Raw genomic sequence first — 60,948 nt, forward strand, 5'->3', positions numbered from 1 at the left:
CAGAAAGCCGGGCGGTGGTGGCGCACGCCTTTAATCCCAGCACTGGGAGGCAGGTGGATCTCTGTGAGTTCGAGGCCAGGCTGGTTCACAGAGTGAGATCCAGGACAGGCACCAAACAATATAGAAAAACCAAAAAAAAACAAAGAGAAAGAAAGAAAGAAAGAAAGAAAGAAAGAAAGAAAGAAAGAAAGAAAGAAAGAAAGAAAGAAAGAAAGAAAGAAAGAAAAGAAAAGAAAAACACATACAGAAGCTGAAGGCACAGAGGTCTAGAAGATGCCTGAAGGTCAGCTATGGTAAGTCAGTGCCACTCAGACACACTGGCAACCCGTGAAAGTCCTCCTTCCAAGGCTAAGGAAGGCCTCAGCTGGGAGTGAGGACCAGCTGGCCCCACCCTGGCCCATGGGGAGGGACAGGATTCCCGGCTTCCTGCACCCTGCTTCGGTCACCTCTGCGCTGTTATTCAAGCAAGCTCCAGGCCCAGCCCGGCTGAGTCGCTGAGTACCTCCTTCTGGTGTGAGGCTGTTGTGCCTTATTCAAACAGGTAAATTCAGGTCTCTGTGTGGAGGCTCAAGATTGTGGGCTCTCCTTGACATCTTGTCATCCCTTGGCATAGAGCCCAGGGTGGGTAAAAGCCGCTGCAGGGGGAGTGGGGACCAACACAGGCTGTATGGAACGTCTCTGTGAGTCCTTCACGCTCCACCTCAGCCACGCAGCCCCATCCTTTTGTCTTCAAATGTGTGTGTGTGGGGGGGGGGGCACTGGGAAGCCCTGCCTGCCACTGTGCCTCTAACAAATCCCTACCTCTCACCTGCTTGGCTGACTCCAAGATCTGGGATCATCACTTCTGTCCACACATGGCCCCAATGGGGCCTTGGCACCCTCCCTGCTCAGGGAAGGCACACTCCTGCCTGAGGCTCTGTCTCCCTCCTCAGTGCCCTGGACTTGGCAGAGAACGATGATCTTGCAGCCAGCAAGCCCAGCTTTGCTCTTTCTCAGCCTCAGTTTCCCTACCTGTACTGTAAGGGTGAGGTGGTTGTTGGCCCCAGTAGTTAACACAGTACCTCACAGAAAACACGGACCTAGAGCAGGGCTTCATCAAGTTTGAATCGTTCAGAAGGCATGTTCTCTTAGCCCTATGTTTCTGTAAGTAAACTGAGACTCGGATATCTAGCAACTAAGGTCCAAGAGGTCTCAGGTCACAGAGCTAGGGAGCAGACTGAGACACATAGGAGCTGGGGTTATGGCTCAGACCAATTCTGCAGAACCCAAAGAGATCCACATAGAAGTAGGATACATCAGGTTAGAGTCCTAGGGCATGAAGGAAGAGGGGAAGGGAAGGGGAGGGGAGGGGAGGGGAGGGGAGGGGAGGGAAGAGGGGCAGAGCTGCAGACAGGCCAGGGCAGAGGTGAGGACCAGCAGAGGAGAGTGCCAGTGGTGCTGGGGTCAGCAGGAACAGTGTGTGCTGCTGGCTAGTGTGGATGCCCTGACATTCCCCCTGCTCTCAGTGACCTTGCCCGTCAGCCTGCACAGCTCCTGGCATCCTAATGCGACATTGCCGGCAAGGGTTTGGGCGGTGCTCAGCGGAGCCTCTGGCTACTGGGGCCAGAGCCAGGTTCTGCTTCCCCCTGCAGGCCAGCAAGGACCTGCATGAGCTCATCTTGGAGTCACAGAGGCAGAAGACAGCATTCCACAGACTTAGACGGCCTCCAGTCAACCCCAGAAACCCTGGACACAGCGGAGTGGGTGGCTTCCTGCAGGGCCTGCAAGCCTTGCCCACCACTCCCAGGCCTCAGCAGCTGGGAATTCCTCCGGCATGACAATGTCATCCAATAAGGGGTTGGAAACCTGGCTCTGTGCTTCTGGTCACAGCCCTGGCTGCAAGCTAAGCTGTGAGGCCGTGGCATGCCATTTCCCTTCCCTGGGCCTCAGCTTCCCTGCCAGGGTAGGCAAGCTGGGAAGACTTTCCAGCCTAGGGACTCCTGATTTGGAAGAGCTTTGGGCTATGGCTTCCTAACTGATCTGCAGCAGACTGGTCAGTACTGCAGGGACTTCAAGGTGACAAGGTAGATCTGGGGCTTCTGGTTCATTCTGGGGGCCTGGGCACCAGCCTACTGAATGAGTGCAGAGATCCTCAAGGGCTTCCTGCCACTCCACCTGTCCATGAGAGATGCCCAGGGCTCCCAGGCCTTCCAGATCCTTGCAGCTTCATCCACCCTGATTTTCCTCAGCCCCTAGTCCTAACCTTGGCTCCCATCAGTAAATCCTCCATAGAACTCTCTTCTGGCCACTCTAGTCTCCCCCAGCTCCTGGACATTACAGCTTCACTCCCTCCCTGCCTCTACTGGCTTAGTTTCCATCTTTTAGATAGAAGTGAAATTTGCATGCGGTGAAATGCAGGCATCCGATGTGAACAATTCCTCACGAACCTACCTGGATATCCTGTACATATCTCCCACCCGGAATGAGCTCTAGAACATTCCCTTCACCACAAAGTGTTGCCAGGGGACACCCCCCTGCCTCCTCTCTCTAGTGTTCTGGCCTCTGTCATCCTGCTACAGAAATTAGTGAGAGACTAATTTCTGGGGGGATCTTTTATGTTTTGCAGCCTCCACAGGAATGTCAGCTTGACTGCCCTGTCTCCTGGCATGGCATGGCACACGCTGGTACCGGAAGGCCTGTGGAAGATACAAGAGGGTGTGCCTCTGTGTCATGAGCCCACTCCAACAAGGACAAGGGTTCAGACACTCCCTCCTCCTTCTCTACTAACCCTGACCTGCAGACAACACACTACCCGTTCTGATCACCGCGCCAGGCAGAGCCAGGATCATACCACCTCCTACCGTGTGTGTCCTTACCCATCATGCACTTCCGCCGATGGTGGCTGCCGCCTCCTGGGAATCTGGGCTCCTGTAGATGAGCTCAAAACGCACAAGGTGGCCTCCCTGGTCCTAGAGTGTGGCGCTGACTCCGCTCTATTCATAACTTTGCCTGGACGGTGTCTCACAGATGCTAGACTCTTCCACAGAGTGATTGAGTCACTTTACTGAGCTAAGCAGTGAGCCAGAGGCTCAACTGTGCCCCACACCCACATAATCACGTGGGGAGGACTTGCCTGCCCCTCCCAGCCTCTGCTTCCACACCTGTGAAATGACAGCAAGGTTCTCCTTGCTCTGATGCTGCTTGCTTGCTTGCATGAGTCAATACATATTTGTCGGACAAATAGCCCTGTGATAAGTGGCCATTAGAGCGGCAGCCCTCACTCATGGCTTTGGAGGGCTGGCTGAGGGGAGGACCCCTCACAGACGCCGGCTTTGACCTCTAGCCTCTGACCTCTGAGATGTACGATTATCACAGTAGAAACAGATGAAGATAATTTCGATAGTGACTAGAAGGAGCAAAGGCTTGAGTGTAGCTCCTTCCTGGTGCCCAACAGGATCTAAGGGGGGCGGCTGTGTCTACCAGCTGCCACTAGACGGCGCCAGGTTGCAGCCGAAGCTGGTCAGGTGAGCCTATGGGCTCCTTGAACCAGACTGTTGAGGAGAGTATCTTGAGAGGAGGGCTGGGCCATCAGGAGGCCAGCCAGGGTGAGTGAGGACAGAGAGCTGGCTACCTGAAAAGGATTGCCATCGTGGCCTGACTTTCTGTGGGTTCCATCACAGTAAACCAATACCCAGATATTATTCCACTGGAGCTCTAAGACCCACTTAACAGACAGGGAATAGGAAGAGGAGAGGCTGGCTGTGAATGTTGGACCCCCTGGGCTGACTGACATTCTTGGACATAGCCCAAAACCTCTGTGTGACATCCAAGCTGGGGTACCAGCCCCTGAGGCCCCTGGGGCTCTGGGGAAACAAGAAAAGCAGCAAGTCTGATGGTGGAAAGCTCAAGGTGGAGGAGGATGGAAGAGGCACTGGGCACACAGAGATACAAAGAAACACAAGGAGCATCCACAGAGAGATGGGGGGGGGGAGTAAAAGGGACAGAAAAGAAACAGCTAGGGTAGAAGGCAGACGGACAGAGTGGATGAAGCCAGAGGAGGAAGAGCAGAGAAGAGGGCAGGGGTAGAGCCCTCAGAAGGAGCGGACGCAGGAAAACTCGAAAGAGTTAGGGCTGGCAGGCGGGGAGACCAGCCCCAGCCTTGCCCTCACAACCCTCGTCCCTCTGCCACTCCACTCCACAGGCTTGGGTGGGGGACAGATGCCACCTCTTGGGGATGGTGGTTGAGCAAGGCTCCCCGGGGAGCCGAAGGCAGACAGGCAAGGTCCCCAGAGTCACGTTGCCAGGAGATGAGGCCCCAAAGCCCCAATCTGTCTCCGGAGCCTCCTCCAAGATGGGGCTTGCAGTTGGCCGGAGCACCACTCCACCACCCCTTCAGCCCTGAGGCTCCCACCTCTCACCCCACAGTCCATGGGCGCTCACCTGGCGTCAGTACAAGGCAAGAAAGGAGGCCTTGGAGACAGAGGGAATTCATATTTAGTACCTGTCGCGTGCCCTAGCTCCTGTCATTCCTGTTCTATCACAGGTCATAGCTGCTCAGGCCTGACACACACTGAGGTCCTAGGGTTGGGGTCGGGTGCAGAGAAGCCTGGTTCACATTTCTGCTTGCCTGTTACCAGCTCCACGGCCTATTGCCACCCAAGTTGCTTCCCCTTCCTGTGCCACAGCAACCTCCTCTTTAAACAGCAGGGCACCTGTTTGGTAGACTGGTCCAGCGAGAGGAAAAACACCATGGGTGGGGAGGGGCAGGGAGGCTGGTTTTAAGCCTGCAGGGGCAAAAGTCTGGATCAGATGCCTGATCAGCCCTGTCCTTCCCTGCTTTGAAGACACTGACCTACAGCCACCTCCAGGGTCAAGGTGTGTGCTGATTTCTCCCCTAGGCACTTGAATAAATATAAATAAGACAGAAGCCTAAGGTGCAAGCAAAGCTATACCCATGTTCTCATGTCCCTGTGTGACGCTTTGGGATCACTTGTTAGGGCAACTTTGCCTCTGGGCCCTGGTTTTTTTGTTTGTTTTGTTTTGTTTTGTTTTGTTTTGTTTTGTTTTGTTTTGTTTTGTTTTGTTTTGTTTTCGAGACAGAGTTTCTCTGTGTAGTTTTGGTGCTTGTCTTGGATCTCGCTCTGTAGACCAGGCTAGCCTCGAACTCACAGAGATCCACTTGCCTCTGCCTCCCAAATGCTGGGATTAAAGGCGTGCACCACCACCTTCCGCCTTGGGCCCTGTTTTTAAATCCTTCAGCAAACCTACTGAACCTTCCCTCACAAGGCTCAGTTCCCCAATTACAGAAAGACAGACAGACTCTTTCTCAGCCCTGCCTTTACCTCAGTTCTCACGTTAGTAAAAGGAGAGCCCTATACATGGGTCTAGCCACACTAAGGGAGATGCCCGACGGCCAGGGATCCTCCTTGAGGCCCCCACCAGCTGCTGGCCTGGCAGGGTGGTAAGAAACCTTGAAGGCAGCAGAGAGAGATCTGAGGCCAGGCCACAGCTTGATTTATGTTCCATGTCGCCTGTGGTCTGGGTGATCTCCACAGACCATAAATCTCTACTGCAGGCTGGCCAGGTCCCAGGCAGGTGGCAGCTTCAGGGAGCTGCAGGATGTGCTTGCTACCCAGAACAGAACCTCCCATCGCTTGGCCACCTCCATCAAGGTCTGGTGTCCTCAGGATCCTCGGGGGAGGGTTCAGAGACCTTAGCGATACACAGGGCATCCAGCTTAATGCACCCCTATCCACCTTCTGGCCCTTCAGGCCTCAGAGGGGAAAACAAAGACAGTGTGTGCAGGTGCAGGTTGCTATTGACAGCTGTACTGGACCACTTGAACCTGGGCCCGCTAAGTCAGACCCACAGCTTCGTGGACACAGACACCTGAGGTCAAGAACCTGCACCCCAGGAAGCCAGCCAGTCTCTGGGCTTTTCATTTAAAATGTACTGAGAAGACAGTGGTCAAAATGAGATGGTGCACCCAGAAGCAGCCTCTTCTTACAGGCACATGTGTCATAATCCAGGCCCAGGCCCTTCCTAACCTTGCTCACAATGATGAACAAGTCATGGGGCTGTGTGTGACTGTGGGAGAGACAGGCAGAGTGGGATTGTGTGCACACGTGCATGTTTGGTTACCCGTTCCTGTGTATACTGCATGCTCAGGGAGCATGCATGTGCGCTTCTGCTCATGGGTACACGTGGTGCACATCTATGCACATGTTCATTTGCACACAAACACATGCGTGTGTGCTTTTGCCTGGCTGACTATGCCTGTGCACACCCATATAAGTGTGCATGAGCATACAGGTGGGGGACACAGATCTCCTTGGCTCCTTCAAGGCCCTCTCTCCTGACTTCCTTCTCCCTCCGTTCCTTCTTCTCGGCCTTTGGCCCTTGCTTTCTGCTTCCTCCCATAGCCTGGGCTGGAGAGAGGAGTGAGTGGGGGCTGATCGCCCCCGTCTCTCACAAGGCCCTGTTAATCCTCTTCGCACCCACCTAAGCGAGGCTCTGCCTGCTCTCAGCAGGTCTAGGGACCACAGCCATCACAAACAAGCGCCCAATCCAGCCCCCACCAGGGTTCATTTATAGCAACAAACCCCAGATCCTCAAGGGACTGAAGGAACACCGCTCAGTCTACTCAGGGCCTGTCCTGTCCATTAGCCTCTAGGACCTGGGTTTCCTGTGACTCAGAACGCTAATGCACATTTGACAGTTAAGGGAACCGGGGCTCAAAGAATACAGGGCGGCATCCTGGAGGCCACAGGACAAGTCCAGGGCACGGCCAGTTTAGTGGTGGCCTTTCCTAGCCCTGAAGCCACAGGAACAGAGAGTACACTGGTTGCTCCCTGGAGCACAGAATCCTCGGCCTCTGCTGTCCAAGTCCCTCCTTAGGGTCCCCAAAACTCCAGGATCTTTTCCGGATTTCTTTCCTTGCCTGCTGCTTCCCTTCATGCTGTGAGGAGGCTCCCAGCAGCCTACAGCCTTGTCCCTCTCAGCCTCTGCCTGTCCATCTGTCTGACCTGTCCTACAGCCTTGTCCCTCTCAGCCTCTGCCTGTCCATCTGTCTGACCTGTCCTACACAGCCTGTCCCTCTCAGCCTCTGCCTGTCCATCTGTCTGACCTGTCCTACAGCCTTGTCCCTCTCAGCCTCTGCCTGTCCATCTGTCTGACCTGTCCCACAGCCTTGTCCTTCTCAGCCTCTGCCTGTCCATCTGTCTGGCCAAGGGTCCTGCATGGAGCCATCCAAGTGACAGGGTAGCCTGCTTGTAGGTTCCAGAATGTTGCTCTTCTAGAGCCAGAAGAAACTGTGTTATGTACTAGTTGTTGGGTGAGCTGGCCCACAGGGCCACCTGGCTCCTAGGATCCTCACCATCACACTCTCTCCACCATACCATCACATGCACACCTTCCTCAGGACACAGCTCAGACAAGAGGGTTTCCCCCCACTGCATTCTCCTAACTCCAGATCTCACCCTTCCGCTCAGAACAAACACCTCGCCTATCTCTCCCCACACTCATCACTCCCCACACTGACCAAAGTCCTACACCCGAATCCACTGTGTCAGAGAATCCTCCTCACCGCCTGACAAGCAAAGTGTTCCTGTCAATCTCCAGGCCATGGCTCGCCACTCATGGGGCTCCATCTGCATCTTGGCTTCATATTGCTCTGGTCAGGAAAGGCCATGTCTCGGGCAAGATGTCAAGGGACGCATAGGTCCAGGTAAGTCCAAATGGATGGCGGAGATGCCAGACACAGAGGAGGGGTTCGGCAAAATCTTGTTGACTGAGAAGGCGGGCGAGGGGTGGAGAAAGAAAGAAGCAGGTTCCTTCTAGAGTCCTGTGGGTGATAAGCTGGGTAGGGAGAAGCCAGGAGGCCCCGCCCACAGTTGGCCTCTATAGCCTGGTGCCCTGGTGCGCAGCTCTGCTGGGTGGGAACGCAGTCCACTCCCCAGTCCCGCTTGCAGAAGCCTCCAGTGCCTTAAACTTGTGTAGGCTTCACTGTGCAGCCCTGAGAAAAATCCCTGCCCATTTCAGCATCTCATCTTCCTCGTCTAAAAACAAGAGAGTTGGAGAGGATGGTCTCTGTTCCCGCCAGCTTCTAGAAGGTCCTCCGTGCTTGTCACCTCCTGGGAGTCGTACCCCTGTATAGTCCCAGATTAGAGCTGACCAACACAAACAATGGTAAGTGACAGGTATGGCTTCTGAGTAGAAATCACAAAAGGGCAGGGGGGGCCTTCGGCGTCACTTATTTCTCTCGGGGAGGCCAACTGCCCTGTGAGGAAGCTCAAGAAACAATAGAGAATGAAAAAAAAAAAAAAAAAAAAAAAAAAAAAGGAGGCTTCCAGCCACCTTTGGCCAGCACCAGCAGCTGGGCATGTGCCACCACCAGTCACCACAGAAGCAGGTCCCTCCACCTCAGGCAAACCCAGAGCCACTCGGCTAAGCCGATCCCAGGACCCCAATCCAGAGACGCCGCCAAGTGAGATGCTGAGGCTGATATTATGCAAGACAAATCATAACATCCCTTTCACGGTCCACCCCAGTATTGGTTACTTTTGTTTTCAATGTAACCAAATGCCTGACAGAAACAACTTAGTGGAGGATGGATCCATTTAGTTCACCGTTTTGGAGGTGTGGGTCTAAGCTTCGTGGATCTGCTGATTCTGGGCCCACGGTGAAGCGGAACATGATGGTGGCTAGAGCATGTGTGAAGGAGTCTGTTCACCACGTGGTAGACAGGAAGTGGGAGGGGACATTGGACACCACGTGTAACTTTCGAGGGCAAGCCTCAAATGACCTACTTCTTCCAGTTAGACCCCGCGCGTCCTAAAGTCTCCAAAGCCCCGAACCAGCTGGGGCCTAAGCATTCAACACATGAGCTTGTGAGGCAGGGGCATTTCACATTCCAACCATAACAAGCCCCTACTGTCTCCTCAGACAGCCTGGTTTAGTGGCCTTACACCAGAGCCAACGCTGATGTGTCCGATGTCAAACGTCCCCTCCCATGCTAGAGTCTGAATGTGTCCCCGGGGACTATTTTGCCCCCAGGGTTGGTGATGGAACTCCACCTCTGTCCCCAGCTCTGGAAACTTCATCTCCAAAGCAGTTAGTTGCCCCAGGAGAGGCATCTGGACAGAGAGGGGAGTCATCTCACTCTCCCCTCTTCACACGCTCTCTTGCCTTGAGGTGCCCTACACCACGTCACTATGCAATGAAAGTCCTTTCCCACCTGTGCCTCCCAGCCCCACGCACACTTTTGTTGTTTATTTTTCCCACGGGATATAGCAGCACAAGTCAGATTAAGATCTCCCGCCACCCCTCACCCCTCTCCATTTCCACACTGCCCATCACCACCTGCTGCGCTCAGAACTCAAGACAGAGCACAGTGGGACCTCAGCGTCTTCAGTCACCAGTGACACCTGCTCCATCCTATTTCCTGTCCATTCTTGGATTCCCCGCCTCCTCAGCCCTGCCCAGGTTCTGTGCCCAGGACCGGCCACCAACTCTCATATGGGTCCCAGCAACACCTCAGTCCCTGCAGTCTCCACCTGAATTCATCCACCACAATGGAGGGAGGGAATGGCTTTCTAAAACGTAGGTTTGACTCTACTGGTCCTGCTCTATAACCCTCCACATCTCCCTGTTGTCCACAGGATAAGGTCCAAGTTCCTTAGGACGATAGCTAAGGCCCTTCATGTTCATCCCCAAGTCCCCCACGCAGCCTCCTCCTGTAGCTTTTCTTCATTTCAGATCTAATGTTCCTCTCAGATGGAATCTCTCCCAACTCTCTGAATCTAGGCTCACACCTTGCTCACACCTGAATTCCCTTCCCGTCTTTGCCTGAAAAACTCCTACTAACTTGTCAAGACCCAGTCATTCTGATTCACCATGAAGAGCTCTTAGACCCTTGCATCTCAATGGCTTGTCGTGATCAGCTTCCATGTCCTGTTCCTTAAGAGACGAGGTCAGAAGCACGATGTATTTTCTCTTCTCTATGATCCTGGCACTGTGCTCAGTAGAAAAGCATCAAGTTCACACAGCTTTGCCCCTCAAAGACTTCACAGGGACCTTTAATGGAGTGCGAAATGTTTCCACAGACTTGGGGGTTTGGACACAGTCATCCCTGGGAGGCTATGGAACCCTTCGGTGGGTTCCTCACTTGAGGAAGTGTCACTGGGGAATGGGCCTTGTGGGTTCTAGGCTGGCTCTGTCTCCATCCTGATCGCTCTGCTACCTGACTGCTGACATGATATAATCAGCCGCTTCACACTTCTACTGGCCCAGCTGCTAGCCACGCCCACTGCCGTGCCTCGCCTTCGTGATGGACTGGACTCTCTAAACCATGAGCCAAAAGAAACCTTCTTCCTTTAAGCTGCCTCTTTTTGTGGCAGATGCAGGCCCCTGGGCGGCTATGACAGACTCTTGGAAACCATGAGCGGATGCAACCCGACCTTGCTTGACCATAGATGCATGTTGATTCACAGGCAGAGCTTTCCTTAGAGATCACTTGGTGACAGAAGGGAGAGACTGTCTAGGCCACAGTACAGTGACTCTCTCTGCCTTCTGGTGGGGGTGGGCGGCAGTCTGGCGTAGCCTAGAGTGCAAACATTAGGTGGCTCCAAAGTTTGGGTCATGTTTTGAGAATTCCTCTGTCTCTGTAACGCATGCCAGTGTGCCTGATCTCTGCCCTCGTGTGGCCCGTGTGTACTGCAGGAGCTGTGTGCAAACATGTACAGATTCTAGACTGAAATGAGAGAACCTATGCTATGAGGCAGGGAAGGTTTGAGACCAGGTTTATAACGTCCCTGGCCCTCAGCTTCGCTCTATCAGGAGAGTCGGGGAGATAAAAGAATGAAGGCCGGTGCTCTAGCCTGGCTCCATGTCTACAGACAAGTGTCTCCAGACATGGATGGGTGGCTCTAAGAGGGAGAAAGGGACAGACTCTAGTCCCTAGATCCAGCTGGGGATCTTCTTTTCTCAATGATCCCCTATCAGAGGCAAGATGCAGCCCTGAGGATAACGCGGGGCAGAGTGACTCAGGCAGATGTGTCCCGGGAGCAAATGGATGGGGGCAGGAAGAGAACAGGGAAAAGAGACACCGATTCCAGCTCCAGCTCCACTAGGAGCCAGCTGCAGGCCAAGGCACAGCCAATGAAATCCCCCAGTGTCGGTTCTAGAACCTGTGAAATGTAGGCTGCTGTAAAGACAGATGTACCCCAACCAGAGCCAGAGGTCCAGTGGCCACCCTGCACAGAGATCAAATGGAGACACGCGGGTAAGAAGGCAGGAGGCAGGAAGGGCTTTTAACAGTCACATCAGGATGGAGGGAAGGACCTCAGCTGCCTTCCAGGTCTGACATGAGCTTTAGGCTGAGGTAGAAGGAAGGCTAGGACGTGGCAGAGGTTGCTACAGCAAAGTAGGACTGACTAGACCATGGTTTGTCCGATCATTACCTCACCCTGGTTCTGTCAGGGGACTCACGTGAGGGGACACTCCAGTTTCCAGGAGGCAACTGCTCCCGGGTTGCCTCAGCTCCCACCCCAGGGTAATTGCTCCTATTTAGAGGGTAGTTTCATGGGGTGATCTGTTTGCATGGCTCCCGCCTTCCTGAATCCCAGGTGACTGCAGGTTTAGGACAGTGACTGGAGACCTTCAGGTCTCTTCTTAGGGGCCTGAAGCAGGACACTGCAAAGGCCAGTTTCATACCTCAGTTACCCATCTTCATACCTTCAGCCCTGAGGGGTAGGAGAGGTTCCTCTCACCAGCTTTTAGACAGCGGCTCCTTGAGTGATTAACACACTTATGTGCAGAGGTTAGCGGGAAGGCTGGAATAAAGAAGACAGGTACAAGATGGAGGCAGTCTGCCAAGCTTCACCCCACTCCATACCTATCTGGCATCAGTGGCCTGAATGAGTTTGCTGTTTAGTAAAAGAACTTGTGGTTTTGTTTTGTTTTTTTTTTGGTGACAGGGTCCCATGCAGCCCAGGCTGGCCTCAGATTCACTATATGGCCAAGGATGATCTTGAACCCCTCATCCTCCTGCCTACACTTTCCAAGTACTGGGATCCCAAGGGCGTGCCACCACACACAGCTTAGGAAAGAACTTTCTAAGTGTCTGTTGTACCACTAGGCATGTAATTAATTGCCAGAGTCCCACACTGGGGAACATGGTCTCCATTCATGTGACACTCTGTGATCACCTCCAAGTGCCAGGCATGGGGACAGGACAGTGGACATGCAGTGCTATTCCCAAGGAGCCGTGTTCTAGGGAGGGGGGCACAGTAAAAGTGATGGATTGGGGGGTGTGTAAAACCACAAAGAATTATTTCTCACACTACATTTTTTTGGGGGGATTCCTGAGGCGGACTCTGCTGCATGCTGCCCTCACTTAGGGACCTGTGCTAAAAGGGACTCCATGTCCAACTTCCACAGTAATGAACGTGGGCAACATCGAACCAACATCTCCCGGCGGTGGCGGCTCTAGAAATGACAAGCAGCACGTGTCCCTTCTTCAGCTCCTCTCCACCTCCCGCCAGGTCTCATGGCCTCACACATGACCTCCCTCCAATGGCGGGGAAAAGTAGTGGCACCTCAGGGTGTATTTGGTGGAAAGCACTAATGCCTACTACAATGGACAGATCCATGGATAAGACCTAGGGGGAAAAACGGTGTGTAAGGAAGAGCAGGGATGCATTTATTTAGGTGGTAGAGTAAGCCATCTAAGAAGGTAGCATTGAAGCAAAGAGTCCATGGAGGTCAGGGAGAAATCCCCGAGGGAGGATGAAAAGAAGGAGCAGAGATCTTAAGGCAGGTGGCAGGCCATGAGAGCAATGAGTGGGAGAAGTAACCCAGGAGCAAGAAGCCCTCATGTGGAAATGACTGGCCTCACAGGATTGGACTTCTGTTTTACTTTTTTTTATTTGTTTTTATTATTTGTTTGTCTGTTTTTGTGTGAGAGTGTGTCACAGTGCATGTGTGCAAGTCAGAGAACAACTTCATGGAGTCAGTTCTCTTTCCTCCCTTACATAGGTTCCAGGGACTAAACTCAGGTCATCGGTCTTATAGGGCAAGTGCCTTTACCCAGTGAGCTATCTCTCTGGCCCCTGTTTTTGTTTTTTTGAGACAGGGTCTTGACATGTAGCCCAGGATACCCTGGAACTCACATTCTTCCCATCTCAGGCCTCTTGAGGTCTGGGATTACAGGCATGTGCTACCATGGTCAGCTAGGGTTGGATGTCATCTGGGGTGAGACAGGATTCACCTGCTCTCCCAGGATGGCCATTGGGAAGCAGCATTGCCCATGGATAGGCAATTGTATGAAGCCAAGGCCTACTTCTGCCCGTCAGTAGCTCTCTGACTTTGAACAAGGCCCTTGGCCCCTCTGAACCTTAGCCTCCTCCTCTGTAAATGGGTTGCTGAGGTGGTTAAGTGCTCTGAGATCCCAGCTTTGTCAGGGCTAGAGAATTATTTGCTGGTTTTCCAGTCACTCTGCCTGGGAGGCCCCACCCCTCCCCTCTTCCTGGTTGCCATTATCCCCGGCCATCAAGATATCAGTCCAGTTCTTTTCTACCTTCTGTGAGTACTAGACCCTGAGACTCCAGGGTCCCCACCTCTGGGTCCACATCTGCATCTGCTGAGAGGGACCAAGCCTGGCCAGCTGTCTAGGTTGAGGCCAGAGCTTAAGGGAGCACTGGCTCTGATCAGGACCAGCAGCAGGTGGTACTCCCTGAACACCACCAGGTGGACTCACAGCTGCCCATGGGCTCCTTCTCCCAGGGGGCTGGGAAACATGGGGGTCCCATCCTGAACTCCTCAGCCCAGCTTGGCTCTGGCAGGCGAGCTCTTGGGTTGGCATGAGTTGGTGGCTCACCCAGGAGGGGAGAGCAGCTGCAGAGAGGGTGGGAGAATTCCTCCCGCTGCTGGATTTGTAAAACAATTGATTAAAGACAATGCAATTAATTATTCTTTGATGAAATAGTGGAAATTACCAAGAAAATGAAGATTTCAGCAGCCGAACATTAAACCCCTCTAATTATGTCATTTCTGAAAAGGGGGGAGGGGGGAACGGTGGAAGTGGCGAGATGGAAGGGAGAACAGAAGTTTAAAAATAGATGGGGTGACCCTGGGGCTTCATGCAGGCTGGGAAGAGGAAGCATGGACGAGACTACCACCCTTAGGCCTAGACAGCATGGTTCCAGACAGGATATTCCAAACAGGGATTCCAGAGCTCTCTGTGGAGTCTGGAAGCAGCCTGGGGGGCAGGCCCTGGGATACGTCTTGAGTCCTTAAAATGCATACCCAGCCTTTTCTCTTTATAAACAGGACAGAATGAGGCTCCGAGAATTATCATGGATTGCTCAAGGGCACATAGCTACCCCCCCGGAGATAAAACTTGAACTCGGGTCTTACCCCAGAACCTGAACTGTTTCAGCCCTACCTGGCTGGAGTCTGCTGGAGGAGACACTGCAGATAGCTTTGGCACATGCCACTCTGAGAGCTGCCCCACCCCCAAGCCTCCATCTCGGGGCTGGTTTGAGTACTGAGTAGCTGCCAGGTGCCAACCTCAGCTGACCTGAATTGAGCCAGGCCTCCGGTGATACCTGGTGAGATGGGATCTCCCTTCCTACCTGTGTCTTTTATGATCCCTCCCAACAGGCTTCTGCAGGCCAGGGAGAGGGGTGGCAGGTAGGTCCTGCCTATCTATGCCTGGTGCAACCACCTCTCCCAAGAAACCAAGACTAGAACGCCTTAGGTGCTGCCAGGCTGGCTTTGCTAGGGGCTGCTGGGTGGCCTTATTTTCCAGCCGCAGTTCCCCTGTCTCCCACAGAGGATACATCTGTCCATCCATGACAGGCTGCTGGGCACAGTCTGTTTCAGCTCAAATAGTAAACCCAGTCCCAGGAAGCCCCAGGCAGCTCCAGAGGGGTAAGGGGAGAGGAGGGGTGAGGGAATTCAGAATTAGGAAAGAAAGGCTTTGTGGGGTGGACTGGAGGACCAACAGAACAGAGGGAAACCTGCAGGGGTGTTAGTCCGGGTACCAAGGAGGAGGCAGGAAGAAGTGGGCTGACCCCCACCCCCCACAGACCAGTTGTCAGAGGAGGTCCAGCTTGCTAGATGGCCGACAGGGCCACATGCAGAGGACTGGTGGTTCTCTCACAGCGTGGCAGAGATTCCTTGTCACAGCTTGCTCTGCGGTTCCCTCTCCTGGACCTTATCTCAGGCCGATCACATAATTGAACACTCTCAGTCGCTATCAGCCTCATTTTTTTATCAGTTAATATTTCCAATCTGATCTGGCATCGAAACTCCAATTCCTCATTCAATCTTAACAGGCCTTTCCCTCTGCAGCCTGGAGGGCTCAGGCCCAGACACCCGAGGCAGGGAGGTGAGGCCTGGTTCGCAGGAAGAACAGAGAGCAGAAGTTGCCTCCAGGGAGAGTTGCTGATGGGATTTCGGGGACTTCCTCACTGGGACCCTTTAGCTGGAATCTCCCTGATGGGGACCTTGGTGTCTGCAGGTGCAATGGCTCCGCTTCGGCTTCCAGGCTCCCCACTCAGGCTCAAAGAGCTTCCCTTGTGGATCAGGTACCGCTCCATGCAACGTGCCGGCAGAGGCTACTCCAACCACAGACACCATCGAGTCACCGCCCCTTCTAGGCTCGCCTCTAAGCAGGGCCTGGCTCTAGGACCCGGGTCCGCTTTTTCAAGCACTCCCCCTGAAGTAATGCTTCACCCACTCTCCACACAAAGCACATCTGTCAGAGGGTTTCTTGCTACCACTCACCTCCCCGCTCCACCCTTAGTACTCAACACGGCACAGGTGACAAGGGTCACCAACTTGGGGTTGCCATCTCACAAGGCCTGAAGAGCTGCCTGCCTGTTTGGAATGTGAGGGTTCTCCGCACAAGAGGTAATTCCAAAGGGGCAATGCCCCGTTTGGGTGCCCACCCTCGTGTGATAGTAGCCCCCATCAGTTCGGAATTCTCTGGCCGCCAGCCTTGTCACCTGGCCCAGCCCCTCCTCCAATGGACAAGACAGGTGTGTATTCTACGGCAGGACCTCTTTGCCGCCGCCCAAGGCCTCTGACAAGGTCCTGGGACCTGAGGCAGGTGTAACACCAAGAGTCTCCCAGCTGGCCACCTCACAGATCACACTCTTGTCACAGTTCAGCCCACAGCATTGTTCTCTCTGGCCAGCCTGATGCAGGGGTGGTAGCCAAGAACCCCCCCCCCCCCATCCTCAGAGACAGCAGCAAGAACGAGGCCAAGAACTAGACGGGCCTGTATTCGAATTCTGGTGCTATCTTTTTGACCGTCATTCCTAAAATCCGTTTCTCTCTCTCTCTGCAATGGGTATGCTAATACAACCCATGCTGTGGCTAGGAAGATTCACTGAGAGGAGTTCTAGCCAGGTGCCAGCACAAAGCAGGCCAGTCTCTTCAGAACCCATCCCTTGAAGAATCTCTTCCTCCTGGGCTTGACTCAAGCCCACTAACAGAGTTTCTGGCTTAACAGGGTCCTGAACTTGTCATTTTTGCCAAGTAGAGGATGGCTGTGATGTGCCCAGGGCTCTGAAAGGGTCCTTGGAACCAGGAGTGGGGCACAGCCTAGCAAGCAGGGAGGGCTGTTCTTCCACCCATCTGCTCCCAAACCCCTCCCACCAGGGATGGCGTTCGGCCCCTCCCCCAGCTCCCAGCACAGATGGCAGGAAGGAAATGCCAAGGCAGGGACAGGGAGGGGCCACTCAGCCCCCAGCGGCAGCAGCCCCTGCCAAGCTTCCCACAGGAACAAGAAGGGAGCCCCTCCTTCACCCATGGCATTGCCCCTCTGAGAGCCACAGCCCACTGATGCCCTGGTGCCTTGCATCCTGTTGTCATGGTAACCAGGACGGGGCTGACGTGCCGACAGGCAGTCCAGGAGCCGCTGCCACATGCATCACTTGAACTTGATGTGACAGACACTGGCAGGCGGCCTGCACAGGGGTGGAGAGAGGTGGTGCCCCTATGGGCAAAGGGATCCAGACCAGACAGGGGAGGCTCACATGGAAGCCTGCCAGCCAGGACATGTTTAGGGTCCTCTGAAACATGGAAGGCCCTAGAGGCTCCACCCATGGCCTGTCATGGGTCCTTTCCAGCTCCCATTTTTTTTTTCCCCTTTGTAAAACTGGAAGACTGGGCTAGGTAGGAAAGAAGAAATAAAATAGCATGGGCTGGTTTGTGATTGAAACACGACACAGATGTGGCTATTGTGGGAGGCCAGGCTCTGTCCTGGCTTCCACTCCTTCCTGACATCTGCCAGCCCCCACTTTCTGTTCTGCAGAATGGGGATATGGTGCTGCTTTCTCCACTGGGTTCGACTGTCCCACTCATCCGTGTGATAAGACGTTCTCAGGCTGGTGGTGTGGCTCAGTGGGTAGAGTGCAGACCTAGCATGCACAAAGCGCTAGGTTCAATCCCCAGTACTGCATATGCCAGGCATGGTGGTACGATTCTAATTGCAGAATTCCCGAGAGAGAGAGAGAGAGAGAGAGAGAGAGAGAGAGAGAGAGAGAGAGAGAGAGAGCAGGAGGATCAGGAGTTCAGGGTCATCCTTGACTATGTAGTGAGTTAGAAGGCCAGCCAGGGTTACATAAGATCTTGTTTCAAAAAAAAAAAAAAATTTTTTTTTTTTGTTACCTAAGCTGATTTTCACACCAAGCATTGTGCTAGGTGCTAGGGACCCAGTGAGCAAGGCTGACCCGTTCCCTCCCCTCCCTGAGCTGATATTCTAATGGGAAGGGCAGACTCAGAGCAAAGACAAGACTGTGCTGACCCTGGACCAACGGGAAGGAAAGACCAGGAGTAGCAGAATACCTGGGCAGAGGCTGCTTTTAGGAAGGAGGCTCAAGGCATCTCAGTTTTGAAGTCATTGAGAAGCTGGATTCTCTCAGCCTCCAGGCTCCCACGGAGAAGACAGCTGTGCTGAGGGAGGCAGGAGGAAGCAGAGAGGAGCACCATGGCTAGGGCTGGCCAGCACCAAGTGGAACTGGCTGGGTGTGTTCCCAGCATGACAGGAAGCTAAGAACAGAGGCCATGTGGCCCGACCTCCACTGGCATGCTGTTTGCAAGTGCTAGCGCCCAGAGACTGTGCCCGTGAGGTCGCCTGAGTAGAAGCCAGGTGCAAGGCAAGTATGAGTCTGGGGGCGCGCGAAAGAGATGGAGAGAAGCAATCTGATTCAAGATCGTTTGCGGCACTAGAATCACTAGGGGCTCATTCATGGTCTAGATGTGTAGGGTAGGCGGTGAGTGACACTCAGGTCTCTGGTTTTGGTATGACTTAAGGTACTAGGGGTGCCTATGTCTAAGACCAGGAAACCCCAGTCATATGTGAACCATCTGTAAAGATGAGACTCAAGCCGGGAGTGGCAGTGTACACCTGTGATCTCAGCACCCAGAAGCCAAGGCAAGAGGATCTTAAACTCAAGGTCAGCCTTGTCTACACGGTGAGAGAGTAACCTAACCACACCTCCTATACTGGTGGAGGATGTAGCTCAGAGGCAGAGCGCTTGCCCAGCTTGTGCAGAGCCCTGGGCTCAATTCCCAGCACTGCATGAACTGGGCACAGTGGGAAACACATGGAATCCCAGTCCTTAGAAGAGGTAGGAAGATTAGGAGTTCAAAGGGCATCCTCAGCAATATAGTGAGTCAGGGCTAGCCTGTGCTACACACAGAGAGAAAGAGAGGGTGGGGTTTAAGTTGTCTTTAACCTCCCTTCCCCTGATCCAGGGTCTTTCGAGCCCACTCTAGACGGTAGACTTGGCAAAGCTGCATGATGGGAGCCCTTGATCACGGCTCTGGTTTGTGAATGACAGAGACACAACTGGGGCATCCACAGGCACGGCAGCAGGCGGAGGATGCTTCCTTGAAGAGCCCACAGGCATGGCTAGAGAAGTAACCACTGGTACTCTTGCTCTCCCAAATCCCCAGTCCTCTAGTCTTTTTAAAATTGGAACCAAATTTCATTTTTAATTTTCTTTCCTCTTCAGTGGGACTTCTTGGCCACCTAGAGTCTAAAAGTATGGAAAATGAAGAAGATGGCAGGCGCACTGTAATCCTAGGTTGGGAGGGTGAGGTGGGAAGATGGCAGGTTTGAAGCTAGCCTGGACTACATAGTGAAACCCTGGCTTAAAAACCCAAACAAACGCAAAAACACGCACAGGAGGAAAGATGATAATGAATCGTTTGTGAAGTGGGAAAAGACTACCCCAGAAGCACACGGATATATGTTTTTAAATGTCACCATTCTGAAAACTATTTACCCACAAAAGCAGTGAAAGTAATTTGAAACCCCCCAAAAAAGGAAATTTGGGGGAAAAATTATAGTAGCACCCTCTTGACTTTGATGCAGCCAACGGGCTCCTACGTTCCCATGCCTACACTTTAGAGAACGTTAACTGGCGAGGCTCGAGCCCCACCGCGCCTGTGGTCAGTCAGCTATGGACAGGGTCCAAGAGGAACATGGCAGCCCACACTCTGGATACAGAGACTGTCTGTCATTCTCAACAGGAGGGAAGCGGGGGCCAGCAGACAAGGTCCCTTACATGAGTGTCAGCTAAATCCCTAACCGGAGAGGTGTGAACGAGCTGGGAAGACAAGGGAAATCTTCAAAGAAATGGGGAAACTTTGCAGCTGGGACCCAAGAGTTGTGGAAGAGAAAGCCGGTGGGTGGTGGAGGAATGCAGCCATTGTCCTGGTGAAGGAAGGATCCAACTCAGAGAAAGCAGAAGAGAAGTGGCCAGCTTCGGGTGGACGGGCATCACTAATAAGGACTATAAAGTCTGTATCCCTGGAGCCTGGGGTTACCAAGGCAAGTGCCTAGAAACCCACTCGGGTTGCACTGAAAAAGCAGTCTGGGTGGAGGGTAGTCAGTCACTTTCGGCGGAGCTGGACACTGTCTTTTCTTTTTCTCACAGTGTCTCGCTGTGTAGCCCAGGCTGGCCCTGAACTCACAGGGATCTGCCTGCCTCCCACATGCTAGGCTTAAAGGAGGCCTGTGCCTCCACACCCAGGCAAGCCGGCAAATCTTCACGCTCTCTAGCTGTGTGACGTTGGACATATTAGACTGTTTATCTCCAAGCCTGACTTTGCTTGCATTGAAAATGGTGAACGTGACCCAGGCACGGCAAATACATACCTCTCATTCCTACACCCACACCTGGGAGACTGAGACAGAAGGTTCTTGAGCCTAAAGCCAGCCTGGTCTACCTAAGGAGGCCTTATCTCCAAAGAATAAACAATGAAACAATAACAAAATGGTGGCCCTACTGACAGGAGAAAGGCCTAAGCGAGAATGCCTCTGTCACAAACCTGAGTGAAAATGCAGAGAGGAGGCAGGTAAAACACCTGCCTCGGAGCAGCTATCAGAAGATGCACCCAGTAATGTCATCTTTCATGTTTATTGCCTCTACAGAGGAGAGGTGCAGATGGAGCAAGGGCAGGGAGAGTGTGCTGAACTTTTGAGCTCTGAGGAGAGAACACTCTGGAATGCAGGAGGCTTTCATTTGTGGTCCAGGACTCCACCCTGAGCAACGGATGAAGGCCCTGCTTTCTGACCTTCTGCTCTGGGTCAGGCACTCTGCCAGGTCATCTGCTCCCATTAGCTCACACAGCAATGATAGGGGATCGTGTCGCAGTTAGCCTGCGCTGGATAATGAGTCGGCCCAACGTCTGTGGCTGAAAACCACCACCACCGCTTACTTGTTAAGCTTGTGGTGCTGTGGCTTGGAGGTGCAGCTGGGCTCCTCTGCTGTCGGCTGCGCTCACTCATGCATCAGCAGTCAGCTGCTCGTCGGTTAAGTGTCTCTGCTTCTGGGGGTTAGCCAGCTGTCATGGCCAGAGTGATGGGCGGGATCTGGCCATGTGTCTCTCTTCACCGGGCAGGACAGCCCCAGCTCGTTCACACCACAGCTGGGCAGGGTGCCAAGAGGACAACGGAGAGCGTGCAAGACCTCTTGAGACTCGGGCTCAGAACTGGCCATGCCTCTTCTACCACATTCTGTCACAGGCTGGAGCGAGTCACAAGGCCAGCCTAAATCCAAGGAGAGCAGAGAAACTAAAACATTGCGCTGACGTGAGTGAGACGTGTTCAGCACAGGGCTGGCTGTGGTGGCCCATGTCTTTAATTCCAGCACTCGGGAGGCAGAGGCAGGCAGATCTCTGAGTTCGAGGCCAGCCTGGTCTACAGAGCAAGTTCCAGGATAGCCAGGGCTAAACAGGAAAACCCTGTCTTGAAAAACAAAACAAAACAAAAGACATGCTCAGCAGAGGGGACGGTTATAGCTACTTGCGGTCACTCAGGTAGGTCTCCCTACCACCGCCATCTTATAGGGCAAGCCCGACCCACAGGCTCCAGTGGATTCCAAAGGGAGGGAGCTTTAAGGAAACCAAACGTGCTGAATCCATAGGGGTGTGGAATGTGAGGGCTGAGACCCAGCCAGCAAGATTCAGAGAAGTAACAATGTCTCGCCCAGTTTATATAGAGAGTGAGCGAGTGACATGGCCAGGCTTTGAACTCCAGAGTCTTACATTTGACACTCAAACTCCATTCTCTCGGTGGGGGGGACGGCGATGGGGTCCTGTTTGACACAATCTCAAACAACCCACTCTAACCAGCACCAGTGAAGCAGGAGAAAGGTCCGGAGTTAGGTCAGAGGGCCAAAGAAGATGGCTAGTGAGCAAAGTGCTTGTGCATGCGTGAGGACCTGATCCCCAGCACCCACGTAAAAGAACAAAATAAAAAGCCGGGCCTAATGGTGGAGAAAATGACGACGACCCTAGGGCTTGCTGGCCCTGCCAGTCTAGTCAGTCTGTGAGGCCAATCAGTGAGTAACCTTGTTTCAAAACAGCAGAGAGTAACTGAGGGAGACCCTTGACACCCACCACCGGTTTCCACACTCACGGGTGTGCACCCACACGCCCACATGCACACATATATACTTCACGTGGGAAACAAACAGCAGCAGCAGCAGCAGCAGCAGCAAAAATCTTGAATTCGAGGCAGGGGAATGTCAGGGGATGGAGCAGAGCCCATGGCCCCCGGCAGAGACAACAGCTCTATGCTGAGGATTCCAGCCTGCCACACAGAGGCACGGGACCCTGTTGGCCAGACCAGCACTGACCCTTTTCAAGGCCAAAACTCCGTCTGGGCCTCAAGCTGGCAGGGTCCCATCAGAAGCTGGCGGGGGTGGGGGTGGGGGAGGGAATGGCTTGTGGTGTCTCACTGAGCTCCCAGCTCCAGTGGTGACAGGCAGGGCCAAGAGATCAAAGAGGTGCCACGGGGCTGAATCAAGGATCTGCCTCTCAGAAGTGCTCTCATGACATCTCTGCCTGGCTGAGGGTGAGTGGAGGGCACCGGCCCTGCCAGGGGACTGCCCCACCTCCTCACCTCTGCTGCCATCGCCCCTCCCCCACGGACACCAGAGCCAGGAGCACAGCTGTGCCCAGCCAAGCTGCCGGGTGCCAAGCGGGGCCTGGCGGGCTCCCTCTCATCTGTCTCTCTTTAGCAGGAACAAATGGGAATGAGAGAATCAATTAACAAGCCTCCTTAGCCAAATGACGGCTGCTCCCACCTCCCCAGCCTGTTAACCCTTTTCTTCCAGGGATGATGGGGAAGGCTCTTGGGCTTGTTGCTGCAAGCCCAGGCCCTGGTGGTGGTGGTGGGGGGGCGGGCACTGAATGCCATGCTCCTGCCTATGCCAGATGTAGGTGGCAGCTGCCAAGCTAGAGGGCAAGTGCCAAAACATGAGAACCAAATTTCACCTCAACAGAATAGAATCTAGGGTCAGTCTTAGCACACTCAGAGACACCTGCTGCCACAGGGTAGGCCTAGCTCTTTCCTTCCTCTCCAGGGACCTGGGACCTCCTCCTGGCAAAGAAAAATAAACCGAAGGGGTAGGTATAACAGTGGTCCTTAACCCAAGGGGGTGAATCACAGTCGAGTAGTCCCTTCTAAGACCCACACTGGGTCTGGAAAGTTTATGGGCCTAGGGGATAGGGTGGGAGGTATCAAACCACTTTGCAGAAGCCCTGAGCACCCTTTCCCCTCCCACCATTCTGAAAGCAGACGCCCAAAGCTGAACAGTCTATCTGAGTGATTTAGGGAGGCGAGAAGGAGATTCTGGGAGTCCTGAGTTGTCAGGAGCCCTGGGTTCAAGCACCTGTTCAACACTGACACATTGCTTGATGACATTTTGAATTATTAACTAATAGTCCATTCGCATCAAATGTCATTACTTTTGGCCCAGGAAGTTTCCCAAGCCTTGGGTTGTCTTTAGCCTTGAGCTGGCTTCATTATATGACTCAAGAGGTGCCATTCACAGTCTGCTCCACCATAGGCAGGGCCACTGAGGTCTCTCTTGTATCAGATGAGAGAAACAAAGACATATACATACATATATATATATATATATATACATATATATATATATATATTTTCAGCCTTCTACATGCAGAAAGACTTATCAAAGTTAAGATAAGGAGCTGGAGAGATGGCTTAATCAGTAAAAGCATGGGGGCCTGAGTTTGGATCCCCAGTATCTACATAAAAAGCCAGGCATGGTGGCATGTACCTGTGATCCCAGCACTGGGGAGACAGAGACAGGAGGATCTCTGAGGCTTGCTGGCTACCAGTCTGTGAGCTCCAAGTTCAATGAGAGACCCTTAAAAAAAAAAAAAAAAAAGGTGGAGAGCAATAGAATAAAAATATCAGAAGGTGACCTCTGGCCTCCATAGGAATGCGCGCGCGCGCGCACACACACACACACACACACACACACACCAGCATACACATTACAAAATATATAATATATACATATATGTGCATATACACACACACACCAGCATACACATTACAAAATATATAATATATACATATATGTGCATATATATATATATATATACACACACACACATTTGGGGGGGCGTTCGAGACAGGGTTTCTCTGTGTCATTTTGGTGCCTGTCCTGGACCTCGCTCTGTAGACCAGGCTGGCCTCGAACTCACAGAGATCCGCCTGGCTCTGCCTCCTGAGTGCTGGGGTTAAAGGCGTGCGCCACCACCACCACCCGGCTCATTTTTAAAAACTATATGCAACTTGCATTGAAAAACCTACCATTCCCATCCCCACACCCCAACCTTAGACTGGAGAAAAGACCCCAAAGGCAGGAGACAGCAAGAAAGACAACCGAGAAAGGGTAATGGGGAGCTCCCTCTGCCAAGCCCCGCCCACACACTCCAGTGGTTTCCAGAATCAAGGAGGCCAGGGTACTCCAAGACAATCCTCACTCTGCATGGAGGTAGGGCAGGAGTGAGTACTGTGTTCCAGTCAGGGTCTCAGAGACGTTTTGGTTATCCACCCACCCATGGTTCCCTGTCACAGACAGGCAGTGAGCTTCTACAGTCAGCCATTCACCAGTTAGGTTGCCAAATGGTAGGGTTAGCACAGGATGTAGGGATGGTTCTTGAAGACAGAGCCATTGATACCCACCACACTAACTTTGGTGAAATGGAGATATACTGGGCCTCACTTTTCTGATCTGTAAAATAGAGCTAATTATAATGCCAGCCTCACTGAGCTACCTTGAAGATTAAGTGAGATAACTCAAATCAGAGTGCCTAGTACACCTTGATATGGGAAGCAAGCTTGACCTGAGACCTCTCTAAAGTGAAGCATCCTGGCTAATCCCCCAGCTCAGTGCCCTGGGATTCCTGAGCCCAGAGCTCCAAAACAGATGGTGAGTGAGCAAAGGGCCTTCTCTCAAGGTCTGGAGCCTGCTTCTCTTACTCAGGACTAGGGGATGCCCCCTGCTCTTCTTCCTTGTCCAGGGCTAGCCCCACCCTCCTAGGCTCTGCCCACTATCTGGAGAAGAGCATTCACACAGATATCCAGAGCAGGCAGCCAGGGTTCAGACTCCTTTCTGGCTGGGTGATCATGCCCAGACCCCCTAGCCCCTATGTGCCTCAGTTTCCTCACCCTTAACAATGAGACTGATAAGTGCAGCCACCTCACAAGGTCGCTTTGTATGTGGCCCATCACATAACAAATGCCATGCAACTATTAGCCATTCACGTTATTAACGCGGCTGGCTCCCACTCCATCCTGTTGCGGAAATGGCATGGACCTCTGCAGGAGAGAGCTGAGTGCTGGGACAGAGCCGTAAACAAGACTGATTGACGCCGTCTGTCCTCCTTGCTCCCATCCTGGTGGAGGCAGACACATCAACAGGCAATTGCAATGCAGCGTGACCAGGGCCACTCCCCAGGGAAGTCCAGGCTGGGGGTTGGGGGTGGGGTCTGGAACACACTGCACAGGCAGAAGAGAAGCCAACCCCACAGAGGGCCAGGGCAGGGCCTCTGGTGGAGGTGAAGTCTGTCAGACGATGCAAGTTGCGTGGGTGGAAAACAAACAGGGCTGGCCCAGCAAGATGGCTCAGCAGGTAACAGCGCTTGCAGCCAAGCCCAAAGACCCATGTTCCACCCCTAGGATCCATAGGGCAGAAGGAGAGTCGACTCTTTCAAATTGGCCCTGACCTCCACACACAGGCTGTGGCACACAAGTACATGCACATACACATATGCACACACACTAAATCAATAAATGGTTAATTAAAAGGGGGGGCAGGTCGAGGGGACTAGGCAGTACAAGTATTTGAGTGGGAAGAGGAGATGCAGAAACACACGTCACCTAGGCTGTTCTTGGTCAGTTCTGGTGAAGAGATCCTAGGAGAGGATAAGCCTGGAGGGCATCTCAGTGGTGGCGTGGTCGATGGAGCTGCCCCTCTGCACAGAGAGCACACGTTGGTAAATTTGTACTTCGGTAACATTGGGCGTGAGGGTGTGTGGTGTGAGGGCATGTTTGGAAGGGTGGAGGGCTTGTCAGAGCTCACTACCCTGTTTGAGTCAGTGGAGAGAGTGAGCACCCACCGAGCGAAGTCCGGTGTATATGTCTGTGGGTGTCCCTAAGCCTATGGTTTGGGTGTTCCATGGCTTGCATGTGTATTTTGTGTGTGAGAATGTTCTTGCCGGTAAGTTGCCTGAGTGTGTGTGAGAGAGAGCGAGCGAGAGCCAGAGAGGCAGGGCAGTGAGCCGTCCCCCGCCTCTTCCAGCGCTACTGCATCACACACACACACACACACACACACACACACACACACACACACACACACACACACACACACACACACACACACAGGCACTCACTCCCATACTCCTGGGTTGAGAGGGAGGGGAGGCTGCCCATGGCTGCCACAGCCAGTCAGAACTTGCTCATTTGCATGTTAATGAAGCCCTGGGAGCTCTCCAGCTCCAGACTGACAGGAGCCCCTGGCCCAGCCCTCCCCTGACAGGCCTGGGAGGGAAGGGGAGGCTGAGAGCTAGCCAGGGAAGAAGAGGCCGCAGAGGAGGGGCTGCCCCCACTCCTACCCTGGGTCCCCACTCTTCGCTGTCCAGCACCTAGCTGTGTACCCCACTTTCTAGGCTCCCCGCCTGATGCAGGAGAGCTGGGCCGAAGCCTTCGCCAGGCTGGGGTGAAGTCAAAGGAATCTGCTCAAGGACCCAGATCCAGCCACCCACGCTCTGAGCTGTCTACCTGCGAGCGGTGGGTCTAGGTGGGAAGCCTTCTCTCTGGCTGCTACCCCTCCAGCATCAGTCACACTAACGGAACCACTGCACGCCCCAGCCACCCCTGCCCAACACGAAGGGCTGGGTTCATCTGGAACCAAACCTCTCGAGTCCTTCCTTACCACTGCCAGAGTTCTGTCAGGGAGGAGCAAGTCAGGGCAGGGAGGGAGGGGGAAAGGTCTAGAATGGGGGCTCTGGAGACGTGTGGAGACTGGGGTAACAATGGAGGGACCCCTTATCTGTGGTGTTCAGGAAGCAGCGAAGTTCCCCAGCTCTGATCTACAGTCTGGGTTCAATCCCTGGGGCTCCTCTTATTTTATCCCTAGGACCTCTGAAATCGGATTCCTAGCCAGCCCCCTGATTCTGTCACCTTCCCCAACCCCCAACTCCCTTTGGGCATCAGCCATTCCTCCCCCTGCCTTTCTCCTTAGCCAGCCACTTCCCACAGGAGGCCATTGCTCTCTGGGGAGCCCACAGCAGCTGGCTACCAAACATACTGTCTGGTTTTGTCTCAGAAATGTGTCCCCTGCCTTGGCACTGGGACTCTTGGGCTGGGGCCCCAGCTCCTCCCTCCTCAGTCTGGGCTCACAAGGCACTTTCTTTCCCTTTTCTTTCCTGTCCTCCCACCTCTCTGTGCTTACCCTGGGCTTGGCTGAGGCCCTCTGTGTCTCCCAGCCTCCGCCTCCATCTCTCCCTCCTTCCCAAATGCTCAAATATTCAGATATCCTCTCTCTCTCTCTCTCTCTCTCTCTCTCTCTCTCTCTCTCTCTCTCTCTCTCTCTCTCCCTCAGCATATACCTCTGCCCACCCCACTCCTCCCTGCCAGGCCCAGATATGTCCTTACTATAGAGTTGGAGAGCTAGTGGTGAGGGCACCTCCAGGACCCAGGGCTCTGAAGGTGAGGGGAAAGCCAGGCTGTTGCTGGTGTTAATTGCAGAAAGGATATCTGGCAGAAATAAGGTGGTTTTTCTGCTTCAGTGATGACGGTTACAATCAAATTGTCCACAGACAATTAGTGGAGTGGGAGAAATAAGAATTAGATTTCTAATTATTTTCCCAGTAAAAGCCACCCTGGACCTGTGGGTGAGGGGCAAGGGCTTCTCCGTGGAGCTCACAAGTGCTCTGGGGCCTGGCATCCTTCGAGCCAGGGGCCCGAGGGCCCAGGTTGGAGTTGGTGGAGCCAAAGTGAGGTGGCCCAGTCCAGCCCTCAGCACCGCAGGGAAGCAGAAAAAGAAAGGGCCTGCCTTTGCCTCATGAGTCTTGAGCTTCTAGAAAGAGCTGGCAACTGGGAGACCCGGGTCCTAGCATCAGCTTTGAAACCATGTGCTATCGGTTCCCATTTTTGACCCTCCTTCCAAAAGTTCCCAGGGTGTGGAGTTGCGGGGTATCAGTGGGGATAGAGAGTTCCTCAGTCAAGGTAGGCGTCCTGAGGCCCAGGCTCACACACGGGTATCCTCATTCACACATGCACTCTCCTCCCATATCCCTCTGCCCCTGGATGGCCTGTCTGTTTCTGCGGCAGAGAGAACTCAGGGAAAGGGTGCCGAGCCTCGCTTACCCACAGGAGCCTGTTGGATGTCACTTTGAAAGGAAGGGAAGGTCTGTCTGGCTTGGCTAATGTCCTCCAGTGCCTCGGGTGTGGCTCCTACATGGCCTGTGTTCACTAATGCACTGCTGTCGTGGTAAAACCACTGACTCAGGTGTTTTGAGGACGGGAGAGGTAGGAAAGGGGTGTCTCTAAGGGACAGCTTTAGGACGCTGAAGGGAGGGACGAGCAAGCATTTATCCAACCAGCTGTGCCCAGGCCCACCAGACCCAAGCTTTATCAGGACACAGAGATGGACAGCCAGCCGGAGGACCTGGGCGTAGGACAGGCTCAGGTTTGGGTCTGGGCTGTGCCCTTTCACACCATTTGGACCACCTGTACTTCCATAACCTCACTGACACTCAGCTCTCCTCTCTGTGGGGTGGGGAGCAGCAGTGGCAGCTTTCTGGGATCGTTTTGCAGCATGGTTCTGTGACCATGCTTCGCACCTGGTGACATGCTTTTGAGTGTAAGAGTTATTACCCCGACCCCCTTGACATGGACACCAGCCCCACCCCCACCCCTGATATCTAACTTAAGAGTCTGCAGGAGGAAGTGCATGGCCATCTCAGCACCTTCAGGCCTGACTCCACTTTGACAGGGAGGGTAGGCATGGCAGGCTGCTACCCAGGGACCATTCACACACTAACACACAGGTCTCATACAAGTGATTCCTGTGATCACCCACAGTCACACACACACACACACACACACATCCTTCCTGGGCCAGCTCCCTCCTGTCCCCAGGAAGAAGCAGTTAGGCAGCTGCTGTCCCCAAGTGAAATGAGGGGAAGCTTGAGTCCCATCCACCAGGGCTGTGCAAGCCAGCTGTGGGTCTGGATGGGGTGAGGGTCGCTAATTTCAGCCACAGCTCCACTGTATCTCCACTACGGTACCTCTGTGGCCAGCTGTGTGGGATCAGCAGGGAGGAAGTACCTCTAACCTGTATTGATTTGCCTGCTAGTTGGCCTTCTTTGACAGGGACAGGGATGCCTCGGCCACCACCCATCTCTTTCTTTCTCCCCCACACCATCTCCGTATCTCTTCCCCTGTCTCCCTGGATCCCAGGTCTCTGCAGCTCTGGGCCTGGGTCTCCCACACCCTGCCTGAGCTATGTAAATGTGGTATTTCCCTCTCATCACCCCGACTGCCTGCCTGGCTCACATTTAATTTGATCCACAGAGGCGCCTCTACAGAGTCACTCATCAAAGCTTGAAGACAATTAGGTGAATGTCAGGGTGGCCCGGGCTCCTCCGGGGCAACCAGAATCTGGAGCTGGGCTGTGAAGGGTGGGAATAAGAGGCCAAGTTAGAATCTGGGCCACCCATGGGGCTTGCCCAGGCTTAGTGGTCCACTCCTGCTGGGGAACCAGAAGTCTGAACTGCCCAGTGTCAGCTGCCCAGAACCCTACTTTGAGGAGTGCATGGTGCTCCTGCAGCGGAGGACTCCTCCTCCTGCCCCCACCCAAGGCACAGAATGCAAGAACTCGGTTTGGAGGAGCTGAGCACTACACTGGGTCAGGGTCCCCTGAGAAAACCACACATTCTTTTCCCAGACACTCCCTGGCCCTGCCCAAGTCTGCTCCCAGAGGGTCTGTCTGCCGAGCTAAAGTCCAACCTTCTAGCCCTTCCTCTTGCCTCTCTGCCTCTCCAGAGTTTCTTCGTAGCTTTGATCATTTTGTGCTGTTTTTTACCCGTTCCCATTGCCTTCCTTCCCCCTCAAACCTCTTTCCTGGGCCCTTCCTCTGCGTCCAGCCTCCTGTAGCTTAAGCCGCTTGACTCTGATTTGCCATCTCAACCTCTGGGGCTGACTTTGCTCCGAGGGCCCATCCTCCTGGATGCCTCTCCACTGCCCCCTGGTCGGCCCCACCTCTCTCATCAACCTCTCTGGTCATTTCCCTCCTGCTTGGCTCCCACCAGCAGGCTGTCAACACGTTTATTCTCCCCCTTTTAATGAGAATAAAATAATTTATGTTTGGTTCTTTTGTAAGTGCGGTGTATAAGTAAGCACACACTTGCGGGGGCAGGGGGCATGCCTGCGTGCATACTTATACACGTGCAGAAACAAGAGGAAGACACTGGGTACCCTTCTGCATCACTCTCTGCTTTCTTCCTTTGAGACAGAATCTCGCTGAAGCAGGAACTCACTGTTTTACCAGCCAAGATGGCAGCCAGCGAGGCCCAGCAACCCTCCTCCCCCTACCCACCCCAGCACTAGGGTTACAAGAATGTACAGTCACGCGTAGGTCTTTATATGGGTGCTGGAGATTTGAACTCAGGTCCTCACGCTTGAGCAGCAAGCACTCTCATCCATGCAGCCATCTCCCCAGCCTTTAAAATATCTTTTAAAACTACTTTCTCTTAATAGCCCAACTTCTGTCCTATTCTTCACTCCACAGAGAAGCTTCTAGAAAGCTGTCTACACTAGATGCTTACACTTTTGCTGTGTCTCCCATGCTCCTCGGCCCATTCCAGTGCAATCATCCTTGCCAAGGTCACTGGCAACTTCCATCACTCTATCCCTGGCCACGCCTCAACTGGATGCCAAGATATCAGTGGGCACTGCTGCCCTTGCCTTTCCTGTTGGCTCTCGTTGCCCCCACCCCATCCTCTGCAGGAACATTTCTAATGCCTCCTCCGCCCTCCAGCCCAGGCCTTCTCCCTGCTCATCTCTCACAGGACCCTAGTCATATACTTCCGGCCCAAGGCTTCAGAAACTTTCTATATGCCCATGGCCCGTGATCCCCAGTTCCAGCAAGGGGCTGTCTCGTGAACTAGGATCTGACCATTCACCTATATCTCACGGCATTGCCAAGTTTTCTTAACTGTCACCAGACCTCCCTTCTGACCTTTGCTCCTGGCTCCCCCAACTTGATGATTGAGTTCTCCCACTTTTTCACACAGAGTGTTGAGGAGCTGTCTCTGAGACTGCTCTTTCTGTCTGCTCAGGCCTCAGAGTTCCCATGGTGCCCTGAGGCATCATAAGCTGTCTACCTTTGGGTGTTTATCACCCTTCCACCTCCCCCCACCATGGAATAACATCTTCTTTCCTGCTTATCCAAATCTATAAATCCATCCTTCCTCCTTTCTCCAAAGCTGATTTCCAACCCTTCCCCAGGAAGCCCCTGATTTCGGTCCCAGATGGAATGACTGACTCCCACCCAAGCTGGGCATTCAGCAGTCACCTCCACTCTCCTCCATGCTCAGACTCCATGTGATTTCCCAGGCTGGCAAGTGGGCCATGTGACTATCCCTATCCAATGAACTGTGGACAGGGGTAAATGATTCCTATCTGGCCAATCCTGAGGAGCAGGTATCTGGCCTTCTGGCTGTGATAAGTCTTCAAGACCCCCATGGCATCAGAGAACACCAAGTTACTCCCAAAAGGACAGCAGACCTGAAGAGAGGGGCCTGTTCTGCAGCAGGCTTGGTCTGAACAAACAAACCTGTATTCATATGCTAAGAGGGCGGGGGAGGGTTGTTTGTTACCTCAGCCTTGCCTTTCCTGTCCTGACTAACAAAGTCATGTCTGCTACTACTTTCCCTGGAGGAAGCTAGGGGATGGTCCTCAGCTCCTCAAGGGGTGGGTTTGAAAGTCTCACACTCTGTGAGTGCCCACTGAATGCCAGACTCATTGTGAGATCTCCCAGCACAGCAGGGCTCAGTGTATCAGAGAGAAAAAGACAACTATATTCAGCGGCTGGGGTTCTGGGCACTGGCCAAGTCTGGCATGGGAGTCACTTTCCTGGAGTTGTGAATTGTAGTAGCCCTATCCTGCCCAATTATAAACGTTACGACTTTGGTCCCTAGAGAAGGAAAAATCGGGGCTCTGGAAAGGGCGCAGGAGAAATGGGACCCATGACTGTAATATCCTAGTGTTAATATCATAACTGTGACATCAGAGACATTCATGTGTGTGTGTCGAGCACTTCTCCAACGGCATTCCCTAGATACCCGTTTGTTCTCCCAGCAGCAGCCCATGAGGCTACTCACTCACATACTGCATACAGACAAGGGTGTTGAGGCAGGGCGGAGGTAAGGAAGTCATTATGAACAGCAAAGTCATGGCCTGAAACTAGGATTTGGCTTCATCCCCATAATACAGGTTCCTGGGACAAGGGTAGTGTGGGGTTCCTCCCCAGGCCAGAACCTGGCTGGATTTGGGCTTTCAGGGCTAACGTGAGGGCAGAAGCTGAGGGACCTGGTTTTCTGACTGTGTCTTGGGAGATGACACACACACACAGCTCTTTGCACGGTGGGGGTGGGGGAGCGGGAAGCAGGCATGAAGTCCAAGCATGGACACAGCGTCCCGTCCTCTGCTGTTACAACCTTTGCCCCGATGCAGGCCCTAGACTGTTCTGGCTCCCAAATGGCATAAGAACTAAGCCAGAGGCCATCCCTTCTGTGACATGGGTGGGAGAGACAGATGTGGTGGTGGTGTGGGGGGTTGGCTTCCAAAAGCATGCTCAGGGATAGCAGTGTGTAAACAGGCCTTTGGAGAAATAGGCGAGAGAATGGTGGAGAAACAGGTATACATGCCATGGGATACTCACCTGCCACTGCCAGGAGCCTGCTAGCAATGGGTGTTCCCGACGAGAAGAATCCAAGGCTGTGTTGTGACTATGTGGGCGCTGAGGTTCCTCAGCTCTGTGACACCTCACTCCAAAGACAGAGCTCAATTAATCGCATCTCATCCTCCTTTACAAATGAGGAGGCTAAGTGTCTGAGACGCTGACTGCCCAAGGTCACTCCACCAGTGAACAGCAGAGTCTGGCAGAGTCCAGGTTCATGCACTGCTCACGGCTCCAGCTGTTCCCAGCAGTGCCAGTCCTGATGAGAGAATTCCCCACGTCCCCAAGGATACCTCCTACTGGGGGATCAGGTTACCTGGGCCTCCTGAAGCCAGGGTGAGCCCTTGCCTCACACGCCCACCCGTGTGCTAGGGACAGAAGGGGGACTTTATGTGCAATCTGCCAGACTCTCCAGAAAGCACTTAGGTTTACGATGTGCATGAAATTGATCGCCAGTTGGCGCGGCCCCCGCTCACTCAGTGCCAGCCTCTCGCTGGCAGGAGGCTATCCCCACCCCCACCTTCAAGGAGCATCAAAGCCGCCTGCCAAGGCCCCTTGTGAGGGTCCTTCTCCAGGAACAAGTGCGGAACCGAGGGAGGAATTCTGCCCAAAGGCCTTTCCACTGTACACACCCCCCTCACTCGCCCCGTGAGAGTTAAATAGCTACGTGTTTTATGCCAATTTCAGCCTCTTCGGCTTCCTCTCTAACGAGCCCGATGCTTTCAAAGGCCCCACTAATTGGTGTTTGTGCCTCACACGCCACGACACTTTGATAGTCACTTAGGACGTTGGTCCATCTATCACAGCCCCGATACAACGAAGTTCACCTGGCTGCATGCACCAGGGTCTCCAGCCTGTGTGCGCTGGTGCACGCACGCACATAAGTGTGGGTGTGTGTCTATGTGCCACGTGAGGACACACAGTTGTCTTCTTTCCTGTCAACAGGCTGTCTCTGTCTGGGCACACCCCTGTGCACATGTGCACAAATGCTCCTTAGAGGGTAGCTCTTGTGTACCTCTGTGTTTGTATGTCAGTGTGAGTGTGCATGGGGGTGTGAATCGGCATATGTGTAGGCTTTCCTGGGCAGGAGGATCTGTGTGCACATGTAGCAAGTGTATGTGTGTTCATGCATGTACACGTTGGGGAGGGGGGTGTTTGTCCATGAGAATACTTGGCAATCTACTAATGAGGTAGTCCATGTGGATGTGCAGGCTTATGTCCCTTCAGCACAGGGGAAGGTGTAGATGTCATGGAGGGCATGCAGGCAGGGCGAGGAGCAAGTCTGGTCCCCTGTGTGTCCCAATGCCTCTGTGTGCCTAGGTGACTGTGTATGTAGTATCTGTGAATGGCATGCAGAGGCAGGTGGAGACCAGGCTGGACCCAAGGCTTTGGGTTTAAGGCTTTGCTCTGCCATTTGCCAGCTCCACGACTTTGGTTACTTGCACAACCTCTAGTCTTTGGCTTTCTCGTTTGGAAAATGGATAATAGAAGTTTTTACCCCATCCTGACATGCAAGTGGGGGAAAGCTGGTGACTGTGTGAGAAACAGGACAGAAGATGTTCCTGTGTGCTGGGCTGTGTTGGTGCATGCCTTTAATCCCAGCACTCAGGAGGCAGAGGCAGGTGGATCTCTTGTGAGTTCAAGGCCAGCCTGGTCTAAAAGCGAGTTCCAGGACAGCCCATTACAGAGAAACCCTGTCTCTAAACAACAACAACAACAAAGATGTGCCTGTGTATCAGGCAGCTGGGGCAGGCTCTTCGCTTGGGTTTGTTCCTCCTCCTTTGGGCAGATACCTTCCTGGGGGCTCGCTATGCAGCCAAAGGAGCTGCCTGGACATCTGGCGAGAGAACTAGAAGAGTGGTGGTGAAGCCTGGCCAGGCCTGGAGCCATAGCTGGCACCTCTGAGATCTTTGTCACTTTCAAAGTGAGCTTACGCTTCTATTACCTACCTATTGCACACGGGAAACCGGGGTACAGAGGTAGTTGGGGACTAAAGAGAGCAGGGTTTGTTGTCAAAGGCTGAGCCTCTGATTCTGGAGGGAGACCAGGCATGCACGCTGTCACGCACCCCACACACAGGCCTGGAACAAGGGACTTTTCATTGAGCCTTGGCCTGGGGTGCATGCCTTGGACCATGAGGGCAACCTGTCTAGGAGCCCAGCCCTGTTCGCTTCTATAAACACACGCAGACAGCTCTGCTCTCAGCCCATCATGTACTCACAAAGAAACGTGCCCAGAAAGGCAGGGACAGGAAAAAAAAAAAAAAAAAAAAAAAAAGCAAAGGGCAGAAGCCCTTGTACCCTAGAATGTAATTCCTACCCTACGTTCCCCTTGTTTGCACACTGCCCCTTAATTGGCTGGGCCTGGCAGGTGAGTCATGACAAAGATGGGGTTCTACCCTTGGGCAGGTCACAGGGTCTTTACATCCACCTAGTGATGTATGGTGCTACCAGATAAAAGAATGGCCCCTAGATCCGGGCCACACTGCCTGAGATTGTAGCCAATACATGTCCCTGTTTTGTGTGTGTGTGTGTGTGTGTGTGTGTGTGTGTGTGTGTGTGTTTTATTTGGTTTTAGTTTTGGTTTTGGTTTATATTTTGCAGGATACCTTCTTTAAAAATACATTTTAAATTTGAAAATTATGACTAAAAATCCCACCCATCTACAATAGCACTTCAGCCCTGTCAGTTGGCATTCCCATCATTAACACCACAAACTTCAAAGTCTTCACCTACTCCAGCATCAGGGGTGACTGTGTCCACTCCCACCAACCCCTAGCCTTTAAACTTATTGGTATACCCATTTCCCTAAATGTATCCGGCATGACTCTGAAACAAAGCAGAACTGATGCTCTACCTCTGTCCTTCACTTCTGTCCCCTCGCCTCACCAGACTCATTCTGGCATCATATGACACAAGCTCTCCCTTGATCAGGACCCCTCCCCTGCTCCCGACAGCCTGACCCAGCCTGCCCCGAAGGACCCTTGTGTTGGGCTTGGGCCTTGAAGTCCTGACTGGGGCTGGCAGCCAGCAAGAGGAGCAGAAGGGACCCAAGGGGCTAGTGGCCCCCTCCTCGGTCCTGTCGCCCCACCCACCCAGCCGGTGGCCTGTCTGCCTTCCTGAGCTCATTAACTGCAGGTCACCGTTCAGCAGGAAAGACAAGGCGTGGGTTCTGCGGGCGTTCATTAGCCGTGAGAGGAACAGTGTGTGTGAAATTAGCAGTCACCTGAGGACCTCGATAATTTCATAATTAGGAGGCCTAATGGCTCCAGCTCTGGATGCCAAATGACTTAACCCCTTGCCTGCTGGGCCCCCAGCCCCCCAGACCAAGGCTGCAGGGGAGGGCCAGTAGGAGCCCTTCTCCTCCAGCGCCCTTCCCTAGTGTCCATCCTGCTCGTTTGTGTCACCCAACATCTAGCACAAAGGCTGGCCCAGACACAGGGGTCGCAGGAGCAAGGTTTATGAAGTGAATGAATGAATGCATGAATGAATGAACAGGTGCCTGGACGGGGAAGGCACTGCAGCCCCTGCTGCTGCGGGTGCTCAGAGAGGAGTGCTCCAGAGAGGGAAAGGAAGGGTGCTCCATCTGCACAGGAAGGGAGTGGCTGAGTGCAGGCCTGTGTGTGTGTGTGTGTGTGTGTGTGTGTGTGTGTGTGTGTGTGTGTGTACACGTGCAAGCATGAGGGCACACACATGTGGATGTAGGATGTCAGCTTCCAAGGACCTTGTGTGTGGCCATGCCCAGGCTGCCATCTGGGAGCATGTTCTGCCGCCTCCTGTCTCTGTGGCAGGACCCAGGTGCCTCTCTCCATGCCAGCTTCTCTTGGCACCCCCTGAATGACCACATCCAGAATGTCTATACAGGGAGCTTGGGGGCATTCTTGGCCGGGAAAGGAGTCCTAGGGGGCTTGCTTTCAATCTTCATTTGCATTCCAAGTACAATGTTTTCACTTAGAGAGAATATTTATTTGGAATTCTGAGAAATCTATGCTAATACTGGGGGGCTAAAGATCCACCCCTCAGCTCGCATGGCAGTAAGACAATCTCCTGCGACCCTCCTTCACCTTTCTCAACCTGGCCTCACTCCTCCCGACCTTCCCATGGCCCTGCAGAGACAAGCACTGATGGAGGGACGGACGGTGTCCTCCCTTACTCCCTGAACTGTAGAAAGGAGGCAGCGTCCTGGAGCCGAGGAGGGCCAGAGGGAAGGAGAATGAGGCAGGAGCAGAGATGAGAACAATGAAGGAATAGAGAAGAGAGGGGAGGAGGAGAAGGATAGGAAGTCTGAAGGAGGTGAGAGAGGGGAGGGAGAGGAGGGAGGCTGAGAGCATTATCGGCACTTAAAAAGCGAGCAGCTCAGTTCTTCTTTGGCACAAATAATGGCTTTTTATGAATAAATCATGTGTCAGACGCCTCCCAGGGAGTGAGCGTGGAGGGGGGGCGCGTCTGCTGGGCTCCAAGGCTGGTGGGGAGGCCAGTGACAGACCCCCAGCTGCAGGGGTGTTGTCCCCTCTCCTGATGGGGCCCAGGAGGACCGGAGCTGTCTCTGAACTGTCTCTTGAGCTAGCCCAAGCTGGGCAGAGCTCAGTTATCACTCTGAGGTGGTCTCCTGGCTCTCTGCTCATGATTCGGGCTGGATCCCAGGGCTGCCCCTCTGCCCCTCTGCTCCCACAGACAGCAGAACAATCCAGAAGATGTTTCTGGCAGGGGAACACCAGCCTGGTGCTCCCGAGAGAGGAGGATGTGCCAAGTCAGGCAGGCACACCCAGAGAGCAAAGCATGCGGTGCACATGTGGAGACGGAGAGAGCAGTCCACACAGGCATGGCATCCACACATGCGGGCACACTCGGAAATGGATACACTATAATTCACACACTTGCATGCACGTATACACACTCAGCAATATGCACTCGATAGAGATCTCAATCCCCCCCAGCTTGTTCACTAACACTTACACACACACACACAGAGAGAGAGAGAGAGAGAGAGAGAGAGAGAGAGAGAGAGAGAGAGAGAGAGAGGCCCACACAGACAGATGCATATGGAGCTCCATGGACACACACAGGCCTGCACATGCACACCAGCAGCCCACCCTCCAGCAGCCTAGGGTGAGGGCAGCTTTGCAGCCCATCTGGAGTCCAGACTCAGTTGGGCTGTCTATGTCTTACTGTCGGGTGGAGCCGGGGCATTATCCCAGTTAGAGGCCTTCCAGTCTCTGTGTGCTCTCCAGTGGGCAAAGACACCACAGCACAACAGTGAGGTCTCAGCTCCCCAACTCCGGGCCTGAGCCTGTGTAGATCCTGCTGGCTTAGAGCTCCTTCACTCGCCTGGCCTCAGCCATGTCCTTGAGGCAGAGGCACCACAGGGGAACCTGGGCATTAGAGGCATGAAATCAGGGCAGAAAGCCTGGCCCTATCCTTGGCTGGTAGTGTCACTTCAATGAAGCCAATCTGATTTGCTGCCCGAACAAACCTTCAAGACAAGCATTATTGCCTAGCCTTCCAGACAAAAAAAGTGTGTGTGGGGTGGGGGGGGGGGCGCTCCTGGAATTGGGTAGCCTTTCTAGGACCTGCCAGACTTTTGCAAACAGCAAGGACCTCTGTGTCTCAGCCTTCCTTCTCCCCACTCCATTGCTTAGCTGGTGGTCTTCTCCTCTGGGGCCAAAGGAGTCTTAGAGTCAGACACCAGAGACAGTGCAGTGTTGATCCCACTCTGCAATGCCCCCAAGTCTTCTCAGCTCTTTGCTTCTGATTCTCTGAACTCCCTCTCCAGTTCAGACGTCTTCCTGAACTCTGACTTCTCCCTACCCCAGGGAGACATCTGCAGCCCTCCATGATGCCCAAAGCCTGAGAATGCCAGTCATATGATGGAAGCGCTCCTGAACATCCCTCCTGATCCCTACAGGCAGTAACTCAAATGGAATCACATCCCCAGGGGTGCTCCTGGCCCTGTGCTCCTCATCTCAGGTACCCAACATCATTGACTCATCCCCTTACTCCACTCCACAACCGAGTCACAGGCATTTCACACACAAAAATATGCCTAATCCTTTCAGTTCACCTCCCCCCCCATGCCCTGGTAGTCACAATGAGTACCTATGCCCTTGCTGTCTCTTTTCCTCGACTGCCTGTTGGAATCTTTGCCACCACTGGCAACCTTTCCATCTCTGAGTTTTAGCCCAACTCAACTGCTCTTGACTCTGTAATCCATGAGCTTCTTGTCTCTAGCTGTGCCATTTCCTGTCTAAATCTCGCCCTCTCCCAATGTCAACTATCCTTCAAAGCCCAATGGTGAAAGTACCTCCACAGCATCCCCCCGCCCATTCATTACAGCCTTGATCATCTATTGTCATTTTATCCATCCCAACACCCAGGAGCCTCCAAATGTCCCCAAGGCAGAGACAGTGTGCTACTCTTGGTACAAGAGCTAGCTTTGAATGGATTCGCCCTATCTTCCTTCCAGACAAATGAACCAGGGCGGGATCTGGCAATTTCACATCTTCTCTCATTTACCTGAGATGGAAGCTAGATGCTATAGTACAGACTAGGAAAACGAGGCTAACAAGGGTGAGCCGTGCTTGGGACAGTTAATCATTGTCAACTTGACTGGAATTAAAATCACCGAGGAGACACACCCAGAGGCATGTATATGAGGTTGTTTCCAAAGGGGTTGGACTGAGAAGGGAAGATCCATCCAGAATGTGGGCAGCAACTGTCCTCAAGAGCTGGGATCCCAGACTGAATAAAAAGGAGGCTCAGTGGGTAGAGGGGCTTGCCACCAAACCTGATGGCTGGAGTTTGATCCCCAGGACCTACATGGTGGAAGGAGAGCCACCTCTAGAAACGTGTTCTCTGACCTCCACATGTGTCCTGGGGTGTGTGCGCACTCGTGTAAAAAAGGAAATTTTCACTTGGGCGCCAGCATTCCTCCTGCTTCCTGAGTGTAGGTGCAATGTGACCAGCTGCCTCCGAGTCCTGCCGCCATCCTTTCCCCGCTACGATGGACTTCACCTTCAAAGTGTGAGCCCAAATAAACCCTTCCTTCCTTCCTCCCATCTGTTAGTTTCGTCAGGTACTTTGTTGCAGCAATGAAAAAAAGTAACTAACACGGTGCCCTAGGTGACACAGCTGTTCCGGGAAGGGAACTGGATGGATTCCTACAGACGTCTGTGCCTCTAACGCTTTTTGTTTTTTTTTTTTAAACACCCCTTACCTTTCAAAAATTAGTTTCCCTCTCTGACCTTGTGTTCTCATCTGTGTAATGGGAATAAAACTCATGCTAATACAAGGCTGGCAGTTGCAGAGTCTCAGCAAACACCCGTCCCACTCTCCCCCAAGCCCTAAGGCTTGATTCAGGAATTTCTCCAGGCAGGAAATCTTCTGCTTGCACGTGTTCACAAGAAAACAGGTGCAGAGCCCCCCCCCAAAAGACTATTTCCAACATTAGGAGCTCGGGAGGCGCTTAACCAATGTGCAGCTGAGTAGCTCTCCGGCCATGTACCCAGACAAACAGCCGCAACAACAGGGACCCTAGCTCACAGTCACCCTCTAAAATCTCTTTCATCACCACCACCCCCTCCTCCTAACCCAAGGCGCGGGAAATATTTAAAACAATTTTATTCATGAAAATATGCTGTACAATGCACTCTACACGGCCTCGACACGGCACACACGCACACGCACACGCTGACGGCACGGCCACAGTACACTGCCTACGATACGCGCCGGGGACGCCGCGCCCACCGCCCGCCCCGACCGGACACTTATAAATATGGGAGAGAGGGGCCAGGACTGGCACGGAGAAAGGGGTGTCGGATTGGGGGCTGGATCCGGAACTGAGGCCCGCTGGAGAGGCTGTGACCAGTACTGCAGGAGTGTGGGGTTGACTGACAGGAGAGAGGAGATGCCAGGACTGGCAGAGGTGGGAGACACTGAACCAGAGGGTAGCTGAGGACCAACCGGAGGACTGAGCAGAATGGATGACCAAGATAGGTGTGAACGAGAGGGTTGCTGGCTTCGTGTGGTGGTTCTATGGCCAGTGAGGGAAAGTGTCATTTGAGAATCAGATTGGCCTTGGGTGGGCTGTGCGTCACATTACCGCAAATGGCCCAGCAATAAGAACTGAAGATTCAGAAACGCCCCCGCCCCATTTCCTAGGTGGCTTCCAGCATCAGCATCCACAGAGGGCCATCCGCCTCGCCTTGTTCTTCCCCACTCCCACCTAGCCGGACCTCAACTACCTCTCCCAGGCTTCCAGCCCCAGCAGGAGGTCTTAGGAGTTCGAACAGGAATAGCGAGGTGTCCCAGCCGCTCCCTCCCACCTCCCTCTGCGCTCAGCTCTGAGGGGATGTCTCCAGCTGGGCTGGGATTGCCTCCTGGTTCCTCCCGTGGAGCTGGGTCAGGGGAGTGGGGACCCGGGGATCAGGATGGGAAGACAGAGGCCCCTTGGAGACAGGACCGGGGCACCCAGGCTGAGCAGGGTGGCTCTCAGCCCGGCACCCAGCTCTGGTTAGGGGGTGGCGCCCCGGCCAGGCCCGGGGGCGGCGGAGGCAGGGCTGAGTCGAAGTTGAAGTCCATTTCGTCGCTGTCCATGAAGTCGTTGAGGATGATGGACTCGACGTCACACTCGAGGCTTCCGCTGAACATGTCGAGGTCCAGGTCGGCCGGGAAGCGGTCAGGCCCGGCACCCAGCGGCCCGGCTGCAGCAGCCGCGTAGGGCCCTGGCAGCGCGTCCAGCAGGAGGCCGCCGGGCGGACCCCCGAAGGCTGCGGCGTGGGCCGGTGGGGCCAGGCCGGCGGCGCCCGCCTCTCCGGGCAGCGTCATAAGGCTGATGGGGTGGGCTAAGGCACTGCGCGAGGGCGCCGGCGGCGCGTACGGGGCCGCTCCCTTGCCGGGGTAAGCGGCGGCCGAGCCAGCCAGCGCCAGCTCCCCGGGCGCGCCCAGCATCGGGCCGGGCCTTGGTGCGGGAGGCGGCGGTGGCAGCAGCGCGGGCAGCGCCCCGGGGCGGAAGGGCGCGGCGGCCGGCGCGAAGCTGGCCTGCTTGTTCTCCTGGATGGTCTGCATGGGCAGACGGCGCAGCGCGCCCAGCGCCGGCGGCCCGAAGCCCCCGCCCCCACCGTAGGCGCCCGCCTTGCAGCCGCCAAAGTAGGCGGGAGTCCCGGCGCGTGCCCGCGGCCCGTACGCGTCCTGCGCGCCGTCCAGCAGGGCGTCGGGTAGCCCCGCGACGCCGCCCCCGTGCAGGCCCAGCGGGCCTCCCAGCTCGGCCAGACGCGGTATCTCGCCTGGGCAGCGAGCGCCCAGGGCGGGCGACAGCGCGCTTGCGGGACTCGGGTACATGAGCGGCGAGGACGGTGCCAGGGCCTCCAGGGCCTCGTCGTCCTCCAGCTCGGCCGCCTCCCCGAGCAGGGGTCTCCCGCTGCCGCGGAAGTCGGCCCACGCCTCGTAGTCGTCGCTGGCATGTGAGGCCGGGCTGGCGGCCCACTTGGCGGAGGCCGACAGGGGCCCTGGAACGGGTGCACCCGGAGGGCTGTCGTCTGGGCTCCGCTCCGGCAGGTGCAGCTGCTTCTTCTTGCTCGCTTTGCCCTTGATGCGCAGGAACTTGGCCCCGTTGTCCATGGACACGGCCCGGCGCCGCGGGGTCTTGCCAGTCTTTCCGCCCTCAGGGTTCAGCATCCACCACGAACTTTTGCCAGTGCCCTCGTTCTGCACGCGGATGAACCGGGTGTGCAGCGACAGGTTGTGCCGGATGGAGTTCTGTGGCCGGAGACAGGGGCATGGGTGGCAGGAAAAGGAAAGCCAGGAAGCCAAAGGGATCAAGGGGAAAGTGATGGGAAGATGGGAGGAGAGGGGGGTGGGAGGTCAAAGGAGGATGGGAGGAAATAGGATCAATGGATAAAGGGGGGTAGAAGAAGAGAGAGTGCAGGTGTAAGTACCACTTTGGACAAAGGCAGACTATCTATCATTTACATCCCCAAACATGCCCTCACCCTGCTCTGTCCCACCTCCCATGTAGACACTGCCCGAGGGGCTGGGGCTTAAGGAATATGGCCCACTTTGACCTCTATTCTGAACCTGAGCCGCCCCTCAGCAGGGGAGCAGGACCCCATCTCCCAAACTCAGCCAAGCCTCTGGAGGGGCTGGCTAGACTGTGAGCCCCTCCTACCCCCCAGCAGATTATGTAAGGGCTCATGCCACCGCCGCGGCTCATTTGTCCGCCCCCCTCCCTCCCCAGCCTGGCATGGAGCCAGGAGCCCGAAAACCCAGGGCTCCAGAAATCAATCTCGCGGTGACTGATTAAGCCCTGTTTAGAACTAATTGCTCTTTCGTGTGTGGGGAGAATAAATTACCTGCTTTAATTTCGTGTCTTTAAAATGCAACTGCAGGTAGAGAGGACTGTTAACCCTTTGTGGGAAAGTCTGGCCAGAGAAAGCAGAACAGGCTAAGGAGGGGGGGGCCCAGGACAGGTATAAGCCTATAAGCCTGAGACTTTGGGGAGATTGACTCCCAATTCTTCTGAGGGCCTGTAAACTCCAGAGGCCCTTGATGGACCATGTTCAGAGGCTGCCTGTCCCTCTGTCCCACCTGGCTCTGTCCCACCTGGCTCAGCTCTGCTCTCCAAGTCCCTCCCTTCCTCATGAGACCTTTATACAATTTCCCACACATTCCGAATTTACAGTCAGGGAGACAGCTTCAAACCAGCAAAGAAGCTTGCTTAAATAAGGCTCCGTAGAGCCTGTCTGCTCTCCCTCAGTATCTCCCGGCCTTTACCTCTGCCAGCCTGCCTATATCCTCATCTGAATTCCTACTGTGCCGATCGGGAGTGTCCTCGGGGTCATTACCTGCTTTGGACAGCCCTGTCCTGAGTTCAGAGAAAGGCATGGTGAGCCCACAGCTCCACCAGCCTGACTTCCACACACACACACACACACAAATATTCCTGGTGTAGAATTTCTGCTGGGTTCCCTCTCTGGTAGCCTTGACCTTCCTGATCAGACACTGTGGTGCAGACATCATGGACCTGGTTCGTTGAGGACCGAGCAGGATGCCTGGCTATTTGGTCACTTGGCTGTGTGACCATGGCTATCAGTCTCTGAGCTACTCTGAGACACACGCTGTCATCATCACCTCACCTAAGGCTCTTAGATCATTACACGAGCTAATGGGTGTGGTTCGGTGTCTGTGAACACCCCATCCAGGTGCTCTTAAGCCTCTGTCTGGTCAGAACTTACCCCTAGACTCAGCAGACCTGCTTGGTCACCATCTCCTGAACACCAAGACTTAAGTGCAGTTGTGCTGGGCATCAACTGCTTGGGGAGGCCAGAATTACCCTATTTCGTCCACCGCATGACAGAGGCCCAGAGGCATGATATAATTTGCCCACAGCTAGGCAGTGATGCCAGGCACCAATCCAGCTCTGCCCAGGCCACTGGACTTGCTCTTAATTTGCTAACCCATCTAGGCACTCCCTAACCACTAATCTTCAAGGATTCTCCCTCTTGCCTCCTGTCCCCATCAGTCTCCAGAGATCCTTTCTCCTGCCCATTATTATCTCCATCATCCCAGCTCCACCAGGCTGGCTGGCTGTCCATCATCCCATGTCCACCAAGCTGGCTGTCTCTGGCACTTTATGGGCTTGGGAGGCAACAGCTGGAGCTTGGCAGCCTTGTCGTGCCTAGCTTCTCCTGGGGCTCTGTGAGGAGGGGAGCTGGACCCCCAGGGAGTGATGTTCCCTCAGGTAGATACTCCCTTCCCTGGCCCGCCCATGCACCTGGCTCCCTGCCCCTCCCCCACACCTGTGTTCAGTTCCTAGGAGGCCTCAGCTCTCTTCCCCCTGGACGAGCTAGCTGCCTTGTCAGAAGCTCCACCTCCCACCTTCCCAGTCCTACTGGAATGGAAGTCCAGCTTTATAGCTGGCACAGCTATATAGCTCAGAGTGCTGGGGGGGGGGGTGGCGGGGAGGACACTGCCAGGTAATTGCACCTAGATAGTACCAGTCCATTTGGCCCTGGGATCCCTGAGTGCTTATCTCCTGTAATCATGATGCCAAACCTTATAGGGTCGGGATTGGGATCCTTAGCTCCAAACGAGGAGGGTGTGGCTCATAGACTGTGAGTTGCCAAGGTCTCGCAGCTTGTTTGGCATAGAGCCAAATATGATTTCAGGTTAGTCTTTGTAGAGGACATTCCATTCTGCCATAGGCCAGGGAAGGTCAGAAAGTTTGCAAAGACTCTCAGCCAGGACTCACATGTTTCTCAAACCTCCCATGCAGACCATGCCCATGAGCTGCGCATGTGGAAGACAGGGTGTGAGCTGCAAGGTCAAGACGGCCTACAAGTTCTATGCTTCCTTTTCAGAACTTTGCATGTGTTTCAAACACACTCCCATTCTTTATAACCTTATAAAGGCCCATGAAGGTTTGCAGCTTTCTCCCCTTACCCCCACTCAGACAGGAGGCTGGGAGTTCAAGGCCCAGCCTCGTGCCAGGACTCTTACAGGCCAGGGGGAAAGAAAGAGCTTATCCAAGGTGGCCCAGGACCTGGTGTCATGGGATATGCCACCCAGGCCTCCTGCCCCCCAGTGTGGTACTCCACCTACCCACTCCACAAAGCCTGGCCTAGGGGAAGTCCATATTCCTCTCCAGGGGTGTCTCATTACCCACGCTGATGACCTGGGCCCGTTGCACTCTGTGGAGTTTCCCAGTTTGACACTGAACAGTTTTTGAAATGGCCTAATCTAGAAGTCTGCAACTTTTTTTTTCCCTTTCAAGTAGGATTCTCTTTTCATAAATGAAATCTGATGTAAATCTGAATCATTACACACTCAAGTCCTCAGCACAGGGAAGCCCTGCCCACTCGGCACCCTCACTCTCCATGAATGAGGCCCCGGGGAAGGGTTCTGCAAGCCAGATGGATGGGGCAGCTGAGCTCAGAAGGGTGCCAGGCTTTGCTCAGGGTTACCCAGAGAGGTGGTCTGGAGCTGGGGTGGGGGAGGCTTAGGCCTCTGACTGCTAAGCTGGGCTCTACTCTAGATGCGCACTGGGGCTGTGCTCCTGAGAGAAGCCCACAGTCTGTATCCCAGCATATCTCCTTAGGGCCTAGACACCTGGTGTCAATCAGAGCTGGCAGCCAAGATCCAGTGTCTAGCGCTGATGACAACTCTGGCTTGCCCACAAGGCCTCCTGGGAGGCCAGAGGCCATGAAGGAGGTGAGGGAGGGAGAAGAGGGAGATGCTTCTGCCAGGCAGCAGTAACCAGGGCTCCCTCTTGGAGTCGCTTAGCAACCCACCACCACAGCTACGGCCCAGGCATGCCCAAGTTCCCTTGATGCCCAGGGCTGGGCTCAGCTTCTGGGGCCTCCCACATCCCACATGTACATCTAGGTTTGGCACAATCTCCTAGGGAAGATAGGACCTCCCTGATTTGGGGCCCCAGGGAAATGATGTAGGGGCAGAAGAAAGGACAGCAGGTTATAGTCATGCCCACCCCATTCTTCCTCGGAACCTGGGCCTGGGTGAATACCCTCCTGGGGCCCACCCACTCGGGAGGGAAGCCTGACAAGAATGGCATATGGCCAAGCGCATGGGCTCTGGCACTGGATCCAGATGTCAGTTTCAGCTCCAACACACACACAAACAGCGCAACCCTGGGGCAAGGAACTTTGAAGCTCCAGTTCCTCCAGCAGCTATGGCTCCCACCTTTGCTTCCCTGCAGCATCTCCACACAGAGATGCTTGAACACCTGAGGTCCCTCCCTGCCCAACGCCTCAGTGAACAAAGGCCTAGTCACAGCTCACACACCCTGCATGACCTCTCAGATGTCACCCTGCACACCTCCTCCTTTGCTTCCAGCCCGCCAGGCCAGGTGCCCCCCGCCCCCGCACCCCCCCAAATGCTCACAGAGCTCTCATCTCCCTCTCATCTCCCTTCACATCTGTTCCCCAAGCACCTTTCACTTGGGGCCCAGTCCAACAATTCTCTTAAAACTCCACCCTCTTTCTTGTCTTGGTCCCCTTTCTCCAGCCCGACTTGTTCTAAAGCTATAACCTTCTGGGTGCACACAAGTTGAAATGAATGCAAACTCGAAAATCCTTTATCTGAAGAGATCCGAAATCTAAATCTGCCAACTTTTAAGTTATAGCTTTCAGATTCGTGGCTTAGGGATGCTCAATGTCTATGCAAATATCCCCAAATCCAAAGGAATTTTGTAATCAGAAACAGGTATGTGGCCAAGCATTTTGGATAAGGGATACTCAGCCTCTGAGTAATGTATTGATCATGTTTTGCTTACTGTCTGATTGCCTTATAGTAGAACTTTTGTGAGGGTAGTGATTTCCATCCCCACCCCAGGTTTTACTGTACTCCATGTGTTTGGCAAATTCTAGGCACTTAAAAGTTCGTTCAGTGAAAGAATAGAAGACATATATACAGACACTGGGTCATAGGCAGATCTGAGTGAACCAGCCCTGGCTGGCATACAATAGGGACTTTTCCAAACTGCATTTGGACAGGATGAAAAGCAAGCAGGGATGTGGGAAAAGTAAAGCCCACCATGGTGGAGGAAGGATAGGCTTCCCAGCATGTTGAAGAAGGTCTCACAGGCAGTTGCTGCTCTCCCAGGCCTCCCTCCACCTGCTCCCGGATTGCCCCAGGCTGGCTCACACCCAGACCTCCCACCGCCCCATTCCCTTAGGCTGGAAGACACTCTAAGAATGACCTCGACCTTGGTGCCTCCCGCATGGATAGGGTCTGATCCATCTGATGGTGACAGCTCATCTATCCATCAGGACACCTCATCTATTCCCAGGACACCCTTCGCCCACGAGCAGTAATGCATTCATCTGACAGCACAACCCCATTTATCCAGCACACCAGTCCCATTTATCCAGCAAGTACAACCTCATTTGCTAACAGCACTCCATTCACCTGACGGGGCCCCTCATTTATCCAGCAGGACACCCTCATTTATCCTCCAAGTCGGACACGCTCCTTCCTCCTGTGGTGTGGCTGTGTTCTCTGATGGTGCAACCCAGCTGATCCAGCAGGACGTCATCTCTCCTACAAGTACACTCCATCCCCCTGACAGTACAACCTCATTTATCTAATAATGCACCTTACCTTGCCTCCTAGTACCACCTCATTCCCTGACAGTACCACCTCGTTTATCTTCGGGTACAACCTCATTTCTCCTCCTAGCACAGCTTCATTCCCCAACAGCTCAACCTCATCCAATCTTACTTCTCCAGCCAGGACCTGCCAGGTTTGGGCGGAGGGGTGGGGAATGATGAGTGGAGAGAAGAGAGATCTACCCCCTCATTTGGTGTTCCTGCCTGCAAGGGACTGCATGCTTCCAACTTATATGCAATTTTTTCAGACCAAGAAGGGGCTATGGACTTTGCCTTTTAAGGTGTTTGGCCTAACTAGGGCTCCCCACCACTGTCTCAACTCTCACTCTGTCCTCACGAGGGCTACAGAGGGCCGACAGAGTGTAGTCTGGGACGTGGACATCCATGTTCTCTGCCGTGGTCCTGTGATCCTGGGAAGGGGGCATGAGGAAGGCTGCCCTCTCTGGGGGCACATTCAGTGGTAAGCTGGTAAATGTCCAGGAGGGGGACATCCAGCTGACTGATTTGTAGCTGCCGCTGCCTCGTGGCATGGGTCCTCCTATCATAGCCCGGCGAAGCTGCCAGTGTGAAGTCACAGAGTGAAGAATTGAAAAGAAGTGTGCACAATTGCTCTCGTGAGCCAGCTCAGCTCAAGCATGCTGTTGGCGTGTGCTTCTAGTACTGAGGCAGGAGAAAGGCGCCACCTGCTACATGCCAGGTGTAGGTGGGGTTCTTTTATCTTGACAAGCATCCCACAAGAAGGGACCACTAGTTTACAAAGGGGGAAATTGAGGCTCTGGTGAGTTTAATGACTTCCATGTGGAAGCCCCAAAGCTGGAAGTGAGGAAGCTGGATTCAGGTCTCGGGTTATGAGACTCCAAAGCCTCTGTTCTTTCCTCCCTGCCCCCATGGTGGCAGGGGACACTGTTATGCTCTCCATCCCAACAGCTATCCCTGTCTTGGCTCACAAGCTCAGGCTTTCCTGGCTTTCATCAGAGGCAGGATATGCAAACCCTGTACCCACTGCCTACCACCAACCCAGCATTGTCTTCTGGTCTCCCTGGTCCGTGGGGGGATTCCAAGATGGTGAGTTCAGTCCTGGGTCTTCCATTCTCCCACCCAACACCATCAGGTATAGATGCCTCTACAGGTTCCATCGCAGGCAAAAATCTTAGCTCGGGCCGGCCCTTAGGAGTCTAACCTTATCTGTATGATGGTAAACAAGGACCCAGCTCCAGCCTCAGTACTTTAGAGACCACCCGTGGGTCTCTGACCTCCGTGATACAACTCCAGCGCTCACCGGGAAGGTTCCACAGATTCAGCAGCTCATCCTTCCTGGTTCAGAGTCCCATCAGCAGCCCCAACCCCGTCCCTTACCCCTCATTCTATTCCTAGAGCCCCTGCCTTTCCAGGGGCACACATCTGAGTCAGACCCACAGTCTGGCACGCGGGGGTGGAGAGGGTGGGGAGTCGGGGGAGGGGTGACGCTTGCCCTCTTGTCTGGGGTGGAGTTGGGGTGTTCACTCCAGGCAGGTTTCCTGGTAGATGATGTCAGGATCTAGAGGTCATGTACAAATCCTGGGTACTAAGGTCTGCAATGGAGGAGGGGTAAAAGGGCGAGCAGATGAGGGCAAAGAGCTACAGGTGCCCATGAAGTGGCCTGAGGGTCATCGGTGGAACAGTATGGGTAGCCAGAGTCCAGGAGGAACCAAATACTGAAGCAAGACACGAAGTCAAGGGTCGGAATACACAAGCCTATTCCTCCCCCCCCCCCCCACAAGAGCTCACATAACCAGCCCAGGCAAACAACAAGAGTCCAAGCTCACCCCTGCCCCACAGCCTTGGGCTTGAGTATAACTGGTCACTCAGGAGCCTTATTAAGTGCCTGTCTGTCCAGCCACATTCCCCAAACCAGCAGACCTGTCTGGGCTTCCAACCACCACAAATGTCCACCTCCGGTACCTCTGTGCTCTTTGCTCCCATGTTCCTGTCCTTCCCCTCACCCCACAGGCTCTGTTCTTCCCCCATCCAGGCCTGCTCTGAGCCCCTTCCGCAAGTCCTAGAGATAGCTGTCTGCCCCACCACAGTGCTATGGACAGACTGAGTTCAACTGAGTCTGTCCCCTCTGCTAAAGTTGGTGGGGCTCAGAGGAAGTGGGGAGGGAGGAGGGGGCCCTTGGCAGTGCCTGACTGCTCATGCTTGGGATGAGTGAAGGTTCCACTGAGCACCTCCGAAGACCCTGCCACCAGCTGCCAGGGTCCTCTTGAGCCTCCCCTTGGGTCTCCACAGGGGCTCCTGCTACCATGGCCTCCTGTGTCTTTCTTTCTCAGTCCTTCCTGGCTCCTCAGGAGACTTCAGCATAACTAGGGGGAAAGAGTACTTTTTGCTTTTCTTGAAAAAGGGTCTTACTATACAGCCCAGCTGCACACAGTCTTCCTGCCTCGGCTTCCCTGGTGCTAGGATCGCCATGCCTGGCTAAGATCGCCATATATTAAATATTATCATCTTATTACCATATGTTATGACTACATCACCAAGTCTTTGAGCCAACCTTCTGAGCTTAGTATCCTCATTTAACAGGTGCCAATCCAGAGCCCCTTGCTCTGAGATGCCTCTGAGGCAGTGGTTCTCAACCTGTGGGTTGCGACACGTGCCCCCCCACCCCCGGAATTTGCATATCAGATGTCTACACTATGATTCATAACAGAAACAAAATTACAGTTATGAAGTAGCAACGAAATAATTTTGTGGTTGGGGGTCGCCATAGCACGAGGGTCACAGTATTAGGAAGGTTGAGAACCACAGCTCTAAGGAGATGCCTAGGCCAGGCAGAAGCTCCTGGGTTGTCCTGGAACCAGCTGGCTCAGCTGGCCCTCCCCAGAACTCCTAACTGCAAAGCCATTCAGACTTGGCATGGCACCCCTCTAGCCTGATCACCTCTCTTATCTGCAGGCAGCTCCTCCCTGCTCCCTTGCCCAGGCCCTGGGAGCAGCTGCAGTGACCTCACTCAGCCCTACCCTGGGCCCAGCTCTGGGGAAGGCCTAGCAGCTGGGCCCAAGCCCTGCAGCCTGGCTCCTGAGGGAGAAAGAGGAGGATCAGGCATGGTGCCAAGAGAGCCATCTGCTCTCCCAGGGGCACAGCCACCCGCACAGACACTGGCCTTGCCCCCAGGGGCTGCCCTCGGCCCTCTATTTCCACGACAAGGGACTCCAAGAGCCCAGGGCAGCCCACTCAGACCAGGGCAGCAACCTCATTTGCCATCTGTCTCCTCCTGAAGCCTCAGAGGTCCTTCAGGACATACTGGAGCACCACAAATGTCCACTGAAAAAAATGAACAAGTGCTTGGGTGAGGTCCAGGGCCAGAGGCCAGAGGCCAGGCTGGGTGTGCAAAGTGTGATTGCCCCAGTGCTGGCCTAGCTGGCTGTAAGTCTTCAAGTCTCCCTGCCTGGGCCTCCATCTCCACATCTGCTTAGCTGGCAGGTGCCTCTGGCAGAGGGCAAGCTCCTCCTCCTCAAGGCCCAGCTCAGGTTACAAGAGGAGGTGGTGGCAAGGCCAGCTGAGGACAGAGGAGGGGGCAGGAGGGAGGCCGCAGAGTTTCCCAGATAGCTGATGGAGGAGAACCAGGAGACAGACGGAAGGGTCTTGCCCAAGGTCACACAGCCTGGCAGTGGGGCACAGACAGCCTAATGTGCAGGAAACAGGCAGCCCCTAGGCTTGAGGATTGCCTTGGACAAACGGCTTTCTTATCTGTGAAAACGAGGATCCTTGGGGCTGAGGGTCTGTCTCAACGGGAAGGTGTTCAATGCACAAGCAGTAGGACCTGAGCTCGGATCCCCAGCATCCACGTGAGAGCCACAAGTGGAAGCACACAGCCATAAGAACAGGGCTTGGGGTCCGAGACAAGTAGATCCTCCGTGTTCACCAGCCGGACAGTCTGGAGCAGAGAGCTCCAGGTTCACTAACAGACCTTGTGTCAAAAAATAAGGCTGGGAGCAACACCTGGCCTCCACATATACAGTGCACCTGCGCGCGCGCGCGCGCGCACACACACACACACACATCCAGCCTTAAATCTGCTCTTTATACTTCCCAAGGGCACAGGGAAAGTTCTGGAGACTCAAAAGTAATAGATCAAACTAAGGGCAGGTAGAAGATTGGACTGCCAAAATTCTCACATATCGTATTCAGGGACCAGAATCGAGAGGGACTCCCCTAATACACACACAGGCACATGCATGCATGCACATGTGTACCCTTCAAGGGCATGCACAGGGAGTCCTATCCTATATGCTGGCGGGTAGCTCCTTTCACAGAGCAATGAATAACAGTGGTGATCTGATAAGACTTCTTGGGGACTTTATAGGTATTTTTCCTGAAATTCTAAGAAAGCTTAGACATAGGACTGGCATCCCATTTTGTAGAGGAAGAAACTATGACCGAAGCTGCCCCTGGCTCCACAGAGGCAAGCATAACTAGGCTCTGCCAGTGCCATTGGCTTCCCGAGTTCCTCACTACACAGACAACCCAGCCAGTCTCACCTGTGCCCCTGGGAGTCTTAAGGCATGGTGGGATGGCTGCAGAGAACTCAGCCTGATATCTGGGACCTAACTCTTGAGTGACTTGTCTGCTGGTGTCATCCCATCTCCCACTCTCACTGGGGTGCCAGCTCCCACGTCTGAGCTCGCCGGCCATTCCAAGCCGCTCTTGCTTTTCCAGCTTCTATTCTTGCTGGGCTTCCCAAAGAGTCCCAGGAGTTTGACCTCTAAACCCCCACAGCTGATGATCTGACCCTCTGCCCTGTCCTGTCCTGACTGTGTTTGTCCAGAACCAGACTCTTTGTGTCTTCATCACCCAAGCTTGATCTCCCAGCCCCTCAAGGTCAGGTCCAGTCCTGATAGCATTGCACAATAGGTGCCCAGTGGTGTAGCCTTGGATTACATTGCCCTCAGCCCTGAGTCTGTAAGCCAGGGGAACAGGAAACTGGCCTGCTCCTGCTCTGGGACAGGGTCTGTCTGGGAAAGGCAGACTGGAATCAGGACCCATTCCCCATGCTAGAAGCCTTGGGGTCAGACTTCAAAGGAGAGTACAAAGACCATTGCAGGGGCAGAAAGCCAGCTTGGAATGGCCTGGCCAGAGTGCTGGACTAGGGAGAAAAGAGCCCCGGGGCATTCCAGTACTGACATGCATAGCTGAAGCCTCTTGATTTCTTTTTAGTATCCTCATCTGCCAGTGGGAGAGACAGCCACAATAACAGTATCATGGAGCAACTGTGAAAATTCAAGGAGAGAATATATTATGTGTTGGCACATGGCAGGTGGAATCCTGAGCTAGAAGTTTAAGGTGGCTGAAGCATGTGTCAGAGGACTGAAGGGGTCAGGAAAGGTTGACAAGGTTGGGAACCGGGGCCTGGAGTATCACACTAGGCTCCCCCAGGGCTGGACAAGTAATGCTGGGCTGTACATATGTTCTCTGTCCCACCAGCGGGGAACTAGCTAGGACAGGGTCTGTGACTGTCACTTGCTTCACACTCCAGGCCTGGAGAGACGAGTAGCACCCTCCAGCACCTCCCTCTGTCCTGCATCAAAGGCTGGCAGGAGCAGCATGTGCCAGTTCTGGCTGTGGCTCCCTTCTCTCCAACCACGTCTTCTACAGGGCGGTTCCGCTACATGGGATAGACATAAGTGCTGGGCAGGAGCTCCGTCTCCTGAAACTGATGGCATGAGGTCCAGGCCTCCAGGGCAGGAGGGAGGAAAAGGAGCATGGGCTTAACTAGGATGCAGGTTAAAGAAGAAGCTGACCCACAGCGAGTGCACGGGGCGGGGGGCGGGGGGCGGGGGGGGGGGGAGCTGGGAGGTCATCATCAAAGCGGGGGCTTCTGAACGACTGGTCACCCAACATACCTGTTAAAATACAGATTTCAGAGCTCATGCCCAAAGAATGGAGATGGGGATTGGACAAGTGTGTGGGTGAAAGGCTTCTGGGGACTCTCTGATGACAGGCCTGTGGACAGCCAAGGATGTAGGCAAAGACCCTCGAGGATAGATACGCTGGCTTCTAGAACCAACTCGATGGCGGTGGCTTCAATCAAACTACTCCAGCACCCTGGCTAGTTTCCCCTGAAGGGCGTCCCGAGGGACCACGCAAGGAGAGCTGCCTTGGGGGGCATGTGACAGTGGCAGTGGGTGCAGGTTGAGAACTTCAGCTGTGAAGGAAGGTGGCAGTGCCAGGGTGCCTGAGCATTGAGGCGGTAGGAAACGCAGCCGGGAGGTGGGGCCTGCAGAGGGCCCAGGGACCCAGGGTATAGTTCTGGCTTGGACGGCTCCCAGGGGGAACTGGGGAACCTTAGAGTTCTAACACAGATCTTGAAGCTCTTGCAGTAGGAAGGACGGCTACTATTGTGGGAGTGAGAAAGCGCTGGCAGCGGGAGATGGGAGGAACGGGGTAGAAACAGACAGGGCCCATCTAAATCTAGGCTCCCCCAGACAGGCCTTGATTGCCTCAGCTGCAAAATGGGACAACAAATGCATAGCTCGCAGGACTAAAAAAAGGAATTCGAGAGCATGTGCAAACGAATAGGACCGACTGCCTAGCATCCAGGCTCCCTTCTCATTCCCCTTCCCACAGGAGGCAGCCCCCTTAGAGACCGGGAAGGTTTCTCTCAGTAAAGAGGGAGGCCCTGGGGGTAGGGTGTGGGAGGCCCCACCCCCACACACCACCTGGCCCCCTCCCACCTCCACATATGGGTTGGGGGGTGGGGAAAGGCAGCAAACAGCCAAACCCTCCCAAACAGGAGTGGGTTTCCATGGTAACCGGGGTGCCAGGAGAAGGAGGGTGCTCCAGATCCAGCTGTCCCCTTGAGCACCCTCCTCAGGCCCTAGAGCCCAAGCTGATGCCCACCCAACACCCTGAGCCCCCCATCTGCCTGCTCCGGGGCCAGCTGGGGCTGTCGTGCACACTCCCTTGCGCTAGCAGAATGGTGGCCACCTGGGTGCTGCCATGGGTAGGACAGGCGTCTTTAAGCAGGAGGCTCAGGTTCAAGACTATCCGCGTGCATACTCACAGGTGCCCACCAGTGAGAAGTCCTTTCAGTACCATGATCCCCTGGGCTCCCGGCACCTAGAGGTTTGTAAGTCACAGTGCTGAAGGGCCCAGAGACTGTGTTAAGGTCCTCTGGACTTAGAGGAGAACACCGAGGACTCCCTTCAGCTCACACATACTGAATCATGTTCCCCATCGGGGCTCAGGGCACCCTCACCCAGCCCTGACTCCAAGTGACCACAAAGGGTTACACCTGGACACAGTGAGTGATGCCACAGGGCACGGCTGGGGAGAAGAAGAGTCTTTCCAGGCTAAAAAGGTGTGTCTGGCCATTGAATGGCTGTCCCGGGGGGAATGTGCTAGAGGGGGTAAGCGTAGCTAGCCTCCAGCCTTATACTCTTCAGCTTCTTCAGTGACCCAAAGTTTGACCTGGAGGTAGACGGGGCTCTAATGGGGAGGCGTCAGCCCCATCCTCCTCTGTTTCCCAGTCACTCAGCCCCAAAGTGAAGGCAGACCCATGGCAGGTGTAGGGAGGAGCTGATAAGTTTGCTAAGAGGTCAGAGAAGCACCTCTACCCCAGAGGCTCACTTCCACTCACAGATCCTGACTACCCTTAAACCTCAGGTGCTGGCCATCACCAGCTGTCACTCAAAAACAAGAGGTGAGCTCCAAGCCTCTTCCAATCCAAACCCAAACCCTCTCAACAACAGCTAGGGAACCCCCAGTCCTACCCAACGGCACAGAAAATGCTGGAGTCTGAGGGCTAGAATTGGGTTCTAACACTTAGGACTGGTACTTGCTGGGTGTGCGACCTCAAGGCAAGTCGCTTCCACATCTGGAAAGAGGGTAGTGGTGACAATCTGTGGGACATGTGCTTGGTGCATGGGCCTCTCACTAGTCCTGTACTCAGGCAGGGCCTCCCTGCTCCTCAGTTCCTCGGTTCCCCTCAACGCTGCACCCGATTAAGTCCGGAGGCTAGAGCCCTCAAGGTCTTCAGAGAGCCCCCATCCGCATTAAGTGGGGGCTGGAGGGCGCTGAACTTTCGAACCCACAAACCCCCCGCGCCGTTCATTACCTTAACGCGAGTTAAAAATAACCGTCTCATCTCTTTAAATTAGTCTGTCTGCAATTACCGCCTGGCACGGCGCTGCCCGCCATCGTCCCGCTGGAGCGGCGCCAGGTGGCAGGCGGGGCCCTCACCCTGTCTGTCGGTCTGTCTGCTGCCTCCCGGCCCCCCTTCCCCCGCGGCGCGGCAATCCCGGAGGCCCTGCCCCGAGAGCTCCCCAACTTACGCGGGGTGGGGGGCCTGGGGTCGCATAGGGCCGGCCTAGGGAGGCCAAGAATTGGGGAGGGGGCTCTGAGCACGGCGTCGGGGGAGGGGCGCCGGGAGGCCCGGGAAGCCGGAAGGGCCCGCAGCGCGCCAGCGCTCGTGGGTGGGTGTGAGCAGGTGGCCGTGGGAGTCTGCCGGGCGTGCCAGCAACTGTGCCAGGAGCGGCTGGCACGGGCTCGTGCCCAGGAGGCGGGCAGCTGCCAGCCCCTCTCGCTCGTGCAGTGAGGGGGGTGAGGACACCCCCCCAATCGGGGCTCACACCGCCTCCTCCCGCACCCCCACAAGCCCTTGGGGCTGGGGATCCCCGAGGACAAAGGAGGGGGAAGGCGCCCTGGTGGAGCGGGTTGGGGGAGGGGGTACTACTCTCCAAACCACCGCTCAGGTCCAGGAGCGGGACCCTGCTGCTGGCCTCTGGGATCGGCCCCTCATTCAAGCCCCCGCCCCACCTGGAACTTACAGGGCCAGGCCTGGGCCAGATGGGGCTAGCACCCGCCTTCTGATCCCACCCCTCAGCAGCAAGGCTGCTCCAGCCCCTGAGGGAGAGGGGAAGTCCCCATCCACTGGGCTCCTCCCCTCTGGGCCTGGGGACAGAAATGGGAGGCGCCCAGGCCTGGCCTGGGAGCTCCCCAAGGACTGGCAGCCAGGAAACACAAAAGGAGTTGAACAACTCCAGAGGTGTTCAGTGGAAGGAACAGCAGGGCAGTGCAGCCAGGAAGGCTTCCCGTAAGAGGCCAAGGCCGAGGGGACGTGGAGTTTGCGGAGCAGCTGAGAGGGAATGGGAGGTTCTACTCGGAGAGCACAACTCTTGGGCCACTACACTCCTGGCCAAGCCCTGAGCCCAGGCTTGATACTCTGTCCCCAGGAGACCTGCGCCAGCCCTTTCGCTGGACCCCCCAGTAATCCTAACTGTCCACGCCTCTGTCTGGTTTGGGTGGCCTAAGCCCGATCTGTCCTCTGCAGCACTGGGACCGTCTCCCCTCATGACAGATGGGACTTCAGGGCCCAGTTCATCAGCCCTTCCCTTCCCTTCCCTTCCCTTGCAGAGGTGACCACTCCACCTTTCCAGAACCACTTTCTCGCCAGCCTGAGAACCCTAGGTTCCAGTCCGCAACTGCAAAGCACCCCCAAATCCAGCAGGCACAGTTCCTGCTCACTGCCATTGAACATACACTCACTTTACCCCTCACGAAACTATCTCCCTAATTTTCCCTAACCAAGAAGACAGCCCAGATAAGTGCCACTTCCTCTGTGAGGGAACATCAGACTTCCTAGAATATGGAGCCCACGTTCCCCAGCCCCTGCCCCACCCACCAGCCTTTCCTGTCTCAAAACACAGGGGCCTGGATGCAGAAGCTGCTCAGGGCAATGAATGCATCCTGAAGATGGGACCAAGAACTTAGGTCCTCTTAAGGAGTCATAGTGCACCGCCCCTCCCCATGGAATCAAGATTTGGTACCCCTCAGGGTTTCAAGGGCAACACTTTTATGGGGGAATGAAAGGGATGAAGGAATAATGGATCTCTGGTCCTGGCACCTGAGGTGTACCCAGCCTTGGTCAAGCTGACATCAGGTGAGAGTTGGAGACAGCTCCCCCTCCAGGCCTCTGGAGGAATTGACTGGGAGTGCCAGAAGGGCAGGAAGTTGTAGGAACGAGATGGAAAGGAGGGACTCTGGGGGAGCAGAAGGGTAAAGCGGGGACATCCACCCAAGAAACAGCATGGATTAGAATCTCTCCAGAGTCTGGGTGCTTTCTGCCCAGGACCAAGAGCAGGAGTCCAAGTTTGGGGCTGCTCACCCAGTGCCCCAGTCTAGGACTGGGAGCAAGGGACAGGGAGGGCCAGTGTGTCCTCGGCAGTGTGGTGCAGTGGGAATTTGCATTCAGTGGGCAGACAGGAGACTTGGGCCCTTGTCCAGGGCCTGCTGCTTCCTGACACCCTCAGGAGAGAGGGAGTCCTATCACGCCCCAGAGCCTCAGTCTCACAGTTTGAGAAATGAACTCATGGGGCTCAATTATCTCCAAGCACGCTGCCATCACATTCTGAGATACGTCTGCCCCTGATCAACAGCCATCACATCTCCCTCCCACCAGGGCCGGCAAGACACTGTTCCAGAGGCTCGATGGGACCCGGAGAGGTGACACACCTGGGTTGGAGTCCAACTTGCCCATTTTCTAGTTGTGGGACCTTCGGCAGTTGGCTTTTGTCCCCTGGGCCTCAGAGCCCTCTCCTGTAAATGGTTATAGGAAAACCCAGCTCAGGGACGCCTGGGCACTTTAAAGATACAAGAAGAGCCTGGCACAGGGTCTGGCCCCAGCATTGCTTGCTCAGTGAACCGCAGCCGTCTCCTGGCTTCTAGCTCCAAGTGGTGCCTGCTTCCCATCTCCCCCCCCCCCCCCCCGGTCTCCTTCATCCATCCAAACCAACTGGAGTGCTGCTGCCTCTTACAGGAAGCCCTCCAGACCTGCTCTGGTCCTGGTATTCTTTCCCAAGCCACACCCTCTGGACCGCCCACTCATCTCTTACTACACATACACGGATGGCTTCTGGGGCCCAAGTCTATGTAAGGTGCCATGGGTACAGAAAAGCCCTGGCGCCGATACTGGCTTTCAAAGATGAAGGACGGATCGAGAGGGAAGCATGGCACACATAATGGATCCACCATGCATGCCTTGGGGCCAGAAAAAAAAAGGGGGGGGGGAGTCCTGAGTTGGCTAGCACAGGCTGGGAAAGGCTTCCTGGAGGAGGCACTGGGACTCTGTACCCCTAAGGATAGTGACTGCATCTCCAGGAAGGAGTGGACGGTGGACTCAGGAAGCAAGGGAAGCGAGCCCAAGGGCAGGACACACTTGAGAGGAAGTTGTAGTCTGGTGGGAACTGAGCTACGGGGGACTGGAGGACGGATGGGCTGAGACTCAGATCTACTTCTCTGTCCTGTGTCCCTGCTCCATAATGGTCAAGGAGAGCCAGAGAAGATGCCAGCATACCACCATCCCAAGAGCTGCGGGCTCCCAGGACAGCCAGAGGCATTTAGAGCTGTCCATGGCCATAGCCCCTGCCCCTCTTCTCAGACCCTGCTGCCAGTCAACACCCATGCACACAGCCTTATCTCCAGACACAGGCATGTCTTCCTCATAGTGGCCTCCCTCTCCCACGAGGGGTCCCCCTCAAGCCTTCTTGCCCCCAAATGCATAAGCTAGCCCCATTTCCCAACAAGATGGCCAGAGGAGGAGCAGGATCTAGAAGCTACAAATCCAGTGAAGACCCCCATCTAAGTCATCTCCCAAGATGGCTCTCCCCTTTCCACTGCCTGCCACTGAGGACTCCCTGGGGTACCCCACTCCTTAAGTGCATCTGGGCCCAGGAAGCCAGGGAGGTGGGAGATAAGTTGCATAGAGTGGGCAGAGATAGACGCCCAGGTTTCAATGCTTCCCCCAAGTGACACTAAGTAGGGATCACTAAGCAGCCCCCACCCCACGCTGTACCAGGGAAGGGGCTGACAACACCTGCCCCATGAAGAACTCATCTCAGGTGAGCTGCAGTGCTTTTCACCCCGTCTAGTTGGTGCTCCAGGGCGAACTCTTGACACCCCAGAAAGAATTCCGGACCCATGGTCTGTTAGCACTCTCCACCATGGGGCCGGCTCCAGGAAGGGCAAAAGAGATTTGGGAGGGAAAGCAGCCAGGAGCCCCAGGTCACGACTCCAGCTCTTTCAAGCTGGTGCCCTGGTGGAGAGGGTAAAACAAGTCACACAAAGCGAAGGGGGTTCCCCAGTGTCTGTGGACTGGACATGAGTTATGCTGCTATGCCCTCAAGGACAGGCTAGAGATATTCTTCTGGGATGTCTCAAAAAGGCAGTCCCTTGTTGCCCTACCAGACCTCCAATCCCGCGCATCCTTCCTAGGGGACATGAATGAACACAGCTACTGCCAGCACGCCCTCGCCTGTCAACTGACCTGCCCCACGCCCTGGGCGCGCACTCCAGGACCCCTAGGGGTGTTCCAGAGCCCCCCCTCCCCGTGGCCTGCCCAGAGCCCGGACGCCCCCACCTTCCAGCCGGCCGAGCTGTTGCTGTCGCCTTTATCCTTGAAGTAGGGCACGTAGCGGACCATCCAGTCGTAGATCTGCGAGAGCGTGAGTCTCTTGTCCGGGGCGCTCTCGATGGCTTTGGTGATGAGGTCGGCGTAGGAAAGGTTCCCCCACGCGTTCCGTCGGGAGCTCTTTGCTTTCCGCAACGGTCCGACCTCCGCGCCCAGCGGCGGCGCTGGGGCCATCGCCGGGGCCGTCGCCCTGCGTTCTGGCCCGCAGTCTTCAGAGCCTTCGGCCACCCCTGCGCCCAGCGCCCCGTCCTCGTCGCCGGCCAAGTCGGGCTGCGGCAGGGGCCAGGTACACGAGCGCGGCCGGCTCTGCGGCGCGAAGTCCGGGTCCACGTCCACCTGATGCGCTCGCAGCTTCGCAGCCATGGTCCCGCCCGGCTCGGGCGAGGCAGGGAGGGAGGCTCCGCGGAGGGTGGGCGCGCGGCTCCGGGATCTGCGCGCCCCGGGGAGGCCCGTGGGAGGGGTCCCTGGCGGCGCCGGCTCAACCGCGGGGCGCCATGGGCCGGGGCGCGGAGGCAGGGGGTTGGACGCACTGGCGAGCACGAAGGGAGGGAAAGACCCAGGCAGTGAGGGGGCGGCGGCCCGGGAGCCCAGCGGGC

At 54.8% G+C, this 60,948-nt stretch overlaps 1 protein-coding gene and 1 long non-coding RNA gene across 3 annotated transcripts; both read right to left on the bottom strand.

Annotated features, from left to right (window-relative positions):
• Positions 1-20,408: 20,408 nt before the first annotated feature.
• LOC143271978 (uncharacterized) lies at positions 20,409-31,627 on the bottom strand. Of its 2 annotated transcripts, XR_013049311.1 has the most exons (4): positions 31,407-31,627; positions 28,196-28,311; positions 25,703-25,797; positions 20,409-21,049 (listed from the first exon to the last, which is right to left on the bottom strand). It is a non-coding gene; the product is annotated as an uncharacterized LOC143271978 (long non-coding RNA). The 2 variants fall into 2 exon arrangements; XR_013049310.1 differs by lacking the exon at positions 31,407-31,627 and having other exon boundaries at positions 28,196-28,694.
• Positions 31,628-40,391: 8,764 nt separating this feature from the next.
• Foxo6 (forkhead box O6) lies at positions 40,392-60,715 on the bottom strand. The gene is made up of 2 exons (XM_076564954.1): positions 60,302-60,715; positions 40,392-42,544 (listed from the first exon to the last, which is right to left on the bottom strand). Exons 1-2 carry the CDS (start codon positions 60,713-60,715, stop codon positions 41,279-41,281), a joined length of 1,680 nt encoding a protein of 559 aa, XP_076421069.1. The 3' UTR covers positions 40,392-41,278.
• Between the last annotated feature and the right edge of the window lie 233 nt (positions 60,716-60,948).

Source organism: Peromyscus maniculatus, chromosome 2, assembly GCF_049852395.1.
Source record: "Peromyscus maniculatus bairdii isolate BWxNUB_F1_BW_parent chromosome 2, HU_Pman_BW_mat_3.1, whole genome shotgun sequence".
NCBI classification, from domain to species: Eukaryota; Metazoa; Chordata; class Mammalia; order Rodentia; family Cricetidae; genus Peromyscus; species Peromyscus maniculatus.

What these genes read in the sequence shown, in the direction of transcription:
- Foxo6 (XM_076564954.1), bottom strand. Translation starts at nt 60,715, where the DNA reads ATGGCTGCGAAGCTGCGAGCGCATCAGGTGGACGTGGACCCGGACTTC. An exon ending in ACAGCTCGGCCGGCTGGAAG is followed by an intron (nt 42,545 to 60,301) that starts GTGGGGGCGTCC and finishes CTCCGGCCACAG; the next exon opens with AACTCCATCCGGCACAACCT.